At 45.8% G+C, this 72,089-nt stretch overlaps 1 long non-coding RNA gene across 1 annotated transcript; it reads left to right on the top strand.

The window, feature by feature from the left end:
* The first annotated feature begins 40,552 nt into the window (after nt 1–40,552).
* LOC121001701 lies at nt 40,553–48,476 on the top strand. The gene is made up of 3 exons (XR_005779116.1): nt 40,553–40,726; nt 45,042–45,043; nt 48,465–48,476. It is a non-coding gene; the product is annotated as an uncharacterized LOC121001701 (long non-coding RNA).
* The last annotated feature ends 23,613 nt before the right edge of the window (nt 48,477–72,089 follow it).

Genomic DNA, 72,089 nt, shown 5'->3' with positions numbered 1-72,089 from the left:
TCCACCACAGGTCAGACAAGCTGGAGGTAATCAGGCTGGCATAAGGCACCTCACAGAATGTCAGAAAGGGGGGAGTGTGTTACCTGTGGACAGAGGCCTGGAGGCTCTGTGTGGTCCAAGCCAGGAGGGCTGAGAGACCACTATTCCCCATGTGTGCTGAGACACTGGACTGGAGACAGTGGGCGTACTGTGCTCTATACAGCCAGGAGGCTGTGGGACATTGGCTGAGAAAGCCGCTTGTGTTCACAGGGTGTGAACTGTGACTTTAGGCGAGTCAGGTTATTATATGTTTAGTTAGAGCCCAGCTGGGCAGGTGTTTATTTTGTATCATTTATGTTTGGTAGGCTGAGGTGCCAAATAAAGTGATGTTTGGACCTGAAACTTGGTGTCTGGCGACGATACTTGTGTGAATCACCCCCGGAGAAGAGCTAACCCCCCACAGTGTGCTCCATCAATACAATATGTATACGTGTGCTCTGCCAATACAATATGTATGCGTGTGCTCTATCAATACAATATGTATACGTGTGCTCTATCAATACAATATCTATATGTGTGCTCCACCAATACAATATGTATACATGTGCTATATCAATGCAATATGTATACGTGTGCTCCACCAATACAATATGTATACGTGTGCTCTATCAATACAATATGTATACGTGTGCTCTACCAACACAATGTGTATACGTGTGCTCTACCAATACAATTTGTATACGTGTACTTTACCAATACAATGTGTATACGTGTGCTCCACCAATACAATATGTATACGTGTGCTCTACCAATACAATATGTATACGTGTGCTCTACCAATACAATATGTATACGTGTGCTCTACCAATACAATATGTATACGTGTGCTCTAACAATACAATATGTATATATGTGCTCTACCAATACAATATGTATACGTGTGCTCTACCAATACAATATGTATATATGTGCTCTACCAATACAATATGTATACGTGTGTTCTACCAATACAATATGTATATGTGTGCTCTACCAATACAATATGTATATATGTGCTCTACCAATACAATATGTATACGTGTGTTCTACCAATACAATATGTATACGTGTGCTCTACCAATACAATATGTATTCGTGTGCTCTACCAATACAATATATATATACACGTGTGCTCTGCCAATACAATATGTATACGTGTGCTCTACCAATACAATATGTATATGTCTGCTCTACCAATACAATATGTATACGTGTGCTCTATCAATACAATATGTATAAGTGTGTTCTACCAATACAACATATACAGTACAGACCAAAAGTTTGGACACACCTTCTCATTCAAAGAGTTTTCTTTATTTTCATGACTATTAAAATTGTAGATTTACACTGAAGGCATCAAAACTGTGAATTAACACCTGTGGAATTATATACATAACAAACAAGTGTGAAACAACTGAAAATATGTCATATTCTAGGTTCTTCCAAGTAGCCACCTTTTGCTTTGATTACTGCTTTGCACACTCTTGGCATTCTCTTGATGAACTTCAAGAGGTAGTCCCCTGAAATGGTTTTCACTTCACAGGTGTGCCCTGTCAGGTTTAATAAGTGGGATTTCTTGCCTTATTAATGGGGTTGGGACCATCAGTTGCGTTGAGGAGAAGTCAGGTGGATACACAGCTGATAGTCCTACTGAATAGACTGTTAGAATTTGTATTATGGCAAGAAAGAAGCAGCTAAGTAAAGAAAAACGAGTGGCCATCATTACTTTAAGAAATTAAGGTCAGTCAGTCAGCCGAAAAATTGGGAAAACTTTGAAAGTAAGGGCTATTTGATAATGAAGGAGATTGATGGGGTACTGCGCCAGATGACCTGGCCTCCACAGTCACCGGACCTGAACCCAATCGAGGTGGTTTGGGGTGAGCTGGACCGCAGAGTGAAGGCAAAAGGGCCAACAAGTGCTAAGCATCTCTGGGAACTCCTTCAAGACTGTTGGAAGACCATTTCAGGGGACTACCTCTTGAAGCTCATCAAGAGAATGCCAAGAGTGTGCAAAGCAGTAATCAAAGCAAAAGGTGGCTACTTTGAAGAACCTAGAATATGACATATTTTTCTGTTGTTTCACACATGTTTGTTATGTATATAATTCCACATTTGTTAATTCATAGTTTTGATGCCTTCATAGTAGAGTTGAGCGAACACCTGGATGTTCGGGTTCGAGAAGTTCGGCCGAACTTCCCGGAAATGTTCGGGTTCGGGATCCGAACCCGAACCGAACTTCGTCCCGAACCCGAACCCCATTGAAGTCAATGGGGACCCAAACTTTTGGGCACTAAAAAGGCTGTAAAACAGCCCAGGAAAGAGCTAGAGGGCTGCAAAAGGCAGCAACATGTAGGTAAATCCCCTGCAAACAAATGTGGATAGGGAAATGAATTAAAATAAAAATAAAAAAAATAAAAATGAACCAATATCAATTGGACAGAGGTCCCATGGCAGAGAATCTGGCTTCACGTCAGCAGAGAATCAGTCTCTTCATGCCATAGCAAAGAATCTGGCTTCATGTCAGCAGAGAATCAGTCTCTTCATGCCATAGCAGAGAATCTGGCTTCATGTCACCCACCACTGGAACAGGCCACTGTCACATATTTAGGCCCCGGCACCCAGACAGAGGAGAGAGGTCCCGTAACAGAGAATCTGGCCTTATGTCAGCACAGAATCTGTCTTCATGTCATAGCAGAGAATCAGGCTTCACATCACCCACCACTGGAACAGGCCACTGTCACACATTTAGGCCCAGGCACCCAGGTAGAGGAGAGAGGTCCCGTAACAGAGAATCTGGCCTTATGTCAGCACAGAATCTGTCTTCATGTCATAGCAGAGAATCAGGCTTCACGTCACCCACCACTGGAACAGGCCACTGTCACACATTTAGGCCCAGGCACCCAGGCAGAGGAGAGAGGTCCCGTAACAGAGAATCTGGCCTTATGTCAGCGCAGAATCAGTCTTCATGTCATAGCAGAGAATCAGGCTTCACGTCACCCACCACTGGAACAGGCCACTGTCACATATTTAGGCCCAGGCACCCAGGCAGAGGAGAGAGGTCCCGTAACAGAGAATCTGGCCTTATGTCAGCACAGAATCTGTCTTCATGTCATAGCAAAGAATCAGGCTTCACGTCACCCACCACTGGAACAGACCACTGTCACACATTTAGGCCCAGGAGAGAGGAGAGAGGTCCCGTAACAGAGAATCTGGCCTTATGTCAGCGCAGAATCAGTCTTCATGTCATAGCAGAGAATCAGGCTTCACGTCACCCACCACTGGAACAGGCCACTGTCACATAATTAGGCCCAGGCACCCAGGCAGAGGAGAGAGGTCCCGTAACAGAGAATCTGGCCTTATGTCAGCACAGAATCTGTCTTCATGTCATAGCAGAGAATCAGGCTTCACGTCACCCACCACTGGAACAGGCCACTGTCACACATTTAGGCCCAGGCACCCAGGCAGAGGAGAGAGGTCCCGTAACAGAGAATCTGGCCTTATGTCAGCACAGAATCTGTCTTCATGTCATAGCAGAGAATCAGGCTTCACGTCACCCACCACTGGAACAGGCCACTGTCACACATTTAGGCCCAGGCACCCAGGCAGAGGAGAGAGGTCCCGTAACAGAGAATCTGGCCTTATGTCAGCACAGAATCTGTCTTCATGTCATAGCAGAGAATCAGGCTTCACGTCACCCACCACTGGAACAGGCCACTGTCACATATTTAGGCCCAGGCACCCAGGCAGAGGAGAGAGGTCCCGTAACAGAGAATCTGGCCTTATGTCAGAACAGATTCTGTCTTCATGTCATAGCAGAGAATCAGGCTTCACGTCACCCACCACTGGAACAGGCCACTGTCACACATTTAGGCCCAGGCACCCAGGCAGAGGAGAGAGGTCCCGTAACAGAGAATCTGGCCTTATGTCAGCGCAGAATCAGTCTTCATGTCATAGCAGAGAATCAGGCTTCACGTCACCCACCACTGGAACAGGCCACTGTCACACATTTAGGCCCCGGCACCCAGACAGAGGAGAGGTTCATTCAACTTTGGTTTGCCCCGCAATATAATGGTAAAATGAAATTAAAAATAGGATTGAATGAGGAAGTGCCCTGGAGTAGAATAATATATTGTTAAGGGGAGGTAGTTAATATCTAATCTGCACAAGGGATGGACAGGTCCTGTGGGATCCATGCCTGGTTCATTTTTATGAACGTCAGCTTGTCCACATTGGCTGTAGACAGGCGGCTGCGTTTGTCTGTAATGACGCCCCCTGCCGTGCTGAATACACGTTCAGACAAAACGCTGGCCGCCGGGCAGGCCAGCACCTCCAAGGCATAAAAGGCTAGCTCTGGCCACGTGGACAATTTGGAGACCCAGAAGTTGAATTGGGCCGAACCATCAGTCAGTACGTGGAGGGGTGTGCACAGGTACTGTTCCACCATGTTAGTGAAATGTTGCCTCCTGCTAACACGTTCCGTATCAGGTGGTGGTGCAGTTAGCTGTGGCATGGTGACAAAACTTTTCCACATCTCTGCCATGCTAACCCTGCCCTCAGAGGAGCTGGCCGTGACACAGCTGCGTTGGCGACCTCTTGCTCCTCCTCTGCCCTCGCCTTGGGCTTCCACTGGTTCCCCTGTGACATTTGGGAATGCTCTCAGTAGCGCGTCTACCAACGTGCGCTTGTACTCGCGCATCTTCCTATCACGCTCCAGTGTAGGAAGTAAGGTGGGCACATTGTCTTTGTACCGGGGATCCAGCAGGGTGGCAACCCAGTAGTCCTCACACGTTAAAATGTGGGCAACTGGGGGGGCGGAGCTAGCGCCGGTCCGAGATGGCCGCTTGAATCCGAGCTCCGTCTTACTGACAGTTCTCAGCACCAGCAATCTTTTGCCTTCCACCCGAAAATGGTGAAAATAGGTAACCCCAAGGCAGGGGAACACCCCAGCTCTAACAAAAGTCATGCCCAAGGGGGTGACATGGACAGATTCATTAAAAAAGCGGCTGCAGCTTTCGTCGCCCGCGACTCCAAGATGGCGCCGACTCAACAACAGAAAGCAGGCCAGCATGATAAATCAGACGAAGAGAGCGACACCGAAGAGCTACAAGGTAGGGGGGCCCTTCCGATCACCAGGAATTACCTGAAGAATACCTTAAATAAAGCTCTGGAGCCCCTGCTCAGCGAATTTGCAGCAATGCGCCAAGATATGAGGCAAGTGGGTGAGCGAGTCGAGACGCTCGAGAATAACCAGGCCCAGATGCTGGATCACCAGAGGGCTACAACAAGTTCATTTCGTAGATGTGGCACTTACCTGAACGAGATGCAGAACGCCTTGGAAGACCAGGAGAATAGGGGACGCCGGAATAACCTGCGGATAAGAGGAATCCCTGAAACCGTTCTCCCTGGCGATGTTCCTGCTGCTGTCGTTTCCCTCTGTGCCTCCCTCCTTGGCCCTGAATTCGCCCCAGAGATCACAATTGAGAGGGCACACAGGGCCCTGCGGCCTAAACCAAAAGTGGACGAACCCCCAAGGGACATTATCTGCAAGTTTTTGAACTTTCAGGTTAAGTCTGCTGTTCAAGAGGCTGCCAGGAATAGATCCGACATACTATTTGAAGGAGCGCTAGTATTGATCTATCAGGATCTGGCCCCTTCTACCTTGAAGAAGCGCAAACATCTCAAACCTCTAACGGAATGGCTGCGGGCTAATAAAATCCTGTACAAGTGGAGCTTTCCCATTGGCCTTTCCTTTTCCCAAGGAGGCCGACGTTTCAACATTACCTCACATGCTGACCTAGAGGCCGTCTATGACCATCTTCAAATCTCACCTATGCAAATAGAAAACTGGGATCAGTTCCAAGACCTCTTTGCCTTACCTGAAGTTCCAGAAGTGGCAGCCTTCTCCCTGCATCACACTCCCAAGGCTCATAAAACGGGGAAGAGAAGCCGTCAACTGACACCTAAGAGACTGGCTCAAGAATGATACTCCCGATCCTCCAGCTACAACCATGGACAGGGGTGATATTCATTTACAGGACCTTAGTGGATCTATCCAGAGAATTAGCCTCTTTCTGTATAGCCTAGTCTGTTTCTGCTAGTAGATCCAATATATAGCCTCTTATTAGTCATGTTTAAGTTAGCTTCTATCAGATAATGCTCCCACAATACATGTCTACCTGCTATCTACCCCTGTCTATCTCCAGTACCCAGTGGGCCTTCCTTAATCCTTACACCCCTAGGCTTTTCTATCATAGCCTTACTAGGCCCTTATTTCTCTCCCCATTAGGGTTCCTGCCAATTGCTTGTTTAAATTCTAAATTCTAATCCGTTTTCGGGTTGCACCCATATGTGCTGAACGTCATGTAAACTGGTCTTCGACCAATTTTCCCCCATGCTTTACACTAGTGGTTCTCATTCCACTCCATGTTATTTTTTGTATTTTTATTTTGTTCTCACTGTTTCCCCTGTCCCGTTATTTTATTTTAGGTACCTGACACAGACTTCCTTGATCAATCAGCGGTACATGCAGGTTGGCGGGTTTCCAGCTTCTCCTCCGGGCGGAGCAGGACCTCTTCAGATCGTGAGTGTTCTCTCTTGGGGGACCAGCACACACTATATTATCACGTTCACAGTAATAATTAATTATGGCTGACATCCATATAGCATCCTATAATGTAAAAGGGTTCAACTCGCCCTCTAAGAGAAGCCAGATTTTCTCCATCCTGCGCAAGGAGGGTGCGGATGTGCTACTCCTCCAAGAGACACACTTCAGATTCAACCATTACCCCAACATGGAATTTTCTCACTACCCCACTTGGTTCCATAGTGGGGGGGCTACTGCCTCGTCTGGAGGAGTTAGTATTGGTTTTAAGAGGAAAATACCTTTCAAACCTACCAATCACCTCCAAGACCCAGAGGGCAGATTTATCATGGTGAAAGGTTACATAGGTTCCCAAATGTACTCCTTCGTCAACCTGTACGTTCCTAATAACAACCAGGCTAAATGGCTCTCTTCCATTGCTCAAACAATTTCCTCTTTTAAGGAAGGTATAGTTTTAGTGGGAGGAGATCTTAACACAGCCCTTGACCCGCAGTTAGACTCTTCCTCACACAAAACTCCCCACTCTAGGCGCTCCCTAAAGCTCATTAAGAACTTCTTCTGGGATCTCCATTTGATGGACGTGTGGCGTACCCTATATCCTAACACCCTGGACTATACATTTTATTCTCATGTCCACGGCTCATATCACCGTATAGACTACATCTTCGTATCTAAAGAGCACCTACAATTATGCCAAAAGGCTAGCATTGGGTCTATACACCTATCCGACCACGCTCCTATATACCTAATGGTAACCTCCCCTATGCAAAAACCCAAGAGTTTTAGTTGGAGACTGAATGAATCCATCCTAGGTAACACTGAATCTGTTGAAAAAATAGCCACATTATTGGATGAATACTTTAAACTCAACTCCCTTCCAGAATTATCTCCCCAAGTTACATGGGATGCTCATAAACCATTTATTAGAGGCGAATTTATTAGCATTGGCTCCCATTTAAAGAAACTGCGGGAAGGCAAAATAAATAATCTCCTCTCCACAATAAGGAAGCTTGAAGTAGGCCATAAAAAATCTAGGACTGAGATTCAACTTCAAGAACTATCCAAAGCCAGAGCAGAACTGAAGGCCCTATTACAGAGTAAATCAGCAAAGTATTACCTTAACTCCCAATATAAATTCTATGCACATGGCGACAAAGCCACCAAATTTTTAATAAGCAGAATTAAGGCCAGGAGGGCAGACAATTATATACACCAACTCTCCTCACCGAAAGGCGAGTCAATTTTCGCCTCATCAAAAATAGCGGCCCAATTTAGAGACTTTTATGAAGCCCTTTATAATATCCCTTCCTCATTTTCCCCATCTGCTCACTCCTCATTAATTGACACCTTCTTGAAACCTCTGTCATGCCCAACCCTATCCGTTGAACAGAAACATTCCCTAGAGGCTCCATTTACCATCAAGGAGCTATCCATAGCTTTGGCCCAAATGCCCCAGGGTAAAAGTCCAGGACCAGATGGCCTTCCCGCCTCTTATTACAAAACTTTCAAGAAACAACTCCTGCCTCATCTACTCATTGTTTGCAACCAAACCTTGCAAAATATCTCCCTTTCTAGAGACATGACGACTGCGCATATTGCTTTGATTCCTAAAGAGGGGAAGGACTCCAAAGTGTGTGCTAATTATAGGCCTATATCTTTACTCAACATTGACCTTAAGCTTCTAGCGAAACTTTTGGCTAACCGCTTGGCAGTCCTTCTCCCTCTTCTGGTACATATGGACCAGGTGGGCTTTGTCCGTGGTAGGGAAGGTAGAGACAATACGGCTAGAGTTATTAATATACTTTGCCATGCCAAATGCACTTCTTCTCCACTAGTACTTCTCAGTACTGACGCTGAAAAAGCGTTTGATCGTATAAATTGGAACTACTTAAGTCACGTACTAGATCTGTTCGGCCTGCCTGGTCCATATATCAAGGCGGTATTTGCCATGTACGAGCAAGCCACAGCACAGGTCATGGTCAATGGTGACCTCTCCATTCCTTTTCGAATACATAACGGTACACGCCAGGGATGCCCATTATCCCCCCTTCTATTCATCGTAGCTATGAAACCCTTTTTAATAAAACTTCGGGCAGACACTAGGATTGAGGGAACGTTTTTGGGAGGCAGGAGCCATAAACTCGCCGCCTTTGCAGACGACGTCATGATTATGACCTCCAACCCTAGAGTTTCCCTCCCTTTAATTCAGGAGCATCTAAGGAGCTACAGTGAGGTTTCGGATTTTAAGATTAATGAAAGTAAATCCATTATTATTAGTACGGGCCTATCTCATCAACTCAAACGCTCCTTGATGGTAAACTCCCCATTCAACTGGTCATCCCCCATTGTAACTTACTTAGGAGTAAAGATTAGCTCAAACACCTCCGATCTCTTTTCACTCAATTTCACCCCCATGAAATCCTCCTTATTTGAAGCATTAGATAAACTCAACAAATCAGCCCCGACACTTTCGTGGTTTGGCAGGAAAAACCTTCTTTCTTCCCTTGTCATCCCCCGCCTCACTTACCTTCAACAAGTCCTACCAATTGCTATCCCAAAATCTTATTATACCGCCCTTAGACAAAAATTTAGTGCATTTATATGGAACGGCAGAAGAGCCAGACTCTCTTATTCCTTCCTGTCCCGATATAGGGCCACAGGTGGAATTGGCCTGCCAGATCCTGAACTTTATGGGAGAGCTATATCAATGACTAGAGTCATCGATTGGTTGAGAAATTCAAAAAACAAGTCCTGGGTCGCATTAGAACAAAACATCATTGGTATGCCAGCCCGTGCTATATGCTTAGGCTCTGACCCCCCTCCCTCCATTAGTCTCCAGTCATACCCAATAATCAAAGCTACCATCAAAACATGGAAATGGTGGAACCATTTACATTGCTCAGTCCCTTTCCCTTCCCCTCTGACCACAATCAGTGATATTTTAGGTTCTGCCTCTTCTGGACCTCGCAACACTTTCTCCAATTCAATTAGATCTTCAACAGTCCCTATATTACACCTCCTAGAGCCTCAAGGCTTAATGCCCACATCCGACACTATCAAATCACTACTTAAGCCTCAACCCTGTGAGCTTACACTTATTCCGCTTAATAAAACTTTCATTCGAAAAAACAATTCGAAAGGTGAACTCCAACGGCCTCTTACCTGGTTTGAAGCCTTAATAATAAACCCAAATCCCCCAAAAAAACCAATCTCACTTATCTACAACTAACTGAGATCCCCTCCCCTAATTTCCAAACCGGCTTTTATTCGTTATTGGGAGAAGGAGACGGGCTTGGATATTCCTATTCAAACCCTTCCCTTATTATTTGAAGCCCCTCATAAATTATCCAGGTGCGTAAGAGCCCAGGAAAACGGTTACAAGATATTGTCACAATGGTACATTGCGCCTATTAAGTCAGAACGTTTCACCAGATCCTCCTCTAATAAATGCTGGAGATGTCAAGAAGAACCAGGCACCTTCCTCCACATATGGTGGTCGTGCCCCCCCATTAACAAATGGTGGAAAGAGATCTTTCAATTATGCAACCAAATTTGCTCATCCAACGTGACCGTTTCTCCATACGGGGCTCTGCTCACTCTTTTTGACAATACGGCCTCTTTGGCTCCTTCTTACCTTTTTAAGCAGCTCTTGCTAGCGGCCCGCTTGTTGATCCCCAAATATTGGCTGCAAACAATTGTTCCCACAATGGAACAGTGGAGGCTTAAGGTCGACCAAATACATCGATTTGAAGAACTAGCCTCGTGGGAATCAAGAACCCACTTGATATTCATGAAAAGATGGGCCCTATGGACACAATACAGGTTCCCTTCCGCCGCTATAAATTCAACATAGATGAGAGAACCTAAACTCAATAGGTCACACTAAATAACCCCTCTACCCTCCAGTCTTGTCCTTACGAAAATCCAGGTTCTGGGACCTATATCATAACCCACCCCTTCATAAAGATCCGTAGTGTCCATCCACATGGAATCATGAATCTCCTTTTTGCTATGTATTGCTTGAGATATATAGAATAATTAGGCTGGGTTTTTTGCATTCTGAAATGTAACAGTCCTCTGTCTAATCCTGCACAGTCTAAATTATTAATGCTTTGTATGTGCTCGGTACCGTATTACACCACTGTTGGTGTTGTTCACATTGTATTTTCTTGATTTGAAAATAAAGCATTTAAAAAAAAAAAAAATGTGGGCAACTCTGCTGTCGTTGCGCAGGCACTGCAGCATGTAGTCGCTCATGTGTGCCAGGCTGCCCAGAGGTAAGGACAAGCTGTCCTCTGTGCGAGGCATATCGTCATCGTCCTGTGTTTCCCCCCAGCCACGTACCAGTGATGGGCCCGAGCTGCTTTGTGTGCCACCCCGCTGTGAACATGCTTCATCCTCATCCTCCTCCACCTCCTCCTCATCCTCGTCCTCCTCGTCCTCCAGTAGTGGGCCCTGTCTGGCCACATTTGTACCTGGCCTCTGCTGTTGCAAAAAACCTCCCTCTGAGTCACTTCGAAGAGACTGGCCTGAAAGTGCTAAAAATGACCCCTCTTCCTCCTGGGCCACCTCCTCTTCCATCATCGCCCTAAGTGTTTTCTCAAGGAGACATAGAAGTGGTATTGTAATGCTGATAACGGCGTCATCGCCACTGGCCATGTTGGTGGAGTACTCGAAACAACGCAACAGGGCACACAGGTCTCACATGGAGGCCCAGTCATTGGTGGTGAAGTGTGGCTGATCCGCAGTGCGACTGACCCGTGCGTGCTGCAGATGAAACTCCACTATGGCCTGCTGCTGCTCGCACAGTCTGTCCAGCAAATGCAAGGTGGAGTTCCACCTGGTGGGTACGTCGCATATGAGGCGGTGAGCGGGAAGGCCGAAGTTACGCTGTAGCGCAGACAGGCGAGCAGCGGCAGGGTGTGAACGCCGGAAGCGCGAACAGATGGCCCGCACTTTATGCAGCAGCTCTGACATGTCGGGGTATGTTGCGAATGAACTTCTGCACCACCAAATTCAGCACATGCGCCAGGCAAGGGATGTGCGTCAAACCGGCTAGTCCCAGAGCTGCAACGAGATTTCGCCCATTATCGCACACCACCAGGCCGGGCTTGAGACTCACCGGCAGCAACCACTCGTCGGTCTGTTGTTCTATACCCCGCCACAACGCCTGTGCGGTGTGGGGCCTGTCCCCCAAACCATGAGTTTCAGAATGGCCTGCTGACGTTTACCCCGGGCTGTGCTGAAGTTGGTGGTGAAGGTGTGTGGCTGACTGGATGAGCAGGTGGAAGAAGAGGAGGAGGAAGCTGAGTAGGAGGAGGAGGAGACAGGAGGCAAAGAATGTTGCCCTGCGATCCTTGGCGGCGGAAGGACGTGCGCCAAACAGCTCTCCGCCTGGGGCCCACCCGCCACTACATTTACCCAGTGTGCAGTTAGGGAGATATAGCGTCCCTGGCCGTGCTTACTGGTCCACGTATCTGTGGTTAGGTGGACCTTGCCACAGATGGCGTTGCGCAGTGCACACTTGATTTTATCGGACACTTGTTTGTGCAGGGAAGGCACGGCTCTCTTGGAGAAGTAGTGGCGGCTGGGAACAACATACTGTGGGACAGCAAGTGACATGAGCTGTTTGAAGCTGTGTGTGTCCACCAGCCTAAATGACAGCATTTCATAGGCCAGTAGTTTAGAAATGCTGGCATTCAGGGCCAGGGATCGAGGGTGGCTAGGTGGGAATTTACGCTTTCTCTCAAATGTTTGTGAGATGGAGAGCTGAACGCTGCCGTGTGACATGGTTGAGATGCTTGGTGACGCAGGTGGTGGTGTTGGTGGTACATCCCATGTTTGCTGGGCGGCAGGTGCCAACGTTCCTCCAGAGGCAGAGGAAGAGGCCGAGGCGGCGGCAGCAGCAGCAGAAGAGGCCGAGGCGGCAGCAGCAGAAGAGGTAGCAGGGGGAGCCTGAGTGACTTCCTTGTTTTTAAGGTGTTTACTCCACTGCAGTTCATGCTTTGCATGCAGGTGCCTGGTCATGCAGGTTGTGCTAAGGTTCAGAACGTTAATGCCTCGCTTCAGGCTCTGATGGCACAGCGTGCAAACCACTCGGGTCTTGTCGTCAGCACATTGTTTGAAGAAGTGCCATGCCAGGGAACTCCTTGAAGCTGCCTTTGGGGTGCTCGGTCCCAGATGGCGGCGGTCAGTAGCAGGCGGAGTCTCTTGGCGGCGGGTGTTCTGATTTTGCCCACTGCTCCCTCTTTTGCTACGCTGTTGGCTCGGTCTCACCACTGCCTCTTCCTCCGAACTGTGAAAGTCAGTGGCACGACCTTCATTCCATGTGGGGTCTAGGACCTCATCGTCCCCTGCATCGTCTTCCACCCAGTCTTGATCCCTGACCTCCTCTTCAGTCTGCACACTGCAGAAAGACGCAGCAGTTGGCACCTGTGTTTCGTCATCATCAGAGACGTGCTGAGGTGGTATTCCCATGTCCTCATCATCAGGAAACATAAGTTGTTGTGCGTTAGTGCATTCTATCTCTTCCACCCCTGGGGAAGAGCTAGGTGGATGCCCTTGGGAAACCCTGGCAGCAGAGTCTTCAAACAGCATAAGAGACTGCTGCATAACTTGAGGCTCAGACAGTTTCCCTGATATGCATGGGGGTGATGTGACAGACTGATGGGCTTGGTTTTCATGCGCCATCTGTGCGCTTTCTGCAGAAGACTGGGTGGGAGATAATGTGAAGGTGCTGGATGCACTGTCGGCCACCCAATTGACTAATGCCTGTACCTGCTCAGGCCTTACCATCCTTAGAACGGCATTGGGCCCCACCAAATATCCCTGTAAATTCTGGCGGCTACTGGGACCTGAGGTAGTTGGTACGTACACTAGGACGTGTGGCTGTGGCAGAATGGCCACGTCCTCTCCCAGCACCAGAGGGTCCACTAACACCACCACGACCATGTCCACGTCCGCGTCCGCGTCCCTTATTAGATGTTTTCCTCATTGTTCCCGTTCACCACAATTTTGAGAATGGCAAATTTGGGAATAGTTTTTCAACCCAGAACAAAAAGTGTGCTTTTACGGTCACTACAAATAACTTGACCAGCTAAAACTGTGCAGATTTGGTTGAATAGAAATGTGAGGCCTGTTTTTTTCTTGCGCTGTGTAACAGGTATAGGTTTAATCACAGAATTAGACTTCTATCTGCACGGTAGCGTGTGTCTTAGGTTTTTCTGAATGACACTATCAGCACCTTCAATGTAAGATATACTTTTTGGGATAGATTTCAAGTAGGCCTCATATATCAGAAACTAGTTATTTTGAGAATGGCAAATTTGGGAATAGTTTTTCAACCCAGAACAAAAAGTGTGCTTTTACGGTCACTACAAATAACTTGACCAGCTAAAACAGTACAGATTTGGTTGAATAGAAATGTGAGGCCTGTTTTTTTTTTGCGCTGTGTGACAGGTATAGGTTTAATCACAGAATCAGACTTCTATCTGCACGGTAGCGTGTGTCTTAGGTTTTTCTGAATGACACTATCAGCACCTTCAATGTAAGATATACTTTTTGGGATAGATTTCAAGTAGGCCTCATATAGCAGAAACTAGCTATTTTGAGAATGGCAAAGTTGGGAATAGTTTTTCAACCCAGAACAAAAAATGTGCTTTTACGGTCACTACAAATAACTTGACCAGCTAAAACAGTACAAATTTGGTTGAATAGAAATGTCAGGTCTATTTTTTAGGCGCTGGGTGACAGGCTCAACTTGCCCCTGATGTAGTATATGGCCAAAAAATAACCACACTATTGATGGTTAAATGCACTTCGGTGACACAGGCTCAGCCTGCAGCTGATGTAGTATATGGCCAAAAAATAATCAGACTGTTGATGGTTAAATGCACTTGGGTGACACAGGCTCAGCCTGCAGCTGATGTAGTATATGGCCAGAAAATAACCAGACTGTTGATGGTTAAATGCACTTCGGTGACACAGGCTCAGCCTGCAGCTGGTGTAGGATATAGCACAAAATAACCACACTATTGATGGTTAAATACACTTGGTGATAGCTTGTGCTGGCGCACCACAAGTCACAAAATGGCCGCCGATCACCCCAGAAAAAAGTGATCTAAAAACGCTCTGGGCAGCCTAAAAAAAGTGAGCAAGTCGATATTAGCACTTCAATGATCCACAGCTGCAGATCGATCACAGAATGAAGTCTTTTGGAGGAGTTAATCTGCCTAATCTCGCCCTAACGTCGCAGCTGCAACCTCTCCCTATGCTTGAATCAGCAGAGTGACGTGCAGCGCTACGTGACCCAAGCTTATATAGAGGCTGGGTCACATGCTGCACTGGCCAATCACAGCCATGCCAATAGTAGGCATGGCTGTGATGGCCTCTTGGGGCAAGTAGTATGACGCTTGTTGATTGGCTGCTTTGCAGCCTTTCAAAAAGCGCCAAGAAAGCGCCGAACACCGAACCCGAACCCAGACTTTTACGAAAATGTTCGGGTTCGGGTCCGTGTCACGGACACCCCAAAATTCGGTACGAACCCGAACTATACAGTTCGGGTTCGCTCATCTCTACTTCATAGTCATGAAAATAAAGAAAACTCTTTGAATGAGAAGGTGTGTCCAAACTTTTGGTCTGTACTGTATATATATATATATGTGTGCTCTACCAATACAATATATATATGTTCTCTACCAATACAATATATATATACGTGTGCTCTAACAATACAAAATGTATACATGTGCTCACCCAATACATTATGTATACGTGTGCTCTACCAATACATTATGTATACGTGTGCTCTACCAATACAATATGTATACGTGTGCTCTACCAATACAATATGTATACGTGTGCTCTACCAATTATGTACACTCACCTAAAGAATTATTAGGAACACCTGTTCTATTTCTCATTAATGCAATTATCTAGTCAACCAATCACATGGCAGTTGCTTCAATGCATTTAGGGGGGTGCTCCTGGTCAAGACAATCTCCTGAACTCCAAACTGAATGTCAGAATGGGAAAGAAAGGTGATTTAAGCAATTTTGAGCGTGGCATGGTTGTTGGTGCCAGACGGGCCGGTCTGAGTATTTCACAATCTGCTCAGTTACTGGGATTTTCACGCACAACCATTTCTAGGGTTTACAAAGAAAGGTGTGAAAAGGGAAAAACATCCAGTATGCGGCAGTCCTGTGGGCAAAAATGCCTTGTGGATGCTATAGGTCAGAGGAGAATGGGCCGACCGATTCAAGCTGATAGAAGAGCAACGTTGACTGAAATAACCACTCGTTACAACCGAGGTATGCAGCAAAGCATTTGTGAAGCCACAACACGCACAACCTTGAGGCGGATGGGCTACAACAGCAGAAGACCCCCACCGGGTACCACTCATCTCCACTACAAATAGGAAAAAGAGGCTACAATTTGCACGAGCTCACCAAAATTGGACTGTTGAAGACTGGGAAAATGTTGCCTGGTCTGATGAGTCTCGATTTCTGTTGAGACATTCAAATGGTAGAGTCCGAATTTGGCGTAAACAGAATGAGAACATGTATCCATCCTCTGATGGCTACTTCCAGCAGGATAATGCACCATGTCACAAAGCTCGAATCATTTCAAATTGGTTTTTTGAACATGACAATGAGTTCACTGTACTAAAATGGCCCCCACAGTCACCAGATCTCAACCCAATAGAGCATCTTTGGGATGTGGTGGAACGGGAGCTTCATGCCCTGGATGTGCATCCCTCAAATCTCCATCAACTGCAAGATGCTCTCCTATCAATATGGGTCAACATTTCTAAAGAATGCTATCAGCACCTTGTGCCACGTAGAATGCCACGTAGAATTAAGGCAGTTCTGAAGGCAAAAGGGGGTCCAACACCGTATTAGTATGGTGTTCCTAATAATTCTTTAGGTGAGTGTAAATGTGTGCTCTACAAATACAATATATATACTTGTGTTCTAACAATATGTTATGTATACGTTTACTCTACCAATACATTATGTATCCGTGTGCTCTACCAATACAATATATATGTGTTTTCTAACAATACAATATCCTTACAAAGTTAATCAGCGCATCCCAGTGCACAGGTGCAAAAACCAACACAATGGAAAAGCACTCTGCAAACACAAATACCAAAATATAGAAAATAGTGCCATACGCACCCTAGCAATATACTAGTGCTGATGCTATGCTCATTATATAAATCTCACATTCTTGGCAAGAAATATAAAAAACTCTAAAGTTTCCACAAACTTTCAAGCACCACTGTAGAATACAAAGTGTCATTCCCCAGATTTCTAATGACTCTATATAGGAAACTGGAGAAGCAGTTCATCATTGAAACCATCCCTCCCGTCCACATGGTCTGCTTTCATGGTAGGTACTTCTGTCAGGAGTTCACATCACATTACTATGCATTGCTTTACCATGCAATCCCCGGCCACTGGTCTTGTCAGAATGACTGGAAACCAAGCCAATCAGGGTTCTGATTCTGGGTCCAATCCCAGAGGTAGGCAGTGGATTTAAGTCAGCTGTTTCCTATCAACCATGCCTGTGATTGCAGTTAGTATTCTGGGCTTTACACTGTGTGACTTCTTGCTGACTTTTCTGGAAACCTGACTTCTGCTTGTTTTTTGGATTTGGGCTTTTACATCTGTGGCTGTCCAGCATAGAATGCCAGGAATCGGCCGGACAAAAACTGTTGTATGCTGCGTTTTTGTCTGGCCAATTCCTGGCATATTTGCCTGTTAGCTGCCGGATCTCTGCTGGACTCCATTATAGTCAACAGGGTCCGGCGGGCAGATGGCAGTATCCAGCAAAGCCAGATCCAAAGAACTTTGCTGGAACAGCCTGCCGGAGATCTCTGCCTAACCCTTTTGGCTGCTGTTCCTGTTTATATAGTCTGTCCTGGGTACTGACCTTGGCTCGTCTCTGGATTTACCCTTCATACCCTGCATTTACTGTGTAGGTCTTTTTCTGGTATTGACCCTGGCATGTCTTGGATTTAACCTCTCATGTACTGCATTCATCGTGTTTTGTCTCCCCTGGTTTTTGACCCTGCTTGCTAACTCCTCTTTAATCTGCCTATTTGTTGAGAAAGGTCTGCTACTAGTGTGCCCGCACCAGCATACTGTTCTCAAGCTCTGCTGACATATCCTGGCCCCTAGTGGCCAAGTCCATTTTGCCTTGCAGTGGGCTCTGGTCCGCTGTGGTCCGGATGGTGACTCTAGTGCATCCTAACTAGTGTTGAGCGAAGTGAAACACTCAAAGCGGAAATCGGTCCGAAGTTTAGACAAACTTCAATTTGCAATAAAGCTGAATTTCTTTACGTTTTGTGGTAATGAAATTTTTTTTATGGGAAAAAAGTGTATTTTTTTAACTTTGTGTTTTGTTAACCATTTAAAACTGTAACCCCACAAGGACGCCACTTTTTGGCGATAATCTGTCGCAGATTGCAGTACAAAGGTTATTTGCGTCACTATCTGGGGCTTTTTCCTGCTCACGCCAGGTCTAAAAAAGGAGGTGTTATGTGGGCGGGGAAAGGGGTGGGCCGACAGGTCCATCTCATTTGTCATTTTCTACGCCTGTTTTAGTCTTAGACAATTTTCTAAATCTATGCCAGCAAGGGAGCTGGCATAGATTTAGACAGACGGTGCCTCTACATAACTTCGGCCTGGGTGTTGCAGAGCAGGCTCTGCGGACAGATCCTGGATATTTTTCCTTCGGTTCTGCAGACTCGTGTTTCTCCCAGGTGCACCCTGCCCATGTGTGCCTAAACAGGAGCAGTTCTCTTGCTGTGACTTGAGGACCTGCTCAGCCTGTTATGTGACCACAGGTCCTTCAACAGAGTCTGCTTGCATCGGTAGGTTACATATGTAGACTAGGGACCCATTTGATTTGGGTCATCTTCTCATGGAAGATAGTCTCATAAAATTTGATCAAAATGTGTTCTAAGAACTTTTAAGTATATAAGAAACAACTGAAGCAGTAATCTTTTGGTATAAAATTCTGTTATAAAGTACAAACCCAATAGTTTGTATAAAGTTAGACAGAAGCATCTAGACCTGAGCCAAATTATCCTCCAGCCTGAGCCCCTGTGATAATTTCGGTGCATCTTTTGACTGCCTACATTAATTTATGCCATCTAAAGGATTAAGAAATCTGCCTGTTGTGTTTTTCTTTGATGACAAGCCATTGTTTGGCATGGGGTTTGTAGGGTTCGGTGGAAAATTGTGGCGTTTGACTCTTTGAGAGTGTCAGACCTGGGCAGTGGGTTGAGGGATGTGTCTCCTGACTATGTCTAGTGGATAGATGGTGGGAACTGTATTCTTGGCTGCAGGCTTGTCATGTATAGGTTTATCCTTACATCAGGGAATTTAGGGGCACAAAGATGTGTTTTATGGTATTTCTCTGGGCAAAAGGACCTTATAAAAAGGGTTAATTGGCACCACAACATTGGGTGGATGTTCTCCCTTGTTCTCTCTTTGATTGGTCATGACCCCTGGTGTGTGACACAGAAGAAAAGACAACAGTTCAGAGAAGTGGTTTGTTTCGCCTTGAAGGAGGGCAGGACGTAGAGGGACCAGATCATTATACTCCTGGGCAGGGCGTAGACAGACCAGCTAAGAATGTGTGCTATGCTAGGTAGGGCTGATTTTGGAGAAGTGAGACCATAGTCAAGCAGACTGAGGAACTATGTAGAACAGCAGTCACTTTGTAGGTCTATGGACCTAGTGTGAGAAAAAGAGAATCTCCTATGTGACTATCATCCTGAAGGATAGCTGCCATTGACCGCTGCACTCAACTGTATTCCGAGTTGTCAACCACCATGGGTTTGTGCCTCGCTGTGGGAAATGCGGCACTGGGAACGTTGGGCGTCAGCCCAGAAAGATGAATAGTATGAAGCACAGATTCTAATTGGTTGGATGGGTGACATAATTATAGTGTCACCCCAGGGCTGCTGTCAGGTGATCACTTTGGTCTTTTCTTCTCTGAAATTTCAGGAATTTTTTAAAGTAAGACAAAGTTGAAAAAAGTACAATGTCTTATGTAATGTTGATCCACCCAAATCAGTCCCATCCTACTTAATTGATACTGTGCTATATAGTCTAGTGCTCAATTAAAACTTAAAGGGGTTGCAGTACCTCAGAGTAGGATACCTAACTGTTATGTAATGTTATCTAATGTATTGTATTGCACCATTATAATTTTGTATGGATTAGTCGAGATTGCCCTTAGGTCCACTCCTAGTTTAGTCAGTTCCTGTCTGTGAAGAAGTGTGAGAAGCTGCATGTGCTGACTCCTCAGAGTACTAGGCCTGAGTCCCAGGGAATCACTATCTCTTGGAGATCAACAGAGAGAAAACTATCTCCACTTAATACTTCAGGAAAAGAGAGAGAAAGAAAGTCTAGAAGGTCGAGAATCTGCATAGCCGAACACTGGAGTCAGTCAGTAAGGTATTCGCTGTTTAAGGCTGATAGACTTTACTGCAGTGAGGGGCACATTGCTGAGACACCCGTCACACTTGGACATGGTCTGACCAGCTGTAACTTAAAGCAAATGAAGAGAGGTAGCGGCAGCATCTCCAGTGAATCCTTTATTGGATGGACTTTACAGAAAGTGTGCCATAAAATCAAGCAGCAACGTTGCGGCTGTATTCCAGCCTTTGTCAAGCTTGACAAAGGCTGGGATACAGCCGAAACGTTGCTGGTTGATTTTATGACACACTTTCTGTAAAGTCCGTTTAATAAAGTATTCACTGGAGATGCTGCTGCTACCTCTCTTCATTTGCTATACGGTCGACTGCTGAGGATCTGCGGTCGTGGCTCGGTTGTGGCATTGTTGGTGTGGCCATTTATGTCCGTGGGTGCTGCTCTATAAACCCTTTTGTCAGCAGTAACTTAAAGGGAGTCTGTCACCTAATCTGAGCGTTTTAGGTTGTTCAGATCAGGTTATAGACTCCTTTGCCCTCATTCCAATGTTACCTTTATTTGTGATGTCCCTCACCAATATCTTCCAAAAAAGACTTTTAAAACGTATGCTAATGAGGTTCGGCAAGTGCCCAGGGGCGGCGTTACTGCAGCAAGTGCCCAGGCCCCTCAGCGATGTGCCCAGAAAACCACACCTCTTTCACCCCTCTGGCCCACTCTCGTTTCCTATTATTACCTCCTCTCCCTCACAAATATCGCGCCTTTGCCTATTATGGACAGAGAAACAGGGAGTTGCACTGCGCATGTGCCGATCCGTACCTCGAAATCAGGCCGGCGGAAGTAACCAGCCACAGCAGAGGGCTGTAGTGAAGCCATGGAATGGGCGGCTCGGCACATGCGCAGTGCAACTCCCTGTTCCACAGCCCATAATGGGCACCGCGGTGCGCAGGTGCGGGGCAAGTGTGGAGCGGCGGAGGCACAAGATTTGTGAGGGAGAGGGGGTAGTAATAGGAAACGAGAGTGGGCCAGAGGGGTGAAAGAGGTGTGGTTTTCTGGGCACATCGCCGAGGGGCCTGGGCACTTGCGGCAGTAGTGCCGCCCCTGGGCACTTACTGAACTTCCTTAGTATAAGTTTTTAAAGTCTTTGGAAGATCTCAACAAGGGACAGCACAAATAAAGGTAACATTGGAATAAGGGCAAAGGAGTCTACATATAACCTGATCTGAGCGGTCTAAAACGCTTAGATTAAGTGACAGACTCCCTTTAAGGCTCCATTCAGACGTCCGTAGAATGAGTCCGTATCCGTTCCGCATGTATCTACATCTCTGGCCCTGCAGCGTACAACACTCATAACACCAAGAGCACCCCAACTGCCATCAGGCAGGGGCCCCAACATCAAGGTTTGCCCCAAGGGATGAAAAGGTGCGCCCTTCTGTCTCTGCCTGGACCTAGGGATCAGCGGAGTGAGGATTGCCACTGTGAACAGCTATTGCAACCAGAGCCACTATCACTCCCATCCTCCTCTCGAACTCCTCCTGGGCTTGCGGCAGGGTTCTCCCATGATTAGTGTAAAAAAATGAAAATCAGACATGATAAAGAACATGACAGTCTCTTTCTAATCACCCTGTACCTAACATGGATCCAGAGCTCTCACCATTCATTGTTGCAATTGCTCTGCTGCAAATATTTCACGCTAGCAGCTCAAGGGACGTGTCCTTTCTCAGCAGACATGTCCTTTCTGCTGCAGCTCTCCCTATAACAGATCAGGGAGACTTGTCCTTTCCCATGTCTTTCTCAGGGTCGTGTCCTTTTTGCAGCACAATTCTGTGGGGTTTCCCCTGTGCTGCAGCTCTCTCCCTATGACAGCTCAGGGGATGTGTCCTCTCTGCTGAAGCTCTCTCCCTGTATCTTTCACATCTTCTAACAGTAGATACAGCTGGTGGAAGTTGAAGAATGCGACTGAGCATGTGCGATGTCTAGGTGTCGGAACTGACTTTGATCCGAATTTCAGGTAAAATTTCATTTTACTGTTTCACTGTTTTAGTCTTAGACAATTTTCTAAATCTATGCCAGCAAGGGAGCTGGCATAGATTTAGACAGACGGTGCCTCTACATAACTTCGGCCTGGGTGTTGCAGAGCAGGCTCTGCGGACAGATCCTGGATATTTTTCCTTCGGTTCTGCAGACTCGTGTTTCTCCCAGGTGCACCCTGCCCATGTGTGCCTAAACGGGAGCAGTTCTCTTGCTGTGACTTGAGGACCTGCTCAGCCTGTTATGTGACCACAGGTCCTTCAACAGAGTCTGCTTGCATCGGTAGGTTACATATGTAGACTAGGGACCCATTTGATTTGGGTCATCTTCTCATGGAAGATAGTCTCATAAAATTTGATCAAAATGTGTTCTAAGAACTTTTAAGTATATAAGAAACAACTGAAGCAGTAATCTTTTGGTATAAAATTCTGTTATAAAGTACAAACCCAATAGTTTGTATAAAGTTAGACAGAAGCATCTAGACCTGAGCCAAATTATCCTCCAGCCTGAGCCCCTGTGATAATTTCGGTGCATCTTTTGACTGCCTACATTAATTTATGCCATCTAAAGGATTAAGAAATCTGCCTGTTGTGTTTTTCTTTGATGACAAGCCATTGTTTGGCATGGGGTTTGTAGGGTTCGGTGGAAAATTGTGGCGTTTGACTCTTTGAGAGTGTCAGACCTGGGCAGTGGGTTGAGGGATGTGTCTCCTGACTATGTCTAGTGGATAGATGGTGGGAACTGTATTCTTGGCTGCAGGCTTGTCATGTATAGGTTTATCCTTACATCAGGGAATTTAGGGGCACAAAGATGTGTTTTATGGTATTTCTCTGGGCAAAAGGACCTTATAAAAAGGGTTAATTGGCACCACAACATTGGGTGGATGTTCTCCCTTGTTCTCTCTTTGATTGGTCATGACCCCTGGTGTGTGACACAGAAGAAAAGACAACAGTTCAGAGAAGTGGTTTGTTTCGCCTTGAAGGAGGGCAGGACGTAGAGGGACCAGATCATTATACTCCTGGGCAGGGCGTAGACAGACCAGCTAAGAATGTGTGCTATGCTAGGTAGGGCTGATTTTGGAGAAGTGAGACCATAGTCAAGCAGACTGAGGAACTATGTAGAACAGCAGTCACTTTGTAGGTCTATGGACCTAGTGTGAGAAAAAGAGAATCTCCTATGTGACTATCATCCTGAAGGATAGCTGCCATTGACCGCTGCACTCAACTGTATTCCGAGTTGTCAACCACCATGGGTTTGTGCCTCGCTGTGGGAAATGCGGCACTGGGAACGTTGGGCGTCAGCCCAGAAAGATGAATAGTATGAAGCACAGATTCTAATTGGTTGGATGGGTGACATAATTATAGTGTCACCCCAGGGCTGCTGTCAGGTGATCACTTTGGTCTTTTCTTCTCTGAAATTTCAGGAATTTTTTAAAGTAAGACAAAGTTGAAAAAAGTACAATGTCTTATGTAATGTTGATCCACCCAAATCAGTCCCATCCTACTTAATTGATACTGTGCTATATAGTCTAGTGCTCAATTAAAACTTAAAGGGGTTGCAGTACCTCAGAGTAGGATACCTAACTGTTATGTAATGTTATCTAATGTATTGTATTGCACCATTATAATTTTGTATGGATTAGTCGAGATTGCCCTTAGGTCCACTCCTAGTTTAGTCAGTTCCTGTCTGTGAAGAAGTGTGAGAAGCTGCATGTGCTGACTCCTCAGAGTACTAGGCCTGAGTCCCAGGGAATCACTATCTCTTGGAGATCAACAGAGAGAAAACTATCTCCACTTAATACTTCAGGAAAAGAGAGAGAAAGAAAGTCTAGAAGGTCGAGAATCTGCATAGCCGAACACTGGAGTCAGTCAGTAAGGTATTCGCTGTTTAAGGCTGATAGACTTTACTGCAGTGAGGGGCACATTGCTGAGACACCCGTCACACTTGGACATGGTCTGACCAGCTGTAACTTAAAGCAAATGAAGAGAGGTAGCGGCAGCATCTCCAGTGAATCCTTTATTGGATGGACTTTACAGAAAGTGTGCCATAAAATCAAGCAGCAACGTTGCGGCTGTATTCCAGCCTTTGTCAAGCTTGACAAAGGCTGGGATACAGCCGAAACGTTGCTGGTTGATTTTATGACACACTTTCTGTAAAGTCCGTTTAATAAAGTATTCACTGGAGATGCTGCTGCTACCTCTCTTCATTTGCTATACGGTCGACTGCTGAGGATCTGCGGTCGTGGCTCGGTTGTGGCATTGTTGGTGTGGCCATTTATGTCCGTGGGTGCTGCTCTATAAACCCTTTTGTCAGCAGTAACTTAAAGGGAGTCTGTCACCTAATCTGAGCGTTTTAGGTTGTTCAGATCAGGTTATAGACTCCTTTGCCCTCATTCCAATGTTACCTTTATTTGTGATGTCCCTCACCAATATCTTCCAAAAAAGACTTTTAAAACGTATGCTAATGAGGTTCGGCAAGTGCCCAGGGGCGGCGTTACTGCAGCAAGTGCCCAGGCCCCTCAGCGATGTGCCCAGAAAACCACACCTCTTTCACCCCTCTGGCCCACTCTCGTTTCCTATTATTACCTCCTCTCCCTCACAAATATCGCGCCTTTGCCTATTATGGACAGAGAAACAGGGAGTTGCACTGCGCATGTGCCGATCCGTACCTCGAAATCAGGCCGGCGGAAGTAACCAGCCACAGCAGAGGGCTGTAGTGAAGCCATGGAATGGGCGGCTCGGCACATGCGCAGTGCAACTCCCTGTTCCACAGCCCATAATGGGCACCGCGGTGCGCAGGTGCGGGGCAAGTGTGGAGCGGCGGAGGCACAAGATTTGTGAGGGAGAGGGGGTAGTAATAGGAAACGAGAGTGGGCCAGAGGGGTGAAAGAGGTGTGGTTTTCTGGGCACATCGCCGAGGGGCCTGGGCACTTGCGGCAGTAGTGCCGCCCCTGGGCACTTACTGAACTTCCTTAGTATAAGTTTTTAAAGTCTTTGGAAGATCTCAACAAGGGACAGCACAAATAAAGGTAACATTGGAATAAGGGCAAAGGAGTCTACATATAACCTGATCTGAGCGGTCTAAAACGCTTAGATTAAGTGACAGACTCCCTTTAAGGCTCCATTCAGACGTCCGTAGAATGAGTCCGTATCCGTTCCGCATGTATCTACATCTCTGGCCCTGCAGCGTACAACACTCATAACACCAAGAGCACCCCAACTGCCATCAGGCAGGGGCCCCAACATCAAGGTTTGCCCCAAGGGATGAAAAGGTGCGCCCTTCTGTCTCTGCCTGGACCTAGGGATCAGCGGAGTGAGGATTGCCACTGTGAACAGCTATTGCAACCAGAGCCACTATCACTCCCATCCTCCTCTCGAACTCCTCCTGGGCTTGCGGCAGGGTTCTCCCATGATTAGTGTAAAAAAATGAAAATCAGACATGATAAAGAACATGACAGTCTCTTTCTAATCACCCTGTACCTAACATGGATCCAGAGCTCTCACCATTCATTGTTGCAATTGCTCTGCTGCAAATATTTCACGCTAGCAGCTCAAGGGACGTGTCCTTTCTCAGCAGACATGTCCTTTCTGCTGCAGCTCTCCCTATAACAGATCAGGGAGACTTGTCCTTTCCCATGTCTTTCTCAGGGTCGTGTCCTTTTTGCAGCACAATTCTGTGGGGTTTCCCCTGTGCTGCAGCTCTCTCCCTATGACAGCTCAGGGGATGTGTCCTCTCTGCTGAAGCTCTCTCCCTGTATCTTTCACATCTTCTAACAGTAGATACAGCTGGTGGAAGTTGAAGAATGCGACTGAGCATGTGCGATGTCTAGGTGTCGGAACTGACTTTGATCCGAATTTCAGGTAAAATTTCATTTGCCTCGCGCTTCATCGCGTCGCCACGCAGGTTTCACATGGTGTCTTCAATCAAGATGGCCGCAACGGCCACTCTGAGAGCAAATGGATAAGATGTTTTAGTTTTTTTTACCTGATTAACCCCTGAAAGGCCTAAATTGTAACATCAGATGCTAAAATCAGCGATGAACGCACCAGCTACAAAGAAATGCGCTTCGTGAATTTTTTATAACTTCGCTCATCACTACTGATCACAGTCATCGTGTTACTGCTGCTACAAAATGTGTAGGTGCAGTCACAAAAATGGAAAAGAGCACTTGTCAGCAGGATAAAAACTATTAATACAAAAATTTAAAAAACATATCACCAATAGGTACCCAGGAGTAAGAGACCCCATGACTGCAGAGTTCGCTGCCAGGTCGTTCTCCCATTAAAGGTGTTGTTTCTTCACAGCCAATGGGGGCATATCACAAGGATATCCCCCATTGTCTGTGATGAGACAACCCCTTTAAGTCCGTACATCTTCTTGTCTTCAGCACTTCGCCGACTGTCACGTTTACGGTATCCCACTTAGCAGCGCTCTCAGAATGTCTACAGGAGGGAATTATTTATCTAATGTATATTAACTAATATATTATTACTATAATTAGAGCTGATAAAGGGTTAATGCCACGACTTACTGACAAATACCATCTACATTAGTACAGAGGATGGGTGCAGCAGCCCTACATACCTAACACACACCTATACCATTGATATATATGACTGACATTCAGACAAGGAAATCATAAACCTGACACCTTCACAATCGATGCTTACAGGCAATGGATGACATTTTCAGTATTTTTCTTGCATTTTCTTCCTCCTTGCTTTACATACGGAGAAGATATTTTTGGACAGAATAGGCGGCTCACCTTGTCTGATCGATGAATAATGGTGGGTCATATGGTCTCCCTATATAAAAAAGTATATAAACAGACCGGCCCTTACTCGCCCTGGCAGCGACGTATACTTGTGTGGATATTATATAAAAATCGTTATTGTAACGCCCTCTATTAATTGAATCAATTCCTGTATTGGAACAGTCCAGCAATCAGCATACAGTATATGAATAGAACATTAAACAATCATATACATTAATAACCAGAATAAAAAATAATTAATAAAAAATTAAAAATACTGTGGTTTTCACCCTATAAGACGCACTGGCATATAATACGCACCTAGGTTTTAGAGGAGGACTATAGGAAAAAAATATTTTTCATTGCCTCATATCAACCCCCATTGCCTCATATTATCAGCCCCTATGCCACATATCAGCCCCCCATTGCCTCATATTATCAGCCCCCATGCCACAGAGCACATAAAATAAAATAAAACACTTACCTCTCCTGCCCCGGACGCCTCCGCTCCTCACCTCCGGCTCTCCCTCTTCTTCCTGCCGTGGCTGTGCTATGTCTGGTCACAGAGCGCCCTCACACTGTGCACAGCCCACAGCCGAGGAACAGAAAGTGGTGAGTACAGAGCCTTCACCGCTTCCCGGTACTCCGGTACTAATAAGCACTCCCATAATGTAGTATTCACCCCAGAGACATTTTACTTTGGGGGGAAAAACGTGCATCTTATGGAGCGAAAAATACGGTAGTTCCTTGTTTGGCTCTAAAAATCAAAATCAAAGGGCCCATGCGATCAGAGGTACTTCCTAATCAGGCGTGTACAAATGTCCATCACTTGACTCAATTCAATTAGGTAAGAAGATGACCTCCACTACAGATTACACCATGGAGCTTTCTAACAGGTCAGAGAATAAACATTTTTCAGAGTGCTTCTTTAAAGTGAAGAAATAGCTCGGTTGGTGAATAATTCTGATGTACTTTTGCTAATAAATAGAGATCTCCAGGTGATCGATAAAAACATATCTTTTAGGACCAGACGCGAGATCATGGAGTCACAGAGACAGATTTATCTAATTCAATGGTCCTTCTAGATACTTGATTATTGGACATTTGTCGGCTTCTTTAGTTTATGGCAAACAAATACGTTTACTGAAGATAAGATCAGAGGAAGATGGATCAAAGGTTAAACTGGATTAGATATTCGTGCTCATACGTGCTAGAAACGTTTTGCCAATTAACCATCATAACGTATAAAGAGGGGGACGTCTTCCTTATGCATAGTGATGTTTGGAGGTCGTCAGATAACAAGAACTTTTAACCAACTTAGAAGGTGGGACTCTTCTTACGTATGGTACTGTTCTAATGTGGGGACAGAAACCAATATTAAGGTATCAATGATGTGATACAATGTGAACCGTTGATGTCTATGGACTGAGGTACACCGCGGCAAACTTAAATTAAACTAATGATCTCTCCTCTGTTCTCTGGGGTATAGATGTTCCTGTTGGGAGAGATAAGGTACCATTGCCATTACGTCCACCACCATCACTACTATCAGCTCTACCTCTTTGCCGCGTTCCGCCCGCCGCCGCCTGTATTATTTCCTGTCCTGTCTTGCTGCTCTGTCTCTAATAATTTTCCCAAGAAGACTATGGGGGAGATTTATCAAACTGGTGTAAAGCAGAACTAGCTTAGTTGTCCATAACAACCAATCAGATTCCTCCTTTCATTTCTCAGAGCTCCTTTGGAAAATGAAAGGTGGAATCGGACTGGTTGCTAGGGGCAACTAATCCAGCTCTACTTTACACCGGTTTGATAAATCTCCCCCTTTGTCTTTAAGAGTTTAGTATTGCTGCGGACGATTTCCAACCCAGCTCTCTTCCAAGCTGCACGGGTACTGCCGTCCTGTACATATGGTGGTGTCTTGCTTTTTTCTCCTTCTACTTCTTCAGGGTTCGCAAACTACCTTGGTAATGATATCACAAGGCTAGACCGCTTCTTGGGATTAAAAGGGTTGTCTCATCATGGACAATGGGGACATATCGCTAGGTTATGCCCCCATTGTCTCATAGGTGCGGATCCCACCACTGGGACCCGCACCTATACCGAGAACGAAGCTCCGCAAGTTAAGGAGGGCACACTGCGCATGCGCAGCTGCTCTCTATTCATTTTCTATAGGGCGGGCAAAAATAGCAGAGCACTGGCTCGGCTATTTCCGTTGGCCCCATAGAAATGAATGGGAGTGGGGGCCACGCACACGCGGTACACTCCCATTCACTTCTATGGGGAGCAGGCTTGGTGGTGGCCAGATTGGAGTCCTCCAGTCACCACCTTGCGGGGCTCTGTTCTCTAAATAGGTGCGGGTCCCAGCGCTGGGACATATCCTAGAGATTGTGCATCCAAATCTCGTCATTGACGTTGGTAGACTGGTGAGTGCTAAGGGGAACCACGCCACAAAATAAAGAGTCATGAAATGAAAGGTCCACTCCAAACCATTACATTCAAGCAACAGCTGTGACCCCAGGAGAAACCAATGGAGCCCAAAACTCTATCACTTCTGCCTAAATAATGCACAGACATTTATGGCACAGACACCAAATCATGATTAGACATATCAGTGTTTACTTCATGCCTGAGGGCAGGAAGACTCACCTATAGAAGATATCCCCAAGACTCCCGAGGGTACCTCCACCAAAGATGCAGAAGCTGGCAGCGCTAACTACTTCTCACCAGGATCACTGGTCAACTGAACATCGTTGAACAGCTCCGACTCCAGTAAGTGATGACTAATTTCTTCTTTTAGAAGATAAGCCATGACCATTCGATGACATAAAGAAGAGCATGCCTCACAGGAAGATGAACTCCTGCTGGGAAATGGACTGCGGCGATGACCATGGCGACCATGAATCCTTTGGTTGGTCCACATGCAAAGCATCTATAAAAAAGTAAGTAAAAAGGGAAACTCACTGGTTCCCAAAATAAGTCGGACAGACCTGGATCGCTAGGGAATGATCCCACTAGTACAGGACCTCCCAGCACCACAGACTGGTGAACCAGTTCCTGGGAATTTCACAGGAACTGGTTCTAATGTTATGGACCTGATTCTGTACACTAGATGTCCTATTGCGGGTCTCTATGTAGTAATGGCCTATTGGGGTCTCTATCTAGTAATGTCCTATTCGGGTCACTATGTAGTAGTAGTAGTAATGTCCTATTGTATTGGGGGTCTCTATGCAGTAATTTCCTATTGAGGGTATTGTAACGGCACGTTTCAGCAGACAAGGGGTTAAAATCAGTTTAGGCGATAAGCCCCTTTCTGAGAGACAGGCACAGCTACTGCAGAACACCAACTCCCGGACTGGATACAAAGTAGCACTCCAAACTGGAACCTCACGAATAGCTGCTAGCAGACGAACAGGAATCAGCTTACACTCTGGCAATCGGTCTTCTAACAGCATACAGTGAATCCCCCCAATAACGAGACAAGGCTCCGTGTTGAGGGTCAAGCAGTGGTCTGACTGTACTTCACGTACAGCCTCTTTTATTCACAAACCACAAACATAGTACTGCCCACAGGGGTTTGAAATGCAACCAATCAGTAATTTACAACACATACAATGTAAGTACAGCCCATCTGGTGTACACGCCCCTAGGGGACCAGAATGAAGACTGTGACAAAGGACAGATAAACAGCACTTAGGACACACAGACACAACACATCCCCACAATGCATCATGGTTTCCTCCTCTCTGCCCTCGAGACACCCGAGGCGTAATCCAATTATCTCTCAAGACAAAGAGAAGTCACCAATACACATGCGCAGACAACAGGACAGACATCACCCTTTAAACACACAATGGGACAATGGCACAATAGAAACACACCCAGCATTTTCCTCCCAAGCTGACAAGTTACACTTATTATAAATTGTTACAACTTTGTGAGTTTCCGTTGGCCATACATATAACTAACATCAATTTAAACAGTATAACTTTGTGACAAACCTATCCAAAATTCACTTGAATAGGTTCAGGGGTTTAAAAGTTAGTATATGGCCCATAATCCAGGGGCAAGAGGCCAGCAGCCAGTCCTCTCCAAAACCCAGTGGCGAGGTCGGTTTCGCCACACATCTCCCCCCCCCCAGGGAAGACTAACCAGATACCTGACCTCACGCCGGTCGGTACCTGAGTTAGTCTGGCAGCCCACCCACAACCAAATACTGGACCTGTTGACTTTAGTAGCCTGTCTCTGTCCAGTGAGTCCACCAAGGTTATGTTGGAAGCTGGTACTCTCGGTCTCTGTGTTGCTCCCTGGCTGGCAGTGGAGGTTGCTTTGTGGGCAGGTATCAGCGGTACTCTGCCCTGGTGCCAGCGCTACCACGGAAGAAGCCTGGTTGGAGCCTGGTTGTTGGAGGGGGAGACCGACTGTCTCTACCCCCTGTGCTGTAAGTGCAGAGACCACGGTCCCATCTGCACTGTTGTGGGGCTTACTGTCTCCCCCCGGTGCGTTAAGCTGCCGCTGGGGAGAGGGGGTAACAAGCTCCTCTCCCATACATACTTCCGGCCGCTGGGGAGGGCGACCGACCGTCTCCGCTCCCAATACAGTGTCCTGTTGCTGGGGAAAGGAGACTGGGCTCTCTATTCCCTGCTGGACACTCTGCCGCTGGGGGACAGGACCGACTGTCTCTGCCCCCTGTAACTCCGCCTGCCGCTGGGGACTGGAGACTGGGCTCCCAATTCCCAAAAAATCATGCTGCTTCTGGGGGGCAGGAACAACTACCTCTGCCCCCTGTAACTCCGCCTGCCGCTGAGGAGGGAGGACGCTGCTCTCCTCTCCCTGCATTTCACACTGCCATCCCGGCATATCACTCTGCTGCTGGGGGGCAGGAACAACTACCTCTGCCCCCTGTAACTCTGCCTGCCGCTGGGGAGGGAGGACGCTGCTCTCCTCTCCCTGCACTTCACACTGCCGCTGGGGAATGGAGACTGGGCTCCCAATTCCCTGCAATTCACACTGCCGCTGGGGAATGGAGACTGGGTCTGTCACCTTACTGTCCTGCTGAGCCTTCTCACTGGCGTGGAACAGCTGCTGGTAGCCCTGTTCCAGCTCCATCTCCCGGGTCACCAGGTGGACCAGGTCCTGCTCAATCTCATGAGTGTCGTCCCAGTCATACCTGCTCTCCCTCCATTCCAAGAGATCATGGAACCGGGCTTGTGTAGGGCTCCCAAACTCCAGCTCTGAAAAGGTCTCCCATAACAAACCAGGACCATCAAACTCCTCTCCCTCCGGCTTGTCATGCTCAGCTGTCCTGGGTAGGTACTGTGCCCCATACCACCAGAGCGCCTGGTAGGCATCTTCCAGCCACAGCTCCCGCCATGCTAGGAGTTCCAATTCCTTTACCCATTCCTCCCGGGGCTGCTCTCCCAGGAAGGACATCCGCAGGGCTACTCGCTTCTGCAACCGCTGGTCTTCCGTGGGGAGTCTCTCGTCCTGCATATACTCCACAATACCCAGTACCTGGTACCAGATGCCTTTGCGGACTGCATCTCAGTCATCCATGACACCCTCATCGTACTCCACTGCTGTTTCCATTCTGGTGCTGTCAGGGTCGCTGTACTGGGACATGCGTTGCCCTCAAATTGTAATTCCAGGGAATGATGTTTCTTTGTAGCTGTCCTTCTGGCTGTAGGAACGATCCCGCTGCTTGCCACCAATGTAACGGCACGTTTCAGCAGACAAGGGGTTAAAATCCGTTTAGGCGATAAGCCCCTTTCTGAGAGACAGGCACAGCTACTGCAGAACACCAACTCCCGGACTGGATACAAAGTAGCACTCCCAACTGGAACCTCACGAATAGCTACTAGCAGACGAACAGGAATCAGCTTACACTCTGGCAATCGGTCTTCTAACAGCATACAGTGAATCCCCCCAATAACGAGACAAGGCTCCGTGTTGAGGGTCAAGCAGTGGTCTGACTGTACTTCACGTACAGCCTCTTTTATTCACAAACCACAAACATAGTACTGCCCACAGGGGTTTGAAATGCAACCAATCAGTAATTTACAACACATACAATGTAAGTACAGCCCATCTGGTGTACACGCCCCTAGGGGACCAGAATGAAGACTGTGACATAGGACAGATAAACAGCACTTAGGACACACAGACACAACACATCCCCACAATGCATCATGGTTTCCTCCTCTCTGCCCTCGAGACACCCGAGGCGTAATCCAATTATCTCTCAAGACAAAGAGAATTCACCAATACACATGCGCAGACAACAGAACAGACATCACCATTTAAACACACAATGGGACAATGGCACAATAGAAACACACCCGCATTTTCCTCCCAAGCTGACAAGTTACACTTATTATAAATTGTTACAACTTTGTGAGTTTCCGTTGGCCATACATATAACTAACATCAATTTAAACAGTATAACTTTGTGACAAACCTATCCAAAATTCACTTGAATAGGTTCAGGGGTTTAAAAGTTAGTATATGGCCCATAATCCAGGGGCAAGAGGCCAGCAGCCAGTCCTCTCCAAAACCCAGTGGCGAGGTCGGTTTCGCCACAGGTATATATTTAGTAATGTCCTATTGGAGGTCTCTATGTAGTAATGTCCTATTGGAGGTCTCTATGTAGGATTGTCCTATTGGAGCTCTCTATGTAGTAATGTCCTATTAGGGATCTCTATGTAGTAATGTCCTAGTGGGGTCTATGTAGTAATGTCCTATTGGAGGTCTCTATGTAGTAATGACTTATTGGGGTCTCTATGTAGTAATGTCCTATTGGAGGTCTCTATGTAGTAATGTCCTATTGGAGGTCTCTATGTAGTAAAGTCTTGTGGTAGTAATATTGGGGTGAGGTCTCTTTGTAGCAACTTATATTATTATAACATAATAATTTCCTATATCCAAACATTTTACAGCCCAAGACACAATGAATATCTTCCTAAGCCCTCAAGGGTTAGTTTGCTTGTATATGGAGGTGTATAAACTCCAATTTAAATGTGCCTGTTTTCCATCCCCAGGCTACATTTAGGTGCACCTGTGAAGCCTGGGCCATACCAGCCAGTCTTGAGTGGGACTCGCAGACTCCTCCCTCCTCCCATTGCTGGCATGGTTACATGCTGGAGGTAACTGGTGAGTTGTCTGTGAGTCGGCCCTCACACTTCTGTAATTCGCCCACTGGCCCCTGGTATTGCCCATACGGCTCAGGTAGGGGAGTGTTAGGTCCCCGAGCTACTTGAGAAACCTTGGCGTGGTGCTCGGGCTCAGACATGTCCTCCTGGTAGGACATGTTGGCTAATCTCTCAATTTTAACATCAGTTTGAGGGCTTAGGAAGATTGCAGAGTTCACCTGTCTTTGTTATTAGATTGTTATATTGATTATCACGTCCACATAATTGCTATCTTGTGTAGGATGTCTATTGTGGTACTTGTGGTTCGCTGCGGGCATCCTCCACTGTATGCATTTTTGCTGGGGATCGTCATTAGCAACGGGCAACAAGTGCAGGATTTGCTCCCCTATATATATGCACAACTGCATGTGGGTTTGAGCACGTCCTGCCTGTTGAACACCACGCCATTCTTGTTAGTTCACATCCCAAATACCTGTGACATTCCCTGTAATTTTTTATTAGCCGCTGATGACAACATTGACATTATCTGCGGTATTTCTCCTGTGTGACGTTTCCACATCCCAAATACATGTGACATAGTGCCATAGGTTCCAGAATTTACCAATTAAACAACTCCAGACACAATATTGTGAATTAATTTCTTTTATTTATGGCATAGTATAGGCCGCGATGTTCGTTATTTTATAAAATAACCAATAACAAATGAATCATAACTTACTGTATAATCAATCCGACATGTGAATAAGTACTGTATGATAATTAATGACATTATCACTATCACGGGGTACAGAATCAAGAAAAATAGTAAACGGTGATCCCTAATAAAACATAACTTTTAATAAGTCAGATTAATAAAAGTCCTTAAGAATGTAACAGATCAACAAGAAAAAAAGAATATAATAAGACTGCTCAATGACACTCAAACATAGTGGTGCACGGCGGCACCTAAAAAAGTAACCGGTAGTCCAACCATATCGTGAGGTTTCTCCGGACTTCGTGGATACACAACAGATAATATGATCCTGAAAAATCAAGGCAGGTAACGGACAGGTACAGAAGGGTCCCTAGAAAGCCCTAAGGTACGGGTGCTATGCTGGCCCTATCGTCCTAGCCACGGAGCACCCGTCCCAAAAAGAACGACCCCGTCCGGAAACTTGCCCTCAAGCTACTTGGCCCTAAAATGCCCTAATGGCATGTGGCCTAAACACAGAGACGTGGCTGGCAGAAGCTAAGGAAGTCTTTTTGGATGAGACATACACACAAAAGAAATTTACTCCATCATTTAAAACAGCTTTTAAGGAGCTTAATAAGTTATACCGCGAACATATCTCAAGTTGGGAGGAGGTGCAGAGTTTGGACGATTACATTAAACATGGAATTATCCCCAGAGGTCTGAGGATTTCTCCTGTCCCGGTATCTAGACTGAGAAGTGCTGGTTTTAATGGCAGGTGGGAACAACTTGCTACTTCCAGCTCTCTCAAGTTTATGGAACTCCTATTAGAGGAGGAGAAAATTAATCTCGAGAGTCTGAGTGAGAAATTGAAAACACAAATTGAGATTGCAAAATCCTTCTCACAGGATTCTGAATTCTCCAACAAAGAGAAATAACTTCAGACCTCTGTGGAGAAATTTCAGTTCTATCTGCGTGATCGTAAACATCGGCAATTCAACCGCGATCTAGCAGAATTTAAGGAGAACAAAGCCTATTGTGTATTGAAAGAGAAACCTGTAGCAAAAGAGGCTGCCTCGGATCTCTCCACTACTGAGACAGATAATTCAGATAGTGATAGAGAACAGACAAACCAAAGTAAAGCAAGGAACTCATACAGAAGAGGTAGGGGTTGTGGTGTTAGAGGGAGAGGGCAAATGTCAGGTTCTTCCTCAAATTTTTTAGATCAGGAAATTTCGTACCCCCTGAGAAATCGGTGAAGTCAAATGGACCAATAGGCCCTGAAGTAATCAATTTATCACATAGATGCCTATCCACTGTTGAAATGACTGTCCTTAGCAAGGGGCTTTCCTTCATCCCGACACAGCGCTTTAATGTTTTCATCTGGGTAAAAGATTTAAATCTGTTTATCCGCAAGCTTCGATGGCACAAATTCTTCATGAACATGGATAAGCGCAAATGTCGTGACCTAGGAATCCCTCTTGATCTACTCAATGATGTTAAAATTCTAAACAGCTTGTCCGAGTTAGATAACCGGAGTGAGGGAGAATGACCTTTCACCTCCTTGAAGCATACAAGTAAAAAATGCCGCCACTTGGGGACATTTCGTGTCTTGACGTCTTTCTCCACTTGGTTATCAATGATCTGTGTAAATTGTTGACCTCTGGTCTGTCGCACAATTTTTCCAGTGATGGGCGAGAAGCTATCACCTCTCTCAAAAATGACTCTACAATCACAATCAAACCCTCGGATAAGGGAGGGAATACAGTAATCATGAATACTGAGGATTATTACAAGATGTGCCAGCAGTTGCTAAGCGATATATTTAACTATGACATACTTGTGACTAACCCAACGGAATCTTACCTGGTTGAATGGCGTGACATTCTGATGGAGGCAAAATCGGATAAAATCACCTCACAAGAGGAATTCGATTTCCTATATCCTAAATTTCCAGTTGTCGCCACTTTCTATAGTCTTCCAAAGATTCATAAGGGTACTAATCCCATAAAACGGCGGGAGTGGCCAGTATCGGCCAAAATTTGGGTAAATATATTGATCATATACTTTTGCCATTTGTTACATCATTACCCTCGTACACACGTGATAGCATGGACTTATTGAAGAGGATAGATGGCATCATACTGGATAAACAGTCGATCCTTGCCAGGATTTCTCCTGTGTAACGTTTCCACATCCCAAATACCTGTGACATTCCCTGTAATTTTTTAATAGCCGCTGGTGACATCAGCAACATTATCTATGATATTTCTCCTGTGTAACGTTTCCACATCCCAAATACCTATTTTTTTTGCGCATACACTTACAAATCCTACGCTACTGTACGTGTGACTTTCAAGAATATATAACATCTAATATGAAGAAGGCGAGCAGTAAGGGACAGGGAAGTGGCCGTGATGCTGATGGTGCACGCAGAGGCCGTGGCCCTGGGCACGTTTAAACTGTGCCTGCTGCCAGAGCACAAGAAAAACAATCATCCACGATACCTAGCTTCATGTCCCAGTTTGCAGGGCAACGCAAGACAATGCTCTCGAAGTCAGACCAGTGCGACCAGGTGGTCGGTTGGATTGCAGCAGATAATGCTTTCAGTCGGTTAAGCACCACCCTGTCAACACAATCCTCACCCTGATCCTCCTTCCTCCCACCATGGAGAGTCTGGCCAAACAAGTGATCCACACTCGGATATTCCGAGGAGCTCTTTTCAGCACCATTTAGTGTTGATCGAGCACCAAAGTGCTCGGGTGCTCTACTGAGCACCCGAGCACAATGGAAGTCAATGGGAGAGCCTGAGCAATAAAGGGAATCTGTCTCCTGGTTTCAGCATATTAAGGTGTTACTACTGTTATGCAAATGAGTGTCCAAGGTGCCCAGAGGGGCGTTATTATCCTTCTCTGGAGCCCAGTAACTCCCCCGTACAGTGCCCAGCCCGCCTTCCTCTAGAGCCCAAGCACGCCTCTTCCAGCATAAGCAACTGCCCACACCCGAACTCTTTCCGCCACCCCCCTCCGCTATGTGAAATCTCACGCAGGCGCAGTACCGTGGACTGCCTGCGCGATGTAGAAGCTCCTGAGGGCAACAGCTTCAAATGTGTCACTGGGCATGCGCCGAGCTCAGTGACAAATTTAAAGCTATTGCCCTCAGGAGCTTCTACATCACGCAGGCAGTCTGCGGTACTGCGCCTGCGTGAGATTTTACATAGCGGAGGGGGGGTGGCGGCGAAGAGTTCGGGTGTGGGCAGTTACTTATGCTGGAAGAGGCGTGCTTGGGCTCTAAAGGAAGGCGGATTGGGCACTGTACGGGGGAGTTACTGGGCTCCAGATTAGTATAATAACGTCCCTCTGGGCACCTTGGACACTCATTTGCATAACATAAAAAGTGGATTTTATCGCTAATGATACCATGAAACAAAAAATGAAGACTACAGCAAGAAATAAGGTATATTATTGTACATGGCAGTAGTAACACCTTAATATGCTCAAACCAGGTGAGAGATTCCTTTTAAACCAGGCCCCCACTGCTCTGAAGAGGGGAGGGTGCCTGGTTCATAGGAAAAGGTCAGAAAATAATGGAAACACCACCTAAATGGTTCGGGAACATCATGGGGAGGATGTCTGGATGCATCTTGGACTCCCAGGTCGCAGCTGGGAGCGATGTTGTCCGAGTAGTGCGCCACTTATACAGACTGACAAAAATACGCACCAAACCGAAGATAAAATCGATTTTAGAGGAAAATTGTTAGGACACATTCTTTCCTGTATATTTACTGATATATAAAGTGCAAGTTCTGCCAAAAATTACAAGGAAGAGGCACTCCGATACAACCTGTATATCACATAAAGGAGGGCCTTATTCACATTTTGGTTCAATTGTTCAGGTAGTGGGACTCCTACATTCATAAAGCCTATGCACTAAGTGAAAGGGCTGCCAAAAATTACAAAGAAATGGCACTCCAATACACCCTTTATTACACATAAAGGAGGGCATTATACACCCTTGAAAAATTGATGGCCTGCTGGTGAGCTGACCCTCTAAGAAATTATATGCGAGGGACTGCAGGTGAGTTGACCCTGTAAAAGATTGTAGGTGAGGGCCTGCTGGTGAGCTGACCCTGTAAATCATTATATGCAAGGGCCTGCAGGTGAGTTGACCCTCTAAAAAATTAAATCGAGGGCCTGAAGGTGAGCTGACCCTGTAAAGATTGTAGGTGAGGGCCCTGCAGGTGAGTTCACCCTGTAAAAGATTGTAGGTGAGGGCCTGCTGGTGAGCCGACCCTCTAAAAAGTTATATGCAAGGGCCTGCAGGTGAGCTGACCCTCTAAAAAAGTAAATGCGAGGGCCTGCAGGTGAGCTGACCCTGTAAAAGATTGCAGGTGAATGCCTGCAGGTGAGCTAACCCTCTGAAAAATTATATGCGAGGGCCTGCTGGTGAGCTGACCCTGTAAAACATTGTAGGTGAGGGCCTGCTGGTGAGCTAACCCTCTAAAAAATTATATGCGAGCGTCTGCAGCCGAGCTGACCCTGTAAAACATCATATGCAAGGGCATATATACGAGGGCATTATATGCGACGAATCAGCATATTGATATGATGATGTAAGAGGAGGAGGAGGGAGAGAAAATGAACGTTCAACCATATACCCTTGTTTGTGATAGAAGGGGTGCATGGGAATACAGTGTATTCAGTATATTATAAACAACACATTTAAAGTGCCTTTATGTTCGGCCGCTTTCCTCTGGTGGAGTCGAGAAGTCATGGTCAATCCAGGCATCTACAGACTGGGCCAGGTATGGAGACAGGGGGATATAATATTATATGAAGATCTTAAAAATGGGTATGGTTCGAGTAATATAGATTTGAGTTTTTTTTACTTGCAATTAAAACAAGCATTACGAACCTCGTTAGGAAAAGGTACACAAATTGATACCCTCCCGCTACCGTTAATGAATATCTCTAGGATAACAGCAGGGGGGAAGTTAATTTCTAAAATATACGTAGGTCTGTTGCATCAAAAGACTAAGAATAAAGCAGCCAATAGCTTAATGTACAAATGGAAAGATGACATAGATCCCCAGCAAGAAGAATTTTGGGAATTGGCCATAAAGGAGAAAAATAGGGTCTCCAAGAACTTTTCCCATAGGATTTCTCAATTTAATATACTGTACCGTCTGTATTATTCCCCTAAGATATTAATGAAGTGTAATAAACCAAACATTTTTAGTTGTTTAAAATGTGGAGAGGTAGGGGCGGACGATGTCCTTATACTCTGGACATGTATAAAGATTCAAGAGTTTTGGGGAAAGATCAATGATAGAATAGAGCAATACCACCGGTTTAAAGTCCCTAGCCAATTTGAGACATGTATACTGGGGGTGATGGATAGAATTGATGCCCCACAACATCGGGAAATTGCATCCAAACTTCTTTTCCAAGCTCGGATGTGTATAATTGGACACTGGGGAGGCAGTGTGGCTCCCACGGTCAGAGAATGGGAGACGTCTACTAAAACCTCACTTGGTAGAGAGGAATTTCACCTGGTAAATATTAAGAAGAAACAGAGATTTGTTAGAATATGGCAGAAATGGCTAATGTAGTTTTTCCCTAGCAGACGTCGGGTGTTGTTGGTTGGGGTCGGGGGGGTATAGGGGTGAGAGAGGGGCAAGAGGGCAAGAGGCTATATATATATTGTGACAGGGTGTCACAATGTTTTGCAGAGAAAGTGCTGGATGGTGTGTACATTGCACCAAGTTTCCAGCACTTCATGTGTTAAAAGGCTCCAGGAACGTTTGGTTTTCCTTGTATCCAGAAGCTTTCTGGGAAAAAGAAAACCAGTTTAGGGTCCTGGAGCCGGTCAGCGAAGAGTTGGGTGGGTTCCCTGACCACCCGGAGACAGTCCGGGTTTTACCTGCCTGGGGGACTGCTCACACAGATGTACTAATTAAGTCAGCAGCCCTGACCCAGGAGCTCTCTCTCTGGCAGTCTGTTTGAGAAGCTGCAAGCCTAGGAGCTCTGAGAGCGGTTGGCTTCTCCACCTAACTACTGAACTGTAAGTTGCTCTGTTTTCCCCTTGAAAATGCTCTTTGTGTTTTGTGTTATGAGTTTAGCTAGGGCTGCCGAGTGAGATAGGCAGGAGCCAGACGGCTATTGTTGTTTTTGGTTTTGTTTGTTAATTTGAGCAACTTGCAAAATAAACTAGCAACAGTGTGACGCACAAGCTACAAAGGTGTCAGTGTTCCTGTTTCGGCCCAAAACAACCCCGCAGGAAGGCGTAACAGTTCACAATATATATATATTTATTTATTTATTTTATTTATTTTGTTCTCTTCAAGAGGGAGTAGTTAATGAATAAGGGAGGAGGGTGGGGAGGGTATATAATCCTATGTTATAACCTTTTTGTATGATGTAAAAAAAAAAGTGCCTTTATGTTCAGCCGCTTTCCTCTGGTGGAGTTGAGAAGTCAGGGGCAATCCAGGCCTTGTTCATTTTTATAAGAGTCAACCTGTCAGCATTTTCAGTTGATAGGCGGATACGCTTATCTGTTAGTATGCCTCCACAAGCACTAAATACATGCTCAGACAAAATGCTGGCGGCAGGGCAGGCTAGCACCTCCAAGGCGTAGAGAGCAGGTTCATTCCACGTGTCCAGCTTGGACTCCCAGTAGTTGTAAGGCACTGAGGGATCATTGAGGATGTTGACACAGTCTGCTATGTACTCCTTCACCATCTTCCAAACTTTTTCCCTCCTTGTGACAGTAGGCCGAGCATCAGGGTGAGGGTGCTGGCGGTCGGGGTGTCATGAAACTGTCCCAGGCTTTGGAGAGTGTTGCCCTGCCTTTGTTGGAACTGCTGTGTGTGACCCTTCTCTCCCCTCCTCGGTTGCTCAAGGAAGTACGTACTCTGCCGCCAGTGTTGTCAGCTGGAAATTTTTGGAGCAATTTTTCAACAAGGACCTTCTGGTAATGCACCGTTTTGCTCGTCCTCTCCACCAGAGGAATTAGAGATGAGAAGTTCTGTTTGTAGCGGGGGTCGAGAAGGGTGAACAACAGTAATCCATGTTGTCTAAAATGCGTATAACGCGCGGGTCTCTGGAAAGGCAGCCTAACATGATGTCAGCCATATGTGCCAGAGTACCAACAGGCAAGACTTTGCTGTTGTCATCAGTAGGATGACTCTCAATCTCCTCATCCTCTTCCTCCTCTTCTGCCCACCCACGCAGAACAGATAGAATTAAACATCAATGGTTACTACCCTCTGTAGCGGAGGCAACCGTCTCCTGCTCCTCCTCTTCATTGTCCAATTTGCGCTAAGAAGACGAACTGAGGGTGGTCTGGCTATCACCCTGTGTAGTGTCTTCCCCATTTCCACCTCTTCACATGCAAAGTGTCGTCCTTAATTGTGAGCAGCGAGCGTTTGAGTAGACACATTAGTGGGCTGATTACGCTGATAATAGCGTTATCGCCGCTCACCTTCTGTGTTGATTCCTCAAAGTTTCTTAAAACCTCAGAGGTCACACATCCATGCCCACTCCTCACTTGTGAATAGTGGAAGCTGACTGGAAAGGCGACGGCCATGTTGCAGCTGGTATTCCACTACTGCCCTCTGCTGCTCACAAAGCCTGGCCAACATGTGCAACGTGGAGTTCCAGCGTATGCTCACATTGCACAACAGTCGGTGAGCTGGCAATTTCCAGCGCTGCTGCAGCGTTGACAGACCGGCGGAAGCTATCGATGACTTGCGGAAATGTGCACACACGCGGCGCACCTTTACTAGTAGCTTAGGCAAATTGGGGTAGATTTTGAAAAACCGCTGAACCACTAAGTTTAAGACGTGGGCTAGGCATGTGATGTGTGTGAGCTTGCCGAGCTCCAAAGCCACCACCAAGTTACGGCCATTATCAGACACAACCATGCCTGGTTCTAGGTTGAGTGGTGAGAGCCACAGCTTAGTCTGGTCTCTTATCCCCTGCCACAGCTCTGCGGCGGTGTGCTGTTTGTCCCCTAAGCATATCAGCTTCTGCACGGCCACATCCCCACTGCAGTGATACACTGCTTCCTGCTACCGACTGATGGCTGACTGGTGCTGCACGCGGATAATTTGGAGGTGGAAGTGGAGGAGGAGGCGGAGGAGGAGAAGTGGTGGTTGAAGCCACTAATGTAGGTGCTGGTGGAAACTCTGATCGATGTAGGGCCTGCAATTCTTGGCATAGGTAGCACCTGTGCCATCCCAGGGTACGGCTTCCACAACGTTCACCCAGTGTGCCGTCAGGGAAATGTAGCGTCCCAGGCCGAATGCACTTGTCCATATGTCCGTGGTTAAGTGGACCTTCCCAGTAACTGCATTGGTCAGGGCACGGGTGATGTTACGGGACACATGTTGGTGTAATGCAGGCATGGAACACCTTGAAAAATAGTGGCGGCTCTGGACTGCATAAAGGGGAGCGGCCGCCGACATCAGGCTGTGGAAGGCCTTAGTGTCCACAAGCCTAAAAGGCAACATTTCCAGGGCAAGTAATTTGGAAAGTTGCGCATTTAGTGCTACGGCCTGTGGGTGGGTGGCTGGGTATTTGCGCTTGCATTCAAATGCCTGGGGTAAGGATATTTGCACACTGCGCTGGGACATAGAAGTGGATGTGGTCGCTTATGTTGCTTGCGAAAATCCAGGTGCCGGGCAGGAGGCATCCGGGCCTGCGCCTTCGACAGGGGATTGGCCAGCACGTAATATAGGGGAAGAGGAGGCAGTGGTGTGACCCGCAGACACAGATTGTGGACACAGGCGTTCAGCCCACTTATTACGGTGCTTGGATGCCATGTGGCGGATAATGCTGGTGGTGGGGAGGTTGCTAGTGTTCACGCCCCGGCTCATTTTGGTATGGCACAGGTTGAAAACTACAATTTTTTTTGTCGTCCACATTTATCTCAAAAAAGCGCCATACTGCGGAATACCTACCCCATGGCAAGGGAGATTTCAGCAAGGGGGTGCTCCGTGGAACATTCGCGAGCCTGTTTGGTGTGTCACGCCTTCTCCCTTTTGCCACCCCACGGCCTCTTTCAGCCTGTTGCAGTGCTGCAGATCCCTTCCCCTCTGTGCTGCTGTCCTCGCTCGGCTTTCCACCTTCCCAGGTTGGGTCAGTGACTTCATCGTCCACCACCAACTCTTCCACTTCTTAACTCTGCTCATCCTCCTGACTTGTTGACCTAACCACAACCTCAGTGATTAACAACTGTTTCTCATCCTCTTAATCAACCTTTTGAGACACTAATTGCCATGGACTTATTGGCAACTGTGTCTCATCATCATCCACCTCATTAAACAGTAATTGCCGTTCCCCACCGTCATCTTCTTGTGACTGTGGATGCTCAAGAGTTTGGGAATCAGGGCACAATATCTGTCCCTCTTCATGCGTGCTTGGCGAGAGGGCCAAATAAAGGAATGGCGATGAAAAGAGCACCTCGGAATATCCGAGTGTGGGATCACTTGTTTGGCCAGACTCTTCATGTTGGGAGGAAGTAGTATCAAGACTGGACTTGGTGGAAGACAGGGTGGTGCTTAACCGACTGGAAGCATTATCTGCTGCAATCCAAACAACCACTGGTCTGACTTCAAGAGGACATGAAGCCAGGTATCGTGGATGATTGTTTTTCTTGTGCTCTGGCAGCAGGCACAGTTTCACCGCGCCCAGGGCCACGGCCTCTGCGTGCACCATAAGCATCACAGCCACTTCCCCGTTCCTTACTGCTCGCCTTCTTCATATTAGATGTTATATATGCTTGGAAGTCTGTCACACATACAGTAGCGTAGGATTTGGAAGTGTATTTGGGATGTGGAAACGTCACACAGGAGATATCCCGCAGATAATGTCAATGCTGTCACCAGCGGCTAATAAAAAATTACAGGGAATGTCACAGGTATTTGGGATGAGGAAACGTTATACAGGAGAGGTACCACCGGTAATGTCACTGTCCAAAGCATCTATGTAAAAAGTACACTGTATGTCACAGACAAATTTTTTCAGCGCACACTTTACACTGGAGAAGTGGCACAGCTAAGGTCACTGTCCGCAGCGGACACGTCTATTAAAAAAGTACACTGGATGTCACAGATATTTTTGGATGCGCACACTTTACACTGGAGATGTGGCGCAGCAAATGTCACTGTCATAAGCGGACACCGTCTATTAAAAAAGTACATTGCATGTCACAGATATTTTTTGGATGTGCACACTATACATGTGTAGCATAGTAACATAGTTTATAAGGCCGAAAAAATAAATTTGTCCATTCAGTTTATTTAAGCACTTTATGATGTCTCTCTGAGAGGTATATCTGAGGTCTAACTAATAGTTCACTTGCAGTATGCAGTTAGCAGTGACTATTTGCAGATTAGTTGAGTATGATCTGGTATGATTGTATGCAATTTGTATGGTTGCAATTGTATTTGCAATTGATTTGCAATTGGTTTTGCAATTCATTTGGTGGAACTGCAAGTAAATACATATATAACTGGTTCAGTATACAGTTCTAAACACAATACTAACAATATGAACATTATATAACTGTTCTAAATACCTATTTTTGGCCTCTTGTTCCCATAAAACACAGCTCTCAGTGGAGTGAATGTCTCTTCAGCTCCTGTCTCTGGTGAATAATGATTCTAGCAGCTCCTGCTATTAGAATTCCCAGACAGGCTGTGTGTGAGGCTAGCTGTGATTGGTGAAAACTCTTGCTGTGTGAGAAGCTGGTTGTGATTGGTCTAGCCTTCTGCCCAGTAACAACAGATTAACACTATGCGTTCTGTTGTTTCTGCTGTGTCACTGAGCTTACCTTACATTACAAAATTAATTTTAAAGGGATATTATCTTTTTCTGCTTCTGTGAACACAAAATATAACAGTTATATGACATTCAAAACATGATGTCACAGAAAATAACTCTGCTTTTGGCTTTAACACATAAACATAGGAACTGTATTAAGGTTATTAGCAGGATTAGCTGTATACACATATAAGGAATACTAGCTACCTAGGACAGGTCTTAGCTGGCCAGCTACAAACTCCCTGGATCAACGACCCCCTCTCTAGTAGCTATAGCCTGTAATATTACACTCCAGAAATACATCCAGGCTCCTCTTGGACTCTTTTAGTTAACTCACCATCACCAACTTTCCTCCAGATGCAGAAGATGTCCCCTCGTCACAGTCACAGTCCTGGGAATAAATAGATGATGGGAGAGATCTCTGTACTGACCCCTGATATATTTATACATAGTTATAAGATCTCCCCTCAGTCGTATTTTTTTCTAAAGTGAATAACCCTAATTTTGATAATCTTTCAGGGTACTGTAGTTCCCTCATTGCAGTTATTACTTTAGTTGCCTTCCTCTGAACCCTCTCCAGCTCTATGTCTGCCTTGTTCACAGGAGACCAGAACTGTACACAGTACTCCATGTGTGGTCTGACCAGTGATTTGTAAAGTGGTAGGACTATGTTCTCATCACGGGCATCTATGCCCCTTTTGATGCAATCCATTATCTTATTGGCCTTGGCAGCAGCTGCCTGACACTGGTTTTTACAGCTTAGTTTGCTGTTTATTAAAATTCCTAGATCCTTTTCCATGTCAGTTACCCAGTGTTTTACCATTTAGTATGTACGGGTGACTTAAGCCTCATCTGCCACTTCTCTGCCCAAGCCTCCAATCTATCCTGATCCCTCTGTAGTAGTATACTGTCCTCTTCCGTGTCAATTACTTTACACAGTTTAGTGTCATCTGCAAAAATTTATATTTTACTATGCAAGCCTTCTACAAGATCATTAATAAATATATTTAAGAGGATAGGGCCCAGTACTGACCCCTCTGGTACTCCATTAGTGACAGTGACCCAATCTGAGTGTGTACCATTAATAACCACCCTCTGTTTTCTATCATTGAGCCAGTTACTTACCCACATACAGATGTTTTCTCCCAGTCCGAGCATTCTGATTTTATATACTAACCTTTTATGTGGTACAGTGTCAAATGCTTTGGAGAAGTCCAGATATACGACATCCATTGATTTGCCGCTGTCAAGTCTAGAACTTACCTCCTCATAGAAACTGATTAAATTAGTTTGACATGACCGATCCCTCATAAAGCCATGCTGATATGGCGTTCTTTGTTTATTTTCATTGAGGTGCTCCAAGATAGCATCTCTTAGAAAACCTTCAAACAGTTTACCCACGACGGATGTTAAACTTACCGGCCTATAGTTTTCGGGCTCTGTTTTTGGACCCTTTTTGAATATTGGCACCACATTTGCTATGCGCCATTCCTGTGGAACACTCAGTCAGTATAGAGTCCTTAAATAACAGAAATAAGGGTCTGGCTATGAAATTACTTAATTCTCTTAGGATACGGGTGGGGTGCCATCTGGTCCTGGCGATTTGTCTATTTTAATCTTTTTAAGACGCCGCTGTACTTCTTCCTGGGTCAGACAGGACACTTTTAATGGGAAATTTACTTTTACATTCTGCATTTCATCTGACATCTGTCACAGCTAATGTCACTGTCAGAAGCGGACACCATCTATTGAAAAAGTACACTGGATGTCACAGATATTTTTGGGATGCGCACACTTTACACTGGAAATGTGGCGCAGATAATGTTGCTGTCTGTAGCGGCCTAACTATTGTACGCTATTTAGCGTACAATAGTCCTTAGAAGTACTTTAGGGTCTGCAAAGTTTAAGCTAGTTTGCGCTAAAAAAAGGTATTGCTGCTGCCACACACAATAGTCCTTAAAAGGACTTTTGGGTCTCTGAAAAGTTTTGGTGGTAAAAATATTCTTAAATCACTCTCTACACTGTCTTTTCCTTCCTCAGCACAGCTCTCCCTGACTAACAATGAGCCGATCATGCGTCATCGGATGCTATATAGCACCTGATGACGCGTTTCGGCCAGCCAATCACTGTAATGCCAGCAGCCAACATGGCTACGGCATTACAGTGAGGGCAGTACTTACCTGCACATTTATTGACTGCGTAGCAGCCAAGAAACATGCAGGGCAGGGACACGAGCATTACGCTCGAGCACATGTGGTATTCGGCCGAATACCGCCATGTGCCGAGCATGCTCGATCATCACTACCAGACACCATCCCCTCTTCAGAGCAGGGGGTGCCTGGTTTAATGCTCTGATTCACCCGAGCACTTTGGTACTCGATCAACACTAGTGGCAGAACTTTACAGGCCACAGTGAGATCCAATTTCAACCCCGTCCAACACCAGAATGGAGACTGCGAGCACGGCCCTCTCTTTCAATATCAGTCTCTGACCTCAGAAATGTTCTTCTGGATGAACGGGAAAAAATTGCCACTGACACCTTCCAAAATCTTGAAAAAATTCTTCCCAAAAGAGCAAAGGGGGGACAACTGTATATTACTGCCTATGGATGTAAAAAGTGAGGTCAGAAAAGCTCCTGGAGGTGGAATGTGGAGGGGCCAGCACTTTTTTTCCATGTAGTGTATATATGTATTGCTTCAGACACCATGTTATACTCTCCTGGATGAAAAGACCGATTTGTCAGGAGTCCTTGATGTGAAGTCACTTGTATTTGTGCTATTTATGGACTCCTTGTCTTTCTTCTACTGATCGCTGCTAATATTTGACAGGTATTGTGTAGGTTGTGACAGAACACTTCCAGGTGACATGTTCCTATATGGTCAATGCCTCCTTCTTTGCTTTATGGGAGGACAGAAATATTTGGTTTTCTGAAAATATATATAGAGGGCGATCCTCCCGGGTCAGACATCACTCAGCTCACAATGGCAGCGTACACGAGCCTCCTCCTGGTGATCGCCCTCTGTGCCGCCACAGGTAAGACCCTGCAGGATGGGTGCACTGCTAGAATGATGGGGGGTGTAGTGCTGTGTGGACCTCTGAGACTGTATTAGACATATTATATATAGGCTTAGATACAGATACTCGGCAGACTCTATCACACATAATAGGATTAGGTACACTGCTCAGCAGACAGCATTGGCGACTCTAGGAACAATATATAGGGGGGCACATAAGACACCACAGTCAAAAATGGGGGGGGGGGCACCAATAATGTTCACCACTTAATCATACTACTGAAAAAAATGAAATAAGTATATATAAATAAGATTACAAAATACGAGAGTATCGCGGTCTGCAGGGATACCTTTTTATTGTACTAACCTAATACTTAAAAGACAAGCTTTCAAGAGTTTTCCTTTCTTCCTTGGTACGCTTGAGTATTCAGAAACAATCTATTGCTAAGGCTGGGTTCACATCTGCGTTATGCCATTATGTTATAGGTTCCACTTCAAACGGAATATAATGGAATGCAAAACGGGAGCCTTTAAGAGGCATTCTGTTTTGCTCTGTCCTAATAGAAGTCTAAGAGAAAGCATAACGGATCTGTCTGGGTCCTGTTGTGCAAGACGGAAAAAAGTCATGTCATCTGTGGATGACAATGTTATGGGGATCTGTGGATGACATTGTTATGGGGGATCTGTGGATGACACTGTTATGGGGATCTGTGGATGACACTGTTATGGAGGATCTGTGGATGACATTGTTGTAAGGGATCTGTGGATGACACTGTTATGGGGGGATCTGTGGATGACACGGTTATGGGGGATCTGTGAATGACACTGTTATGTGGGATCTATGGATGACACGGTTATGGGGGATCTGTGGAGGACAGTGTTATGGTCGATCTGTGGATGACAATGTTATGGGGGATCTGTGGGTGACACACTGTTATGGGGGATCTGTGAATGACACTGTTATGGGCATCAGTGGATGACACTCACCCACAACCATGCTCACACCCAACTGGTCAAACTCCCAAACACAATATGCACAATACCCTTCCCCCCTCCAACACTTAATTAACCCTTTTATAGACAAAAAAAAAGTTCAAAGCAGAACACACAGCAATGGGGCTGGGTGGACTGGCAAGGGAGGGGTTAATAAGTGATGAGTGGCCCTGTGTTTACTAGGCAAGCACCTGTTGTGACAGGTGCAAAGCGATCTCCTAACTGTATCCCCCCCCCCCCCTAGTCCTGCCAGACACAATGCCATTAATAGCACCCCGCCCCCTCCCCTTCACAATGATAATGCCCTCTACTCAGCACTCCACCAGGCATCCTGCAAGCTGCAATCAGGACCCTCCTCTCAATCCAAGAGCACATTGGGGGATCATTGAAGGAGATCTAGTGCCTTGAGTGGGGGTCAGTGACAGTGTTAGGGGGGCAGCTCTGCACAGTACCCCCTATGTATGAGCCAGTGCAGTCACTGTGCTGCCGACTCTGACGGTCATTGTCACTGATCAGTTTTTCCCCTTCCCCTTAGGAAGCACTAGGCAGGAAACTAAACTGCCTGTGTGTTTCCCACTTTCCCAAGCAATCAGTAGCCAGGAGCCGCCTTACCTCAGCGCAGCTGCCGCGCTGCGCTCCAAGTCCTGCTCTGTTGCTCCTAGTCCTGGCTTCCATCCACTTCCCGCTGCCGCGCCTCCGCCTGCAAACCAGAATTGACTGGCGGTGCGGCGGCCGGGCGCGCGAATCTGCAGGCAGCGTGTGCGTCAGTGTGTGATGATTCGGATCGGCGGCAGCCGGGCCATGGGGCCAGACTAGCGTCATATTTTAAAGGGGAAGGGTGGGGAATCAGCGGAGGGGAAAAGGGGAAGCGACGCCTATGGCAGACAGTATCACACATAATAGGATTAGATACACTGCTCAGCAGGCAGTATCACACATGATAGGATTAGATACACAGCTCAGCAGAAAGTATCACACAGTGTAGGATTAGATACACAGCTCAGCAGACAATATCACACATAATCGGCTTAGATACAGCTCTGCAGACAGTATCACGCAGGATAGGATTAGATACACAGCTCGGCAGACAGTATCCCACAGGATAGGATTAGATACACAGCTCAGCAGACAGTATCACACATAATAGGATTAGATACACTGCTCAGCAGACAGTATCACACATGATAGGATTAGATACACAGCTCAGCAGACAGTATCACACATGATAGGATTAGATACACTGCTCAGCAGACAGTATCACACATGATAGGATTAGATACACAGCTCAGCAGACATGATCACACATGATAGGATTAGATACACAGCTCAGCAGACATGATCACACATGATAGGATTAGATACACAGCTCAGCAGAAAGTATCACACAGTGTAGGATTAGATACACAGCTCAGCAGACAATATCACACATAATCGGCTTAGATACAGCTCTGCAGACAGTATCACACAGGATAGGATTAGATACACAGCTCGGCAGACAGTATCCCACAGGATAGGACTAGATACACAGCTCAGCAGACAGTATCACACAGGATAGGATTAGATACACAGCTCAGCAGACAGTGTCACACATGATAGGATTAGATACACAGCTCAGCAGACAGTATCACATAGGATAGGATTAGATACACAGCTCAGCAGACAGTATCACAAATGATAGGACTAGATACACAGCTCAGCAGACAGTATCACACAGGATAGGATTAGATACACAGCTCAGCAGACAGTATCACACAGGATAGGATTAGATACACAGCTCAGCAGACAGTATCACATAGGATAGGATTAGATACACAGTTCAGCAGACAGTATCACACAGGATAGGATTAGATACACAGCTCAGCAGACAGTATCACACAGGATAGGATTAGATACACAGCTCAGCAGACAGTATCACACAGGATAGGATTAGATACACAGCTCAGCAGACAGTATCACATAGATAGGATTAGATACACAGCTCAGCAGACAGTATCACACATGATAGGATTATATACACAGCTCAGCAGACAGTATCACACATGATAGGATTAGATACACAGCTCAGCAGACAGTATCACACAGGATAGGATTAGATACACAGCTCAGCAGACAGTATCACACAGGATAGGATTAGATACACAGCTCAGCAGACAGTATCACATAGGATAGGATTAGATACACAGTTCAGCAGACAGTATCACACATGATAGGATTAGATACACAGCTCAGCACTTAGATACTCATTGGTATGTATATCTGTATCCTCTCTCCTCTTGCCGCAGTTTACAGTCTACGATGTTACACCTGTGAGTTAGAATCTAGCAACTCCAATTGCCTGACGGCGACTAACTGCACAAGCAACGCAACGTCCTGTCTGACATCAGTGGGATCCGGCTCAGTTGGTGAGTTCAGAATCTCAGTTTTGTCACTATGGGGCCCCTGAGTGGCCCTCCTTCAGCTATATTCCGGCTTCTGACTCCATTGACTGCACATATTTTATCATGTCATGCAATCTTGGTAATGACAGGTAGTCACAGTCCCACCTATTTTAACCACTTCAGCCCCCCTAGCTTAAACACCCTGAAAGACCAGGCCACTTTTTACACTTCTGCACTACACTACTTTCACCGTTTATTGCTCGGTCATGCAATTTACCACCCAAATGAATTTTACCTCATTTTCTTCTCACTAATAGAGCTTTCATTTAGTGGTATTTCATTGCTGCTGACATTTTTACTTTTTTTGTTATTAATCAAAATGTAACATTTTTTTGCAAAAAAATGAAATTTTTCAGTTGTAAAATTTTGCAAAAAAAACGACATCCATATATACATTTTCACTAAATGTATTGTTCTACATGTCTTTGATAAAAAAAAAAAAATGTTTGGGAAAAAAAAAAAATGGTTTTGGTAAAAGTTATAGCGTTTACAAACTATGGTACAAAAAAGTGAATTTCCGCTTTCTGACTTTCTGAGCACCTGTCATGTTTCCTGAGGTTCTACAATGCCCAGACAGTACAAACCCCCACAAATGACCCCATTTCGGAAAGTAGCACCTAAGGTATTCGCTGATGGGCATAGTGAGTTCATAGAACTTTTTATTTTTTGTCAAAGTTAGCGGAAAATTATGATCATTTTTATTATTTTTTTCTTACAAAGTCTCATATTCCACTAACTTGTGACAAAAAATAAAAAGTTCTATGAACTCACTATGCCCATCAGCGAATACCTTTGGGTGTCTTCTTTCCAAAATGGGGTCACTTGTGGGGTAGTTATACTGCCCTGGCATTCTAGGGGCCCTAATGTGTGGTAAGTAGTTTGAAATAAAAATCTGTAAAAAATGGCCGGTGAAATCCGAAAGGTGCTCTTTGGAATGTGGGCCCCTTTGCCCACCTAGGCTGCAAAAAAGTGTCACACATGTGATATTGCCGTACTCAGGAGAAGTAGGGCAATGTGTTTTGGGGTGTCATTTTACATATACCCATGCTGGGTGAGAGAAATATTTTTTTATACAAAGTTGGCATTTGACCAAGATATTTATCTCACCCAGCATGGGTATATGTAAAATGACACCCCAAAACACATTGCCCAACTTCTCCTGAGTACGGCAATATCACATGTGTGACACTGTTTTGCAGCCTAGGTGGGCAAAGGGGCCCACATTCCAAAGAGCACCTTTAGGATTTCACCAGCCATTTTTTACAGATTTTTATTTCAAACTATTTACCACACATTAGGGCCCCTAGAATGCCAGGGCAGTATAACTACCCCACAAGTGACCCCATTTTGGAAAGAAGACACCCCAAGGTATTCCGTGAGGGGAATGGCAAGTTCCTAGAATTTTTTTAATTTTTTGTCACAAGTTAGCGGAAAATGATATTTTTTTTTTCTTAAAAAGTCTCATATTCCACTAACTTGTGACAAAAAATAAAAACTTCCATGAACTCACTATGCCCATCACGAAATACCTTGGGGTGTCTTCTTTCCAAAATGGGGTCACTTGTGGGGTAGTTATACTGCCCTGGCATTCTAGGGGCCCTAATGTGTGGTAAGTAGTTTGAAATCAAAATGTGTAAAAAATGACCTGTGAAATCCTAAAGGTGCTCTTTGGAATGTGGGCCCCTTTGCCCACCTAGGCTGCAAAAAAGTGTCACACATGTGGTATTGCCGTACTCAGGAGAAGTTGGGCAATGTGTTTTGGGGTGTCATTTTATATATACCCATGCTGGGTGAGATAAATATATTGGTCAAATGCCAACTTTGTATAAAAAAATGGGAAAAGTTGTCTTTTGCCAGATATTTCTCTTACCAGCAGGGTATATAAAATGACACCCCAAAAAACATTCCTTAACTTCTCCTTAGTACAGCGATACCACATGTGTGACACTTTTTTGCAGCCTAGATGCGCGAAGGGGCCCACATTCCTTTTAGGAGGGCATTTTTAGACATTTGGATCCCAGACTACTTCTCACGCTTTAGGGCCCCTATAATGCCAGGGCCGTATAAATACCCCACATGTGACCCCATTTTGGAAAGAAGACACCCCAAGGTATTCAATGAGGGGCATGGCGAGTTCATAGAAATTTTTTTTTTTGCCACAAGTTAGCGGAAATTGATTTTTTTTTATTTTATTTTTCTCAGTCTCCCTTTCCGCTAACTTGGGACAAAAATTTCAATCTTTCATGGACTCAATATGCCCCTCAGCGAATACCTTGTGGTGTCTACTTTCCGAAATGGGGTCACATGTGGGGTATTTATACTGCCCTGGCATTTTAGGGGCCCTAAAGCGTGAGAAGAAGTCTGGAATATAAATGTCTAAAAAATTTTACGCATTTGGATTCCGTGAGGGGTATGGTGAGTTCATGTGAGATTTTATTTTTTGACACAAGTTAGTGGAATATGAGACTTTGTAAGAAAAAAAAAAAAATTCCGCTAACTTGTGCCAAAAAAATGTCTGAATGGAGCCTTACAGGGGGGTGATGTCATGGTCTTACCTTCTTGCTGTTCTCCTTCGTTTGACATGTGCTGGCGGCCATCTTGGTTTCTGGGTTTCTTGTAGCCTTCCACCCTGCGGCTCCTCCTTCCCACTGGGAGGAGCTGGATGCCTAGCTCATATATATAGGAGGTCTGTGGCTTCAGTTCCTTGCTTGGTCCTCCTGTGTTCACATGCTTCTAAGACTGCTGCTGCTTCTGGTTCCTGATCCTGGCTTCGTCTGACTACCCTGCTGGTTCCTGATCCTGGCTTCGTCTGACTACCCTTCTGGTTCCTGATCTCTGGCCTCTCAAAGACTCTGCTTCGGTTTCACCATTCGTTTGGACTTTTGCTTTACAGCTTTATTTTCAATAAAGCCTTCTTATTTTCACTTATCTCTTGTTGTACGTCTGGTTCATGGTTCCGTGACATTAGGACCAAGCCATGAGTTCTGACGGTACAGGGCCATCCTCGCTACCCATGCTGGTTGCCAGACTTGATCAGCAGGATCACCTGTTGGGTCGGTTCGCTGTGGCGTTGCAAACCCTGCTTGAACGCACGGCTCATTTCGCTCCCGTTGCCGATGGGTCGGTTGTCGCTCCTACTGCCGCTCCGGTTGTTGCGCCAGAGTCTACCTCGACACCTGTTGTTGCGCCTGCGGTGTTTCGGGGTATGACCGGTTCTGCCCCTCTTCCACAGCGCTTTGGGGGAGAGCCAACTCAGTGCCGAGGTTTCCTTAACCAGGTGGGCATTTATTTAGAGTTGCTGCCACATGCCTTTCCTACTGAGAGATCAAAGGTGGGCTTCTTGATCTCGCTGCTCTCGGACAAGGCCTTGGCCTGGGCCAGCCCTTTATGGGAGAACAACAATCCGGTGGTTGCCGAGTTTTCCGGTTTTGTTGCTTCTCTTCGGAAGGTATTCGATGTGCCGGCTCGTGCTGCCTCTGCTGCGAAGCTCCTTATGTCCATCAGACAGGGTTCACGATCCGTAGCTGAATACGCCATTGAGTTTCGTACCCTGGCAGCAGAGGTGGGCTGGAATAATGAGGCTCTGGTCGCTGCTTTCTCTCATGGTCTCTCGGATGCCTTGAAGGATGAGGTTGCAGCTAAGGACCTACCAGTGGAGCTCGAGTCTCTTATTTCTTTCCTGATTTTGATTGACACCAGACTCAGGGAGAGACCTTCCTTTAAGGAGAGCCTGCGGAGGTCTTCTAACAGATTGGCGCCTACGTTTGCTGTCCCACCCGTGCCTCCCTCTCCTCCCACGCCTCCTGGGGATGACTTGTCTGGAGGTGAACCCATGCAGCTGGGGTTTGCTCGCCTGTCCGAGGGGGAGAGGGTACTCTGGAGACGCGAGGGTCGATGCATGTACTGTGGTCTCGGTGGGCATTTTCGGTTGGCATGTCCGAACCGTCCGGGAAACGCTCGTACCTGAGATCCTGTCGGGGGCAGATCTTGGGTGGAGTCTCCTCGTCCCCGGTTTCCCGTGTTGACAAACCACTGATCACTGTTGTCCTCTCCTGGGTCGGGGGCTCGGTGACGACCCAGGCGTTGGTGGACTCTGGTGCTGGTGGTTTGTTCATTGATAGTGTGTTCGCTGCCGCCAATTCCATTCCTCTGCAGGCTCGAGGTTCCCCACTGGCTCTTGAGGCGATAGACGGCAGACCCCTTCTGTCATCACACGTGTCTCATGAGACCCTTCCAGTGGGATAGCCATTGGTGCCGTTCACAGAGAGTCGGTCTGTCTCCAGGTTATTTCGTCTCCACACTACTCGGTGGTCTTGGGGTACCCCTGGCTCCAGAAGCATAATCCGACTTTCGATTGGAGATCGGCCGAGATCCTCTCGTGGTCACCGCAGTGTGGGGCTAGTTGCATCCATGGGTCTGTCAAGTTGCTGTGTACTTCCTCGGACTCTCTGTTGCCTCCTGAATACGAGGAGTACCGGGATGTATTCGATAAGGTGCGCGCGGTTGCCCTACCTCCGCACCGTCCATACGATTGTGCCATAGAGTTACAACCTGGTGCCGTTCCTCCTCGTGGCAAAGTCTATCCACTGTCGGTAGCGGAGAATGAGGCCATGGAGGAGTACGTGAGGGAGGCGCTTTCACGCGGACACATTCGCAAATCCTCGTCCCCGGCAGGGGCTGGATTTTTCTTTGTGAAAAAGAAGGGCGGTGAGTTGAGGCCTTGCATCAATTACAGGGGTCTCAATCGCATCACGATCAAGACGCTTATTACCCTTTAACCGTACCGATACCCTTGAATTTCCGAGCAGTTCGATCGCCTTAAGGGGCCACGGACCCTTTACCAAAACTCGACCTGAGTCGGCATATAAACCTGGTAAGGATCAGGCGGGCGATAGAGGAAGACCGCGTTATAACACCAGCCGTCATTATAAAACCTTGGAGTTATGCCCTTTTGGGTTGTGCAAATGCGCCCCGCAGTCTTTCAGGAATTCAACAACAAGTTTTCGTGAACCTGTTTGCAGCAGTGTGGTGGTGGTCTATTTGATTACATCTTTGGTAATATTCATGAATCCATAGGAGGCCCAACATTCTGGATGGTCCAGAACGAGTGTTTGCAAGATCGTTTTTACTAGAGAACACGTCTGTTCGTTTAAGCTTGAGAAATGCGAATTTCACCGATCCCAGTAACCTTCTTAGGTTTACATAATTTTCCGCTGAGGGTTCTCCATGGATCCTGAGAAGGTTTCGGCTTGTCCTTACAGTGGCCCCAGCCCAGTGTTTCCTTTCGTTCCCTGCAGCGCTTTTTGGGCTTCGCCAATTATTATCGGAAGTTCATCAGGGACTTTTCCATGCTGGCCAAGCCTCTCACGGATCTGACCAGGAAGGGCAGTAATTCCCAGGTCTGGCCGCTCGAGGCCATCCGAGCTTTTGAGGCCCTAAAGTCCGCTTTTGTGTCGGCTCCGATTCTGTCGCATCCCAACCCTGGGTTGCCCTTTGTCCTCGAGGTGGACGCGTCTGAGACGGGAGTAGGCGCCCTTCTGTCTCAGCGTAGAACACCAGAGGGTCCTCTGCTTCCTTGTGGGTTTTACTCCCGGAAACTGTCTTCCGCGGAGTGCAACTATCAGATTGGTGACAGGGAGTTATTGGCCATCGTGCAGGCCCTTAAAGAATGGAGGCACTTGCTCGAGGGTTCGGTGGTTCCGGTTCTCATCCTGACGGACCATAAGAATCTGACCTACCTTTCTGAGGCCAAGAGATTGACACCACGTCAGGCCAGATGGGCTCTGTTCTTGGTCACGATTTAATTACGTAGGTCACCTACCTACCCGGTTTCCAAGAACATCATGGCGGATGCCCTATCACTGCAGTACTCCGAGCTGTTCCAGGGAGGAGTCGATCCGACTCTCTTCGTCATACCTCCGAATCAGATCCAGGCCCGCCATTCCACAGCCTGACCTCGACCCCTGTTTGAGCAGATTTTTTGGCGGCTCAAACTGGTTCACCCCTTCTGGGTGAGACCCCCAAACGGCAGATGTTTTGTGCCTATGAGGAGTTGCGCACTCGGTGTTGCGAACCTACCATAACCTCAAGACCGCGGGGCAAACCTGGAAGAGAATCAGCTGTTCCTTGGGCTGTTTCACGTCCTGTTCTGGTGGCCTTCCTACGTTCCGACATCGCCGCATAAGTAAGCGGCATGCTCCGTTTGTGCCCAGAGTAAGTCCCCTCCGGCACCTTCCGTTGGGCCTTCTGCAACCCATAGCACCGCGGGAGCGCCCATGGATCACACCTGGGGTAAGTTGATTTCATTGTGGACCTCCCTGCATCCCGAGGCCATACGGTCATTCTCATGATTGTGGATCGGTTTTCCAAAATGTGCCACTGTGTTCCTCTTAAGAAGTTACCCTCTGCACAAGAGTTGGCCACGATTTTTGCCAGGGAGGTCTTCCGGTTGCACGGTTTGCCCAAGGAGATTGTGTCGGATCGGGGGAGTCAGTTTGTGTCCAGGTTCTGGCGCGCCTTTTGCTCCCAGTTGGGGATTCATCTCTCCTTCTCCTCGGCCTACCACCCTCAGTCCAATGGGGCCGCAGAACGATCCAATCAGGCCTTGGAGCAATTCCTTCGTTGCTATGTCTCCGATCACCAAGACAATTGGGTTGACCTTCTGCCTTGGGCTGAGTTTGCCAGGAACACGGCGGTGAACTCTTCCTCTGGGACGTCTCCCTTCATGGCCAATTATGGGTTCCAACCTGCCGTGTTACCGGAGGTATTCTCTCCCCAAGATATTCCGGCTGTGGAGGATCACCTTTCCGTCCTACGTGCTTCTTGGGTACAGATCCAGAAGTCCCTTGAGGCCTCTGCGCAGCGCCAGAGACTCCAGGCTGATCGCAGACGAGCGCCTGCTCCTTCCTACCAGGTCGGAGACTGTGTATGGTTGTCCACCCGCAACCTCAACCTTCGAGTGCCCACTCCCAAGCTGGCGCCTCGCTTTGTTGGTCCCTTCCGAGTGCTTCGCAGGGTAAACCCGGTAGCCTATGCCCTTGCGCTTCCTCCTGGCATGCGGATCTCTAACGTGTTTCATGTCTCCCTGTTGAAGCCACTGGTGTGTAATCGTTTCACTTCCTCGGTTCCTAGGCCTCGTCCGGTCCGAGTGGGCAATCATGAGGAGTATGAGGTGAGCAATATCCTGGACTCACGCCTGGTCCGCGGTCGGGTGCAGTTTTTGGTCCATTGGCGTGGTTATGGTCCAGAGGAGCGTTCCTGGGTTCCCTCCGCAGATGTCCATGCTCCTGCCTTGCTCCGAGCCTTCCACGCACGCTTCCCTCAGAAACCGTTTTTTGCTCCGCGGAGGAGGGGCCCTTGAGGGGGAGGTACTGTCATGGTCTTACCTTCTTGCTGTTCTCCTTCGTTTGACATGTGCTGGCGGCCATCTTGGTTTCTGGGTTTCTTGTAGCCTTCCACCCTGCGGCTCCTCCTTCCCACTGGGAGGAGCTGGATGCCTAGCTCATATATATAGGAGGTCTGTGGCTTCAGTTCCTTGCTTGGTCCTCCTGTGTTCACATGCTTCTAAGACTGCTGCTGCTTCTGGTTCCTGATCCTGGCTTCGTCTGACTACCCTGCTGGTTCCTGATCCTGGCTTCGTCTGACTACCCTGCTGGTTCCTGATCCTGGCTTCGTCTGACTACCCTTCTGGTTCCTGATCTCTGGCCTCTCAAAGACTCTGCTTCGGTTTCACCATTCGTTTGGACTTTTGCTTTACAGCTTTATTTTCAATAAAGCCTTCTTATTTTCACTTATCTCTTGTTGTACGTCTGGTTCATGGTTCCGTGACAGGTGATCAATGACAGGGGGGTGATCAGGGAGTCTATATGGGGTGATCACCCCCCTGTCATTGATCACCCCCCTGTAAGGCTCCATTCAGATGTTCGTACGTGTTTTGCGGATCCGATCCATGTATCCGTGGATCCGTAAAAAACATACGGACGTCTGAATGGAGCCTTACAGGGGGGTGATCAGGGCCGCTGATAGAAATCATGGGGCCCCGTACAGCATACATGACGGGGCCCCCTTCAGCTCCACCCCCTGATCCCTCCTTCAGCCACACCCCTGGCCCCGCCCTTGGCCCCTCCCCAGACGCCGCCTTCTGTAAGCCCTGTAAGGCTTCATTCAGACGTCCGGATGCGTTTTGCGGATCCGATCCATCTATCAGTGGATCCGTAAAAATCATGCGGACGTCTGAATGGAGCTTTACAGGGGGTTGATCAATGACAGGGGGGTAATCAATGACAGGGGGGTGATCAGGGAGTCTATATGGGGTGATCACCACAGTCATTGATCACGCCCCTGTAAGGCTTCATTCAGACGTCCGGATGCGTTTTGCGGATCCGATCCATCTATCAGTGGATCCGTAAAAATCATGCGGACGTCTGAATGGAGCTTTACAGGGGGTTGATCAATGACAGGGGGGTAATCAATGACAGGGGGGTGATCAGGGAGTCTATATGGGGTGATCACCACAGTCATTGATCACGCCCCTGTAAGGCTTCATTCAGACGTCCGGATGCGTTTTGCGGATCCGATCCATCTATCAGTGGATCCGTAAAAATCATGCGGACATCTGAATGGAGCTTTACAGGGGGGTGATCAGGGAGTCTATATGGGGTGATTAGGGGTGATCAGGGGCTAATAAGGGGTTAATAAGTGACGGGGGGGGGGTGTAGTGTAGTGTAGTGGTGCTTGGTGGGACTTTACTGAGCTACCTGTGTCCTCTGGTGGTCGATCCAAACAAAGGGGACCACCAGAGGACCAGGTAGCAGGTATATTAGACGCTGTTATCAAAACAGCGTCTAATATACCTGTTAGGGGTTAAAAAAAACACATCTCCAGCCTGCCAGTGAACGATCGCCGCTGGCAGGCTGGAGATCAACTCTCTTACCTTCCGTTCCTGTGAGCGCGCGCGCCTGTGTGCGCGCGTTCACAGGAAATCCCGGCTCACGCGAGATGACGCGTATATGCGTCGCTGAGCGCAGGGCTGCCACCTCCGGAACGCGAATCTGCGTACAGCGGTCCGGAGGTGGTTAATTGGTTATGTCGAGGCTGCCCGGGCCCCCCTGCCAGCCGGGCCCGGTACAACTGGGCCAGCTGTACTGGCCTATCAGCGGCCCTGGGGGTGATCAATGACAGGGGGGTGATCAATGCAGGGCCGGTGCAAAGATTTTTGCCGCCCTAGGCAATATAAAAATTGCCCCCCCCCCTTATCAGATATCACATATGTTCCACCCCTTTCTCAGCTTTTAAATTAAAAGAACTGCTATGCTTCCCTTACGGTTAATCAAGCTTCTTGTAGCTGTCTCTTTTTGCGGAACGGAATTGTGGACCCATACATTTCTATGGGGCCGCACGACTTGCGTCCCCGGATCCGCAATTCCGATCCTGAAAAAAATAGAACATGTCCTATTCTTGTCCACAATAGTGGACAAGAATAGGCATATTCTTTTAGTGCCGGCAATGTGCGGTCCGCAAAATGCGGAACGCACATTGCCGCTGTCCGTGTTTTGTGGATCCGCAAAACACACACGGATGTGTGAATGGACCCTAAATGTGAGGTAAATTAGTTTCCAATGTGGTATTAATAACTAAACAATTACATAATAAACATGTTGCATTGTCTACTTACCACCAGGATAATAAGATGATCTGGTCTCTGGCTGCAGTCTGGCTCTGGGGACTCCGTTGTCACTCTCTTCCCCCCTCCCTCCCTTGTCACTCTCATTCTACCCCCCCTCCCTCCCTTGTCACTCTCATTCTACCCCCCCCTCCCTTGTCACTCTCATTCTACCCCCCTTCCTTGTCACTCTCATTTCCATTCCCCCCCTTGTCACTCTCATTTCCATTTCCATTCCCCCCCTTGTCACTCTCATTTCCATTCCCCCCCCCTCGTCACTCTCATTTCCATTCCCCCCCCTTGTCACTCTCATTTCCATCCCCCCCCTGTCACTTTCATTTCCATTCCCCCCCTCTGTCACTCTCATTTCCATTCCCCCCCCTGTCACTCTCATTTCCATCCCCCCCCCCCGTCACTCTCATTTCCATCCCCCCTGTCACTCTCATTTCCATCCCCCCCCCCTGTCACTCTCATTTCCATCCCCCCCCCCTGTCACTCTCATTTCCATCCCCCCCCCCTGTCACTCTCATTTCCATTCCCCCCCTTGTCACTCTCATTTCCATCCCCCCCCCCTGTCACTCTCATTTCCATCCCCCCCCCCTGTCACTCTCATTTCCATTCCCCCCCTTGTCACTCTCATTTCCATCCCCCCCCCTCTGTCACTCTCATTTCCATTCCCCCCCCCTGTCACTCTTATTTCCATCCCCCCCCCTGTCACTCTTATTTCCATCCCCCCCCCCTGTCACTCTCATTTCCATCCCCCCCCCCCTGTCACTCTCATTTCCATCCCCCCCCCCCTGTCACTCTCATTTCCATTCCCCCCCCTTGTCACTCTCATTTCCATTCCCTTCCTTTGTCACTCTCATTTCCATCCCCCCCGTCACTCTCATTTCCATTCCCCCCCCTTGTCACTCTCATTTCCATCCCCCCCCCCCCTGTCACTCTCATTTCCATCCCCCCCTGTCACTCTCATTTCCCCCCCCCCCCCCCTTGTCACTCTCATTTCCATCCCCCCCCCTGTCACTCTCATTTCCATTCCCCCCCTTGTCACTCTCATTTCCATTCCCCCCCTTGTCACTCTCATTTCCATCCCCCCCCCCTGTCACTCTCATTTCCATCCCTCCCCTTGTCACTCTCATTTCCACCCCCCCCTTGTCACTCTCATTTCCACCCCCCCCTTGTCACTCTCATTTCTATTCCCCCCCTCTGTCACTCTCATTTCCATCCCCCCCCCCTTGTCACTCTCATTTCCATTCCCCCCCCCTGTCACTCTCATTTCCATTCCCCCCCTTGTCACTCTCATTTTCATCCCCCCCTTGTCACTCTCATTTCCACCCCCCCCCCTTGTCACTCTCATTTCCATCCCCCCCTTGTCACTCTCATTTCCATCCCCCCCTTGTCACTCTCATTTCCATTCCCCCCCTGTCACTCTCATTTCCATCCCCCCCTGTCACTCTCATTTCCATTCCCCCCCCCTGTCACTCTCATTTCCATCCCTCCCCTTGTCACTCTCATTTCCATCCCTCCCCTTGTCACTCTCATTTCCATCCCCCCCCTGTCACTCTCATTTCCATTCCCCCCCCTGTCACTCTCATTTCCATCCCTCCCCTTGTCACTCTCATTTCCACCCCCCCCCTTGTCACTCTCATTTCCATCCCCCCCCCCTGTCACCTCTAGTGTAGCGTGGCTGAGCTCTGTTCGGTCCGCGGTACAAGCGCACACTAAGTGAGCACTTCCTGTCAGTCCGGCCGGGTACAGGAATCAAAAGCTCCTGTACCGCGGACCGAACAGAGCTCAGCCACGCTACATTAACAATAGCACAGAGCAGACACAGCAGGCGCAGGCTGCGCAGCACTGAGCCGGCGGCCGGAGATTCTTTAGAGGAGCGGCAAGCGCTCAGCCGCTCATGGGGGCGCAGCATGAGGGGCGCCGCCGGCCGGCCGAACTTATATAACCAACGTTTTTTTTTTTTGTTTTTTTTTACACCACACCGCAACGGGCGCCCCCTGCTAAAAGGCGCCCTAGGCGACTGCCTAAGTCGCCTTAGACTACTTTCACACTAGCGTTCGGAGCGGGTCCGTCTGATGTTTCATCAGACGGATCCGCTCCTATAATGCAGACGTTTGTATCCGTTCAGAACGAATCCGTCTGCATTATAACTTAGAAAAAATTCTAAGTGTGAAAGTAGCCTGAGCGGATCCGTTCAGACTTTACATTGAAAGTCAATGGGGGCCGATCCGTTTGAAGATTGAGCCATATGGTGTCATCTTCAAACGGATCCGTCCCCATTGACTTCCATTATAAGTCTGGACGGATCCGCTCGCCTCAGCACGGCCAGGCGGACACCCGAACGCTGCAAGCAGCGTTCAGGTGTCCGCTTGCTGAGCGGAGCGGAGGATGAACGCTGCCAGACTGATGCATTCTGAGCAGATCCGCCTCCACTCAGAATGCATTAGGGCTGGATGGATGCGTTTGGGGCCGCTCGTGAGCCCCTTCAAACGGAGCTCACAAGCGGAGCCCCGAACGCTAGTGTGAAAGTAGCCTAACTGGTGGCGCCGGCCCTGGATCAATGACAGGGGGGTGATCAGGGAGTCTATATGGGGTGATCACCCCCGTCATTGATCACCCCCCTGTAAGGCTCCATTCAGATGTCCGTATATGTGTTTTGCGGATCCGATCCATGTATCAGTGGATCCGTAAAAATCATATGGACGTCTGAATGGAGCCTTACAGGGGGGTGATCAATGACAGGGGGGTGATCAGGGAGTCTATATGGGGTGATCAGGGGTTAATAAGGGGTTAATAAGTGACAGGGGGGGAGTGTAGTGTAGTGGTTTTTGGTGCTGCTACTTATTACTGAGCTGCCTGTGTCTCTGGTGGTCGTTCCAAGCAAAAGGGACCACCAGAGGACCAGGTAGCAGGTATATTAGACGCTGTTATCAAAACAGCGTCTAATATACCTGTTAGGGGTTAAAAAAATCGCATCTCAGCCTGCCAGCGGCGATCGTTCGCTGGCAGGCTGGAGATCCACTCGCTTACCTTCCGATCCTGTGAACGCGCGCGCCTGTGTGCACGCGTTCACAGGAAATCTCGCGTCTCGCGAGAGGACGCGTATATATGCCCAGGAGGAATGAATCGACCGCCTCCAGGACGCGTCGCTGCGTTCGGCGGTCCGGAGGCGGTTAATAACAACACTGTATGGTCACATGACTAGTGCCGGTCAGATTATCACATTTCTGTTTTCTCCACTGCAGGTGGGGTCTCGGCCACCGCCATCATTAAGAGGTGTGCAGTGTCCTGCACTCCCTCCAGCACTACCATATCTGGTGTCACCGTCGCTGTCTCCTGCTGCTCCACCGACCTGTTGTAACTACAGCGGCCAGCACCAGCATCAAGTCCAGCTATGCCGCCATCATCCTGGCGCTGGGATCCATCCTGACATCCTGAAGAGTTCAGTCCTGTAACTTCAGATGTATAGAAATAAAGAGATTGTGACTTGGGTCCAATGAGTCAGTATTATTTTATTATAAGACCTCACTTGAACTGAGCTGCAGTGGATGGCGCTGTCTGCCTCCAACTCTATACACTGTATAATTTTCCAAATCACTTATCAGTGGGGGTGTGCAGTGTCAGACCCCAACAATCCGATATTGAGGATAGGTCATCAGTATCTGTAGCTCGGAGAACTCCCTTAAAGGACTAATCTCATCTTGGACATTGGACCTGCACCTATCCTTAGAACGAAGCCAACAAAGTGCAGAAGAGCGCACTATGCATCCACAGCCACCCTTCATTCATTTCTTTAGGACTGACAAAAATAGCTGAGCAGCTCAGCCATTTTCGGAAGTCCCATTAAAAACTGTCACTAGTGGGGTACCTCAGGGGTCAGTACTGGAAGGGTCACTGTCACTAGTGGGGTACCTCAGGGGTCAGTACTGGAGGGGTCACTGTCACTAGTGGAGTACCTCAGGGGTCAGTATTGGGCCCTATTCTCTTCAATATATTTATTAATGATCTTGTAGAAGGCTTGCATAGTAAAGTATCAATTATTGCAGATGACACTAAACTGTGTAAAGTAATTAACACTGAAGAGGACAGTATACTGTATATATACTACAGAGGACAGTATACTGTATATATATACTACAGAGGACAGTATACTGTATATACACTACAGAGGACAGTATACTGTATATATACTACAGAGGACAGTATACTATATATATATGCTACAGAGGACAGTATACTGTATATATGCTACAGAGGACAGTATACTGTATATATGCTACAGAGGACAGTATACTGTATATATACTACAGAGGACAGTATACTGTATATATACACTACAGAGGACAGTATACTGTATATACACTACAGAGGACAGTATACTGTATATATACTACAGAGGACAGTATACTATATATATATGCTACAGAGGACAGTATACTGTATATATACTACAGAGGACAGTATACTGTATATATACTACAGAGGACAGTATACTGTATATATATACTACAGAGGACAGTATACTGTATATACACTACAGAGGACAGTATACTGTATATATACTACAGAGGACAGTATACTATATATATATGCTACAGAGGACAGTATACTGTATATATACTACAGAGGACAGTATACTGTATATATGCTACAGAGGACAGTATACTGTATATATACTACAGAGGACAGTATACTGTATATATACTACAGAGGACAGTATGCTGTATATATACTACAGAGGACAGTATACTGTATATACTACAGAGGACAGTATACTGTATATATACTACAGAGGACAGTATACTGTATATATACACTACAGAGGACAGTATACTGTATATATACTACAGAGGACAGTATACTGTATATATACTACAGAGGACAGTATACTGTATATATACTACAGAGGACAGTATACTGGATATATACTACAGAGGACAGTATACTGTATATATATACTACAGAGGACAGTATGCTGTATATATACTACAGAGGACAGTATACTGTATATATACTACAGAGGACAGTATACTGTATATATACACTACAGAGGACAGTATACTGTATATATACACTACAGAGGACAGTATACTGTATATATACTACAGAGGACAGTATACTGTATATATACTACAGAGGACAGTATACTGTATATATACTACAGAGGACAGTATACTGTATATATACACTACAGAGGACAGTATACTGTATATATATACTACAGAGGACAGTATACTGTATATATACTACAGAGGACAGTATACTGTATATATACTACAGAGGACAGTATACTGTATATATACTACAGAGGACAGTATACTATATATACACTACAGAGGACAGTATACTGTATATATATACTACAGAGGACAGTATACTGTATATATACACTACAGAGGACAGTATACTGTATATATACTACAGAGGACAGTATACTGTATATATACTACAGAGGACAGTATACTGTATATACACTACAGAGGACAGTATACTGTATATATATACTACAGAGGACAGTATACTGTATATACACTACAGAGGACAGTATACTGTATATATACTACAGAGGACAGTATACTGTATATATACTACAGAGGACAGTATACTGTATATATATACTACAGAGGACAGTATACTGTATATATACACTACAGAGGACAGTATACTGTATATATACTACAGAGGACAGTATACTGTATATATATACTACAGAGGACGGTATACTGTATATATACTACAGAGGGCAGTGTACTGTATATATACTACTACAGAGGACAGTATACTGTATATATACTACAGAGGGCAGTATACTGTATATATACTACAGAGGGCAGTATACTGTATATATATATATACTACAGAAGACAGTATACTGTATATACACTACAGAGGACAGTATACTGTATATACACTACAGAGGACAGTATACTGTATATACACTACAGAGGACAGTATACTATATATATATACTACAGAGGACAGTATACTGTATATACACTACAGAGGACAGTATACTGTATATATACTACAGAGGACAGTATACTGTATATATATACTACAGAGGACAGTATACTGTATATATATATACTACAGAAGACAGTATACTGTATATACACTACAGAGGACAGTATACTGTATATACACTACAGAGGACAGTATACTGTATATATACTACAGAGGACAGTATACTGTATATATTCTACAGAGGACAGTATATACTGTATATATATACAACTGAGGACAGTATACTGTATATATACTACACAGGGCAGTATACTGTATATATAATACAGAGGACAGTATACTACTACAGAGGACAGTATACTGTATTTATGCTACAGAGGGACCAGATACTGTAGATATTGCTACAGAGGACAGTATACTGTAGATATACTACAGAGAACAGCTATACTGTATATATTATACTCAGAGGACAGTGATACTACTACTAGAGGGATCAGTATACTGTATATATACTACAGAGGACGAGTATACTGTATATATATTCTACAGAGGACAGTATACTGTATATATACTACAGAGGACAGTATACTGTATATATATATACTACAGAGGACAGTATACTGTATTATCTGCTACAGAGGACAGTATACTGGATATATAATATCTACAGAGGACAGTATACTATATATATATATACTACAGAGGACAGTATACTGTATATATACTACAGAGGACAGTATACTGTGTATATATACTACAGAAGACAGTATACTGTATATATATACTACAGAGGACAGTATACTGTATATATGCTACAGAGGACAGTATACTGTATATATATACTACAGAGGACAGTATACTGTATATATATACTACAGAGGACAGTATACTGTATATATACTACAGAGGACAGTATACTGTATATATACTACAGAGGACAGTATACTGGATATATACTACAGAGGACAGTATACTGGATATATACTACAGAGGACAGTATACTGTATATATATACTACAGAGGACAGTATACTGTATATATACTACAGAGGACAGTATACTGTATATATACTACAGAGGACAGTATACTGTATATATACACTACAGAGGACAGTATACTGTATATATACTACAGAGGACAGTATACTGTATATATACTACAGAGGACAGTATACTGTATATATACTACAGAGGACAGTATACTGTATATATACACTACAGAGGACAGTATACTGTATATATACACTACAGAGGACAGTATACTGTATATATACTACAGAGGACAGTATACTGTATATATACTACAGAGGACAGTATACTATATATACACTACAGAGGACAGTATACTGTATATATATACTACAGAGGACAGTATACTGTATATATACACTACAGAGGACAGTATACTGTATATATACTACAGAGGACAGTATACTGTATATATACTACAGAGGACAGTATACTGTATATACACTACAGAGGACAGTATACTGTATATATATACTACAGAGGACAGTATACTGTATATACACTACAGAGGACAGTATACTGTATATATACTACAGAGGACAGTATACTGTATATATACTACAGAGGACAGTATACTGTATATATATACTACAGAGGACAGTATACTGTATATATACACTACAGAGGACAGTATACTGTATATATACTACAGAGGACAGTATACTGTATATATATACTACAGAGGACAGTATACTGTATATATACTACAGAGGGCAGTATACTGTATATATACTACTACAGAGGACAGTATACTGTATATATACTACAGAGGGCAGTATACTGTATATATACTACAGAGGGCAGTATACTGTATATATATATATATATACTACAGAAGACAGTATACTGTATATACACTACAGAGGACAGTATACTGTATATACACTACAGAGGACAGTATACTGTATATACACTACAGAGGACAGTATACTATATATATATACTACAGAGGACAGTATACTGTATATACACTACAGAGGACAGTATACTGTATATATACTACAGAGGACAGTATACTGTATATATACTACAGAGGACAGTATACTGTATATATATATACTACAGAAGACAGTATACTGTATATACACTACAGAGGACAGTATACTGTATATACACTACAGAGGACAGTATACTGTATATATACTACAGAGGACAGTATACTGTATATATACTACAGAGGACAGTATACTGTATATATATACAACAGAGGACAGTATACTGTATATATACTACACAGGGCAGTATACTGTATATATACTACAGAGGACAGTATACTACTACAGAGGACAGTATACTGTATATATGCTACAGAGGACAGTATACTGTATATATGCTACAGAGGACAGTATACTGTATATATACTACAGAGAACAGTATACTGTATATATATACTACAGAGGACAGTATACTACTACAGAGGACAGTATACTGTATATATACTACAGAGGACAGTATACTGTATATATATACTACAGAGGACAGTATACTGTATATATACTACAGAGGACAGTATACTGTATATATATATACTACAGAGGACAGTATACTGTATATATGCTACAGAGGACAGTATACTGTATATATATACTACAGAGGACAGTATACTATATATATATATACTACAGAGGACAGTATACTGTATATATACTACAGAGGACAGTATACTGTGTATATATACTACAGAGGACAGTATACTGTATATATATACTACAGAGGACAGTATACTGTATATATGCTACAGAGGACAGTATACTGTATATATATACTACAGAGGACAGTATACTGTATATATATACTACAGAGGACAGTATACTGTATATATGCTACAGAGGACAGTATACTGTATATATATACTACAGAGGACAGTATACTATATATATATACTACAGAGGACAGTATACTGTATATATACTACAGAGGACAGTATACTGTGTATATACTACAGAAGACAGTATACTGTATATATACTACAGAGGACAGTAAACTGTATATATACTACAGAGGACAGTATACTGTATATATATATATATACTACAGAGGACAGTATACTGTATATATGCTACAGAGGACAGTATACTGTATATATATACTACAGAGGACAGTATACTATATATATATACTACAGAGGACAGTATACTGTATATACACTACAGAGGACAGTATACTATATATATATACTACAGAGAACAGTATACTGTATATATACTACAGAGGACAGTATACTGTATATATACTACAGAGGACAGTATACTGTATATATACTACAGAGGACAGTATACTGTATATATGCTACAGAGGACAGTATACTGTATATATACTACAGAGGACAGTATACTGTATATATACTACAGGGGACAGTATACTGTATATATATACTACAGAGGACAGTATACTGTATATATATATATACTACAGAGGACAGTATACTGTATATATACTACAGAGGACAGTATACTGTATATATACTACAGAGGACAGTAGACTGTATATATATACTACAGAGGACAGTATACTGTATATATATACTACAGAGGACAGTATACTGTATATATACTACAGAGGACAGTATACTGTATATATGCTACAGAGGACAGTATACTGTATATATATACTACAGAGGACAGTATACTATATATATATACTACAGAGGACAGTATACTGTATATACACTACAGAGGACAGTATACTATATATATATACTACAGAGGACAGTATACTGTATATACACTACAGAGGACAGTATACTATATATATATACTACAGAGAACAGTATACTGTATATATACTACAGAGGACAGTATACTGTATATATACTACAGAGGACAGTATACTGTATATATACTACAGAGGACAGTATACTGTATATATATATACTACAGAGGACAGTATACTGTATATATATACTACAGAGGACAGTATACTGTGTATATACTACAGAGGACAGTATACTGTATATATATACTACAGAGGACAGTATACTGTATATATACTACAGAGGACAGTATACTGTATAAACACTACAGAGGACAGTATACTATATATATATACTACAGAGAACAGTATACTGTATATATACTACAGAGGACAGTATACTGTATATATACTACAGAGGACAGTATACTGTATATATACTACAGAGGACAGTATACTGGATATATACTACAGAGGACAGTATACTGTATATATACTACAGAGGACAGTATACTGTATATATACTACAGAGGACAGTATACTGTATATATACTACAGAGGACAGTATACTGTATATATATACTACAGAGGACAGTATACTGTATATATGCTACAGAGGACAGTATACTGTATATATATACTACAGAGGACAGTATACTATATATATATACTACAGAGGACAGTATACTATATATATATACTACAGAGGACAGTATACTGTATATACACTACAGAGGACAGTATACTATATATATATACTACAGAGAACAGTATACTGTATATATACTACAGAGGACAGTAT

Source organism: Bufo bufo, chromosome 5, assembly GCF_905171765.1.
Source record: "Bufo bufo chromosome 5, aBufBuf1.1, whole genome shotgun sequence".
NCBI classification, from domain to species: Eukaryota; Metazoa; Chordata; class Amphibia; order Anura; family Bufonidae; genus Bufo; species Bufo bufo.
This window is presented reverse-complemented; position numbering and strand designations above follow the sequence as displayed.